The sequence below is a fragment of the Pavona decussata genome, unplaced genomic scaffold (assembly GCF_977016875.1).
Source record: "Pavona decussata unplaced genomic scaffold, jaPavDecu1.1 SCAFFOLD_273, whole genome shotgun sequence".
Classification (NCBI taxonomy): domain Eukaryota; kingdom Metazoa; phylum Cnidaria; class Anthozoa; order Scleractinia; family Agariciidae; genus Pavona; species Pavona decussata.
Window position 1 is genome coordinate 510,635 of NW_028145675.1, and position 70,764 is coordinate 581,398.

At 39.0% G+C, this 70,764-nt stretch overlaps 6 protein-coding genes across 8 annotated transcripts in view; 1 reads left to right on the plus strand and 5 right to left on the minus strand.

Annotated features, from left to right (window-relative positions):
* LOC146455487 (uncharacterized) overlaps positions 1-1,870 on the minus strand; it is a 5,659-nt gene extending 3,789 nt beyond the window's left edge. Inside the window, exons 1-4 of the mRNA XM_085094168.1 lie at positions 1,739-1,870; positions 1,264-1,538; positions 1,031-1,100; positions 460-534 (exon numbers count right to left, since the gene is read on the minus strand). Of these exons, the coding sequence (XP_084950294.1) occupies positions 460-534; positions 1,031-1,100; positions 1,264-1,476 (358 nt within the window). The 5' untranslated portion in view covers positions 1,477-1,538; positions 1,739-1,870. The remainder of the gene's footprint in view (positions 1-459; positions 535-1,030; positions 1,101-1,263; positions 1,539-1,738) is intronic.
* Positions 1,871-2,345: 475 nt separating this feature from the next.
* Positions 2,346-26,040, minus strand: LOC146455488 (uncharacterized). 2 transcript variants are annotated; one of them, XM_085094122.1, is made up of 23 exons: positions 25,835-26,040; positions 25,680-25,727; positions 22,068-22,106; positions 20,349-21,257; positions 19,839-19,890; positions 18,869-18,958; positions 17,786-17,874; positions 17,401-17,474; positions 14,842-14,981; positions 13,991-14,057; positions 13,469-13,590; positions 13,259-13,313; positions 12,463-12,516; positions 12,034-12,127; positions 11,515-11,588; positions 11,117-11,194; positions 10,340-10,402; positions 10,188-10,250; positions 8,901-8,972; positions 7,702-7,796; positions 6,832-6,950; positions 6,501-6,574; positions 2,346-5,805 (listed from the first exon to the last, which is right to left on the minus strand). In XM_085094122.1, exons 1-23 carry the CDS (start codon positions 25,917-25,919, stop codon positions 5,734-5,736), a joined length of 2,628 nt encoding a protein of 875 aa, XP_084950248.1. In that variant the 5' UTR covers positions 25,920-26,040; the 3' UTR covers positions 2,346-5,733. The 2 variants fall into 2 exon arrangements, with proteins under 2 accessions (XP_084950248.1, XP_084950249.1); XM_085094123.1 differs by lacking the exon at positions 18,869-18,958 and having other exon boundaries at positions 25,835-26,039.
* Positions 26,041-29,807: 3,767 nt separating this feature from the next.
* On the minus strand, positions 29,808-36,484 carry LOC146455489 (uncharacterized). The gene has a single exon (XM_085094261.1). The coding sequence runs from the start codon at positions 34,042-34,044 to the stop codon at positions 31,762-31,764; it is 2,283 nt and encodes a 760-aa protein (XP_084950387.1). The 5' UTR covers positions 34,045-36,484; the 3' UTR covers positions 29,808-31,761.
* A 144-nt stretch (positions 36,485-36,628) lies between these two features.
* On the minus strand, positions 36,629-55,549 carry LOC146455490 (rac GTPase-activating protein 1-like). Its single transcript, XM_085094264.1, has 24 exons — positions 54,706-55,549; positions 54,344-54,444; positions 53,368-53,408; positions 53,054-53,114; positions 52,208-52,341; positions 51,291-51,372; positions 51,137-51,175; positions 49,499-49,525; positions 48,893-48,925; positions 48,676-48,775; positions 48,023-48,110; positions 47,848-47,890; positions 47,447-47,497; positions 47,302-47,347; positions 46,519-46,613; positions 45,964-46,020; positions 45,782-45,846; positions 45,344-45,404; positions 44,394-44,505; positions 43,820-43,925; positions 42,790-42,922; positions 41,137-41,278; positions 39,646-39,736; positions 36,629-37,703 (listed from the first exon to the last, which is right to left on the minus strand). The coding sequence occupies exons 1-24, from the start codon at positions 54,782-54,784 to the stop codon at positions 37,634-37,636; spliced, it is 1,857 nt and encodes a 618-aa protein (XP_084950390.1). The 5' UTR covers positions 54,785-55,549; the 3' UTR covers positions 36,629-37,633.
* Positions 55,550-59,171: 3,622 nt separating this feature from the next.
* Positions 59,172-70,764, minus strand: part of LOC146455491 (uncharacterized) — a 43,535-nt gene continuing 31,942 nt past the window's right edge. Inside the window, exons 17-22 of one of the 2 annotated variants that reach the window (XM_085094263.1) lie at positions 70,017-70,088; positions 69,110-69,191; positions 68,559-68,620; positions 68,217-68,288; positions 60,785-61,003; positions 59,172-60,055 (exon numbers count right to left, since the gene is read on the minus strand). In XM_085094263.1, coding sequence (XP_084950389.1) covers positions 59,958-60,055; positions 60,785-61,003; positions 68,217-68,288; positions 68,559-68,620; positions 69,110-69,191; positions 70,017-70,088 — 605 coding nt within the window. In that variant the 3' untranslated portion in view covers positions 59,172-59,957. Of the gene's footprint in view, positions 60,056-60,784; positions 61,004-68,216; positions 68,289-68,508; positions 68,621-69,109; positions 69,192-70,016; positions 70,089-70,764 lie in introns of those variants that run through there. The other variant, XM_085094262.1, reaches the window with a different exon arrangement.
* On the plus strand, positions 66,724-68,153 carry LOC146455492 (uncharacterized). Its single transcript, XM_085094171.1, has one exon. The coding sequence runs from the start codon at positions 66,868-66,870 to the stop codon at positions 67,456-67,458; it is 591 nt and encodes a 196-aa protein (XP_084950297.1). The 5' UTR covers positions 66,724-66,867; the 3' UTR covers positions 67,459-68,153.

Consider the following 70,764-nt stretch of genomic DNA (forward strand, 5'->3'; position numbering starts at 1 on the left):
AACTGAGTTCATTTTTACCCTAGTAAAGTATGATCTATCTGAACTTTAGCAGATGCAAGGGGTGACTCCCATTTATGCTCTTCAGCCCCGCCTCACAGGGAACTTTAGTTTCAATTGAGGTAGTAATCATGTAAGACAGAATCATATTCACTTTTTCAGTTCTTTTTAGAAGGGTACCCTCAACCTAGTAGAAAGGCATCCTCTCTTGGCCAATGGAAGGTAGAGAGGGAGCAAAACACACCTTTTACTCACTTACAATGTGAACCAAACTTACGCGTATGCTTTTCACATCGTGGTCAACTTCAAAAGTAAGTAACATTTGGTCACCAGATTTTTTTTTCGTTGTTTTCAGAACTTTCCATACTCTCGTAAAATAGTGGAAACCGGCCGGTGAGTGGTGTTAGCGAGTTGGACCTCTGTAGAGGGGGGTGGGTGGAGGGAGGAACATGAATCACTAACCTCGTAAAACACTTTCGAGCCTTGTTTTGTCATCACTGATGCCTGATTGGCTGTTATCCTGGTGCAAGAAGGGCCCTATAGAATTGAGAGAGACAAAATTAAAGCAAACGTGGTTATCAATAAAAAGATAATTTGAAGTCGGTGCTTACTTTTGTTACTGCGCATCTTGAGATGCTCGGGTTATGCGGAGAAAGCAGAACTTAGCAAGTGCTCTTAGTATTTAAAAAGAAAATTGGCCAGGGGATAACCATGCATTTTTCAGGGATAATAAAGCTTCAATTTGATAAAAAGTGTCATACATTGCTTTGTATTTTAGCACTTTTTAGAATAATCGTTTCTTAATTATCTCTAAAAAATGCGAGGTTACCCCCAATTTTCTTTTTGGATTCCAACTGAATAACCCTTGCTAAGATCTGCTTTTCCCGCATAGTAATAAACTGCGCAAAAATACCTCTGTATTAGTAGGCACCGTCCTTAAATGTAAAGATAGAGTCGGTGAAAGAAACTTTTTTGGGCTCTAGTTTATAGAAGCCACATGTGCAAGATGGGACAAAATCAGAATTTTTCTCACCGCCTTGCTGTACATGTGATCCCATATGGTCTGAAGAGCCGTGACTTTGATCGCGATCGTGTCCTATCACCTAAGAAAAACAAACACATGCTAGGCAGGACGTCCTATACTCTCTGTTTTCATCCATCCATCCATCTTACCTTACTCTCAGTATACAATGATAGTAGAATTCAACCACTTTATTATCACCACAACTACGCAACAACTACAATGACAAGTTGAAATATTCTTACATTTGTTGAATGTGTCGCTTTGTGTTTCTTCGGCGGCTCTGGTTGTAGAAACGTCTCTTCATGGCCACGTGCTTGTCCTTTGTCGTGTTGTGTCATCCTCTTTCGGGAATCTGGTGGACTACGTATGTCATTGGCTAGTTGGAAGTTCATATTTGTACCAAATTCCAACTGGAAGTCGCCATTACTGCAAGCATCTACCGGAGGCAAGGCCATTTACTTCTAAACGGCTTGGAGTTAAAACCCGATTAGGTTTCTTCCACAATGACTTGAGTGAACTGTAAATTTAACCAAGCTAGGAATGAGATAGTTGCATTTACTTTGTAGGAAAAATTAAGCCTAATACTAGCTAGAACTGCATCACGTCGTTTCTCAAGGATTTTCACATAAAAAGCAAACTTAATGACCGCAAACATTCAAGCAAACCGCTATGGCAAAATAAGTGTTAACCAAACTTATTATTTCTATATAACCTTACCTTCTTTTCAAGGATACTTTACAATTTGGAACTGATTGTTTCCCAAAAAAAAATTGTTTTGGAAAAATTTGCTTTTAAAATTTGCTTTCTTCAAAACAAACGCGACTGTATGGCGGACGTAATCATTCAGTTTCCCGCCAAAAGCGCGGGGTGCCAAAAAAAACAAGATGGCCGCCAACTACGTAGTTTCCTTGCCGCGAAAGGCTTCCAACTCTGCAGTAACTCCAGTTGATGCACACCATCTCATAGGGATGAATAGAGATGAAGATCCGGCTGACTGTCGGGATGGTTTGGGTCAACTTAAGCGTCCGAAAGGGGATTGAAAAGTCTCCAATATTTTTGGACATTGGTAATAAGCGTAAGCGTTTTGCTGGTATTTCGCACAGCAGAGAAACTCTTAGCTGAGGTTACTGTGGAAAGAAGACACGACAAGAAAGAGAGGATAAATGATTGGCCCTTACTGGGGAGGGTGAGTTGTCAAGACTTTCAAACAACAAGGCGAAACTAACGAAAGAAAAACATACGAAATCACATGCCATAAAAAAGTTATCTTGTTGAGGGGGTAGATACGTTTATGTACCTTAAGATAACAAATACACGCAAAACATCATTTGCCGTTAAATAGAATTTTATTCTCATTTCGTGGAGATAAATGCCTGTCAGGTGATTATGAAACCCATGAATACGAGGCAACGAGGCGCCGACTACCGTTAACGGAAAATTCCGGTGAGTTTGCCGTGGTCATTTTGAGTCAAAATCGCACAAAATATCAAAGTACATATTTTCACTGATTTTTCCCTTTAACATCAGAATTTACAATTTTCCTTTTCAATTTTATAAGCCGCATACAACACGACTGTCGAGTACACAGTGAACACGAGTTAAAAGAAATTCACGGTTTAAAGAGGACCACGGCAAATGTCTTCGTGACAGTGCAGTATTTACGTTTAAGTGGAATATTTAAAAACCACAGTTCTTAATAATCCCTTATTAAATAAATTGACTTAGGTAGTATTTGAGCCTGAAAGCCTTCGGCTTCAACATTCCCAACTTAATTTCATCTCATTCTACCAACAATTCCATTTACTTTCACGATTAGATCACATTGATTCCACACTAGCAATTAGAACGGTTTTCAACTGGTTTTATTTGCCAAGCTCGCGGTTGGTATAAACCCGAACAACATACTCCACCAATCAAAACAAACATCCTGTTTCGTTCGACCAATCAGAAGCGTTACATAAACCAATAGTTGCTTCCCCAATGGGGGTTTTCCCGCGCTTGGCATAGCGCCAGGACTGGTCAAACGCATGCTCTTTATTCAAATTCTGATTGGCTAGTCGCATCTCCAGTAATCGGAGAGACACGAATTTTGCACCAGGTAGAAAACCGTTCTATTACAAAACAACTTCATTCAAGCCCTAAATCTGCTCTTTAACTTAATTTACGCCATTATTAATAACACCAAGTCAAGTTTTTCATTCAGCTCTTTCAGTTCCAACCAGTTCAGATTCAAAATTCTCCTCATTAATTTAACACGTGTGATCATTAATGATGTTTCTCTTTACCAATCTCGGTCTCAATTCGTCAACACATTAAGAAAAAGTTTGAATCACATCAATGTTTGGAAAAGAAAGACTGAAGGAAATACCTTCCTGTGACTGACTTGAGTCAAACTAAACGTTTCCAAAAATATAAATAAAAAATAATTGTTATTTGTGATTAAATTTTTCTACAACGTTACGGGAATTGTGGTGATTTGAATTCTTGAATTGATATTTTCTGATAACATTTCTTGAATGACAATATTGTGACCTCCTTATGGTAAAGCCACCATCGGAGAGCAAGGATGTGATAACATAATTTTTTTTGTTAGTGGTGACATAAAAGATTATCAGTTTGGTCAGTACGTTAATATATCAAGGAGCTGGTTGTTCGAAAAATAATCATGAGATAATTTTGATACTAATCCTTCTTCGGACAACCAGGACTTGATGTTCAGTTCTCAAAACTCATGGAAACAATTCGAGCCCGAAAACCTAGTTTAAACAACGTTCAATCATAACAGAAAAGTGGAGAGGTAAAACGTTGAAAACTTTACAACATAGGGTTAGCTACTCCACCAATCGATGGACAACGGAATTGAAAAAAAAAAAAGTTTTTTTGAGCCCAAACCTCTTCAGGTGTTTTGAGAAACGAACTAGCGCAAAATATTTACTTCAACCCAAAGAAATAAGCGACTAGAAATCTGCTCCAAATTAAGCACACCCAGTTTTGTGCACCTTGTGCAATATTGACGACTAAGTGGGCTAAACATTATTAAACTACATCAACAAAGTTGATCAGTATTGTTACGTAGTAGAATTGGAAACTGGCCACATTTTCTAGTTGCTCATAGTTTGAGGTCGCTGATATTTTATGTGATCTCTATATACGATGGATCAATAAAAATAACATTTTCAAACTATAACAAAACTATTCACAGATAAATAAAACTTTGCACATGTAATTACAAATGCAGACACTCTCTCTCTCTGAGAACTGATAGTAAGTTGATATAACTTAATTCAACTCAAAATTTGATATTCAGTTTGAGTAAATTGTAAAAGATCCTATGCTGAATGATAACCTAAATACTATCTACAACCAAATCTACACACTTGTAATCTGTCTCTTATTACAAATTACGACAGTAAAACGAGAAATCCAAGAGCAAAGAACATCTGCATCTTTTATTGCGTGACATTTGTGTGACCATATTTTTGGCTTGGGTGTCACGCAAATGTGTGCAAACATAAACCACAGCTAATACTGAGCTTCTTGCAAAGTTTTCTTACTCTGCTAATGGATCTAAAAGAAAATGCTTTCTTTTAATATGAACACAATGTTTACAAAATAAAATCTTTCTTAACCATTTTCATAAAAATTGTATATAATATAAACGAATTTAATTCAAAAAACCTTGACCAAACTTCTCTCCTGCGTAGTTTCCACTACTATTAATAACAACATAAAGCAACACCTTAAACAGTATCCACCATAGGGCTGATTATTTACCCCTTTAAGCCCCAGTATCGTTATACAAATTCTCCTTACTGGTCTTCATACATTTCATTGACAACTTATTGAAAGAACTTGTTTAAATACCACGCCAATTCATATTTGGTGATCATTTGATTAATTCTCATGACCTAAAAGCATTGTAATACACTGCGATGATGAGGAGAAATTTAAAGGTGATCACCATTGGGGCTTAAAGGGTTAAGTCTGCGTTGTCAGGGCTGTAGGTTTTAAGTTGCATATTCCAGTGAGCTACACACCTGAACCTACACCAGTCAAAATCACTCAAACCATCAAGGACCTACCCAAGGTATTCAGCTGCGACAGGTGCTACAAAGCTCATTATGGATCTGAAGTTTTCCTTCATCCAATGCTAAACCAAGGTTAATATGAGGATCCTATACGCTACCTTTAAGTGGACCTGAACTGAATTACCGGGACTTTGACAAGCTGCAGACTTTAAGACAGTGTCTAAACATGACTGAACAAACGTGAATAACAGTGTGGCTCTGTTAAGAGCACAGCTTTGTCAGAAGTTGTTTGAATTTTGTTTAATAATCAGCCCTAATGCACTTATCAATGTTACACCTAGGGAAGAAGAGGAGGTGGGCGGGGGGGGGGGGGGGGGGGCAGGGAAGATGAGGACAATTGACTTTTGAAGATTATTTTATTAAATTGGATGATCTCATTCCCTTTCAAGTATACATTGGACCTACATTGGTCTTAAATTGAACAGTCAAATGCTCCAAGGTGAGGATAACACAACAGATCAAATAACTAACATTGGCTGGTTTCACCCACTCCCCTTCCATGCTATAGGCTTAACATTGATCAGTGCAATGTGTTAAGAAGACCAAGAAAGCAAATCAAAATATCCAGATAATGATAATTATTATAGTTTAGTTGAAGTAATACTTTCTGTGGGTTTTGAGTGGTTATTTGGCGAGGGCTTGAAGGATGGCATTCACTTCTTCTGCCACTGCTGTTAGAGCGAACTCGAACTGAGCCTAAAATGGTAAAAGGTTTGAGTCAGTCAGTTACCAAATAAACTCTATCAACTGAATGAAGGTTGGGTCCTTTGTAGAAGGACTGCTGTTGTCATTAGCAGCCCCCTAGTAGGATGGAAATAGCACATCCAAGGCTAGTAGGTAAGCGAGGCTAGCCACAAGTCACCATATTCAGGTCTTTCTGTAGAGTCATGCTCTGCCTGAATTTTCCCAAACATCCCTTTAAAAGACCCTAAAGTAATCTTAGAAACCAGCAAAAAAAAACTTGCCAAGTGTTATATATGCTAAAATTATACTTTTTTCACTTGGTTTTCCTGTGGTAAGTCAGTAGAGGAAACATAAAGAGACACACTGATGGCATATATGCCACAGGCTATCCAAACAGCAACCCTTTCTGAAGCAAAAAGCAACTTTGAGCATCACTACTCCCAACTGGACACCAACAGTGCTAATTGTCTAAAGACATCCCTTCCGACAGTAGTGTCATTTTAACTGCATTAAAAGGTAATAAAAGGAGATGCACATTATGACCACCTTTCTCAGGAGGGGACAGGAGGAGCAGTTAAATGGATTTGTATCTTTACCACTAGAACAAAATGTTGTCACATTTTAAACCTAAAGTCTGTTTCTGTAAGTAACCCATTTCTCAAGCGCTGCAATAGAGAACGTGCATTAAAAAGGTGTCAATTACTTACCTTGGTTTTAACCATTGATGGTCGCTGGTCACGCAAATGCTCCACTGTAGCGGCAATGTCAATTTCTTTAGCACCTGTCAGTCAAGACAAACACAGAAAATGGCATCAATATCATGTCAGTATATTAATATATTACTACGTCAACCACCCCTTACAGACAATTCCCACTCTCACCACCCATCTTATCCACTTCGCACATCCACAGGTAAAAACTATTTTGGCACAAAGAACTGAACTTGGTCTCTTCTCATCCCTCTGCCACCCACATGCAGCAGCCATTGTGTAATGTAAGAACCATTTACCACTGACTGAGTACAAACTGAATGCTTACCTCTCATCATTTTGTTCAGCACCATATCAATCAGTATGTAGGTTCCAGTCCTCCCAACTCCTCCGCTACAGTGCACGACAACAGGGGAGGATCGGCCCCGAAAGCATTTATTCACTTTTCTGCGGGAGCAAATTATTCAGTTTAAAATAAAAGTTCTAGAAGTCCACTTATTCAAAATTAAAAACTACAGCTGTCACAGGTTCAGAAATGACAAGCAGGTTCTACTAAGCCCAGGGTTAACATAAAAATATTCTTAAGCATTAGATTTTTCTCAGGATTATTATTTACAATTGTGAAATATCACTAACTGACACTAAAAAAATACTAACAGCTAAATGTCATTGCCCCAAAGTGATGCAAAATTTATGGGATTAATCTCCCAAATAACTGGACAAGACTATGTCAAAAAAACACTTCCACTATTAGTGTGGTGAAACATCTATTTAAGGAAATTTATCACCCTTTCCTTGAGAATAACACTACAACAACGTTGCTGATAAGCTGAATTAAAAGCAAGATAATCAATAATAATAATCTACATTTATATAGTGCAAACCTCTATATAGATATATTCAGTTGCGCTTCACAACATTGTTAAAATAGAATTATGTTAAGAGCAACTAAGAACACGAAACTATGGAATGCACGATCGCCAAGGGTTGGACGGGTCTTAGTGCTAGGTAAGCAGGATTTAACAAATGTAGCACAATATGGTTTTGAAAATATCACTCTTTCAAAAATATCACAAAATTAAGTTGTAACACAAATTTCTTGTAGAATCATGGTAGATTCTGTTAACTCTGAACAGTTGTGTAAGTTGTGGTTATGTGGTGTTGTTTTTCAGACAGCTTTGGTCGAGCAGGTTCTTACCGTCTGAATTCCAGAAGAGGTTTGGGAGTTGAGGGCACATTAAGGTCCGGCCAAGAAAGGAAGTGGAATTGGGTAACTGTTCTTGTTTCACTTGTCTATAAAAAAAGGAAAATTCATAGCGAAAATCAGGAAAAAGAGAGGACAAAACAAACATTGTAATGACCGAGGTTTTCAATAAACAATTTAAAATATAAACAAGCGATACTAATGTTGACTGACGTTTTGATGACTCCATGTCAGTAAGTCCGATTACGTGGGTAGTTATAAAGAGAAAAGCGTGGGAAACACAATTTGACATGCAGAGGATATTAATTTGTCCAGACGTATAATCTCTCTTTTACCCATCTCTCAGTATGCTGGATGAATAACAAGATACACAACAAGACACATTACAAAATAATAATATCATTTTGTGTTATCTCTTCTATGAAACAAATTTGCAAAATGTCTGCACTATTTTGTCCTGATGGATTATGTGTCCCTGGAAACGACAACAACAACAACAAACTTTACTTACCAGAGTCTACAAAAAGGATTAACAATGTAACACACAAAATAATAATAGAGATACTGGCTACCTGAAATAACCTTAGAGTTAAAAATGCCAGGCAGCCAATCAACAGAAAAGATATTTTATATGTTTAGGTTGGGCATGCAAACAAACATGGAAAAAGTATGAAAGACACAGATTTCAGGTAACTACCAGTAGACTAAGTAAATTACAGTCGAGTCACTTCACTTGTGCATAACTGGTATTTTTGAAATTTTAACGGAGTTTTGAAATTTACATGTCAGTTTTGAACATTGCCATCAAGATTTCAGAGTTCCTGTAAAAATTTCCCTTGGCTAGTTTATCAATGGTATAAAGCTATGAATTTTTCTTTACAACACAGCATTAAGTACTTCAAGAATAAGTATTTTTGATCTTTTTTGTTTCTGTTAATGCCTCTTTCTCGGAAATATCTTCAGAGAAATGTTCAACATTCCATTCACATGTCAGACATTACAACGAGAAATTTGAATGCTCACTCCATTCTTGGAAATACTAGTCACGCGTGACGTGGATTGACTGTAATTAATTTGTAAACGTTAATAATTATTGAATTGCAAAACAGCATTTTTATCAAAAAGGAGCAACGTACAGAAAGCTAACAAACCTAGATATAAAGGTGTATAAACATGGCCTACGTCGATCCTACCTGTAGATTCTTCAAGTAAAAGCTCCTGACTAAGTAATCTTCACACCATATATGCTCTGACACAAGATGAACCTAAAAATTAATGTTTACAAGAAATTAATACACTGAAAGAAAAAACGGACTTATTTTAATAACTAAAGAAACAAATGGTACAATGAAAGGAAAAATTGCTGATCCTACAAGCACGCAGAACACTTGTTATATGTGAATACAGTGAATGACATAGCTCGTTAGAAAGTCTCTTGATGAACTGTTGGGACTCAAACCTTTTCTTTGGTACATGCTTCTGACATCTATAACAATGCATTTTCTCATTTTGTGATTGAGCTTAAAATTGATAATATACCAACTACAACAACAACAACAAGAATCACAAGCAAATAAATTTATACAAAAATACTTCCACTCGCATATAGCTAGCTAAATGAGGTGGGGGAAGAAGAAATTACAAATATCATACTAAATAAAATTGTAACTAAATAATAACAAGATGCCTGCTATACTGGCATTACGCGTGATGCTGGGGCTGATTCATTTATTCCAACTGTATGCTTCGCCGATTGATAAAACTATCCTTGCTAATGGAATAGTTTGAGTCACGACGATCGCGTTACGTTGTTTTCCGTGTGTTACGCGACTCAGACTATCAGCGGAAATTTGTCAAATTCCATTACGATAACGTAAGGTTCTCAATGACCTCTTTTCTGTCTCGCGTCGTGGCCTAAGACTGTCAAACAAAGCACGATTCCTTCACTAAGAACTCACCAATTTCCACCGTTTTACGTGTCGGGTGCTTCTTAGAAGTTATTCTTTCGATTTACCGCTTCAAAATGGTGAAATTTCCCTTTGAAAACGGCACACTTGAGTCCAGAACATGTTAAAACAATATGGCGCGACTTAATCCGTCTTTAATAAATATATCAAATGATGCATTGACGTCACACAGGTAAGGGTGAGTGGGTCCCCTCCCTCGCGATATAAGCGACAAGAATGGATTTTGATTGGCCTGCTGTTGTTGAAGACAATAAGAACAATACATCCCGAGTAGGAGAGGGGAGAGTTTAATGAATAAATTAATGTACCGATTTGTAGCTACGAGGAAGAAAAAAAAAAAAAGAAAAAAAAGAAATCGACCCGTTTTTAGACACGGTATGCCCCCTAAGGGCATCCCGCGTAATTATTACAACACTTGCTGTAAAAACTAATAAAAGGTAACACTTTTATTAAGGATTATGGAAGGAAGTTTATCAGAAGAGACAAATCTTTTTAATTAAATATTTTGCTTACCTCATAAATGCGATATGTGACAATTGGCTGCTGTTCCTCAGGCCAGTATCGGTGGCACTGGGGCTATAAACGAAAACAACTTGATCTTAACATTACATAACCACTATATAATCAATCAGATTTTGATATTCTCTTTGCTATGCAATACCCACCAGTCCAAGATCAGAAAGCTTTGTCAAGTTAACCATCACAACAACACCTTGTTCCCACACCATCTGGAAAGAAACAAAACAAGAGGGTTAGTTAGGGAAGTGGTCAAAACTACATGTACTATACTCGAACAGAGCCCATCATACCACAAAATAGATGGTGACCCCTACATGCAACCCCCTCAAAACCTCAAAAGATGGTGTCTTTATTGCACAGCCACCCCTATCCAGCAGTCAAAAATGACAATGAGATTCAAACCGCACTTCTCTTGTTTATCTGGCAATGCTGACCCTTGCTAGCTGAACATTTCTGTGTCAACTAAGATTTTAAAGCCAATAAAATTTTTTCTGTACAGTTCATAAGATAGGTGGTGTCTTCGACTCCCTACCCCGGACAAGGTGGGTCCTCTTTGAACAAACTTGTTATGATCAGTTCCCTTATGATTCAGCATATTCCAAGACTTAAAAAAGCCATCCATACCTTCTTAAAGGAGGCTAGACATCACTAAAATCCCTAGCAGACTATATATAAACATTTGGTAGTATTAATAGTTGCCGCAGAAATTGTAACCTCCTGAGATCTAACCAAATGGTCCAAATCGACCCACCCATCTCTTCCCCAAAAGTTGACCCTCCCTTCTTTCCTGCAAAATTAAACCCATTTTCTCTAATTTGTCATCACATTCTCCCACATGCTAAGGTTCCACTGAAAGGAGATTTCTGATGGGAAATTTCTGCTTACTATTCAGTGATGTGAACCATGCAACATAATGTCCTTACCTGCCAGAAGTCTGACACAGTATGAGCCAGAGGTCCTTGTGTCGCTATATAGGAAGGATTCTTTGGATCATGGTCCAACTGTGGAAAGACCAACAATCAATGTGAGTAACCACAAAATTTTTATTATTTTTTTTATGAACAGTTAGAAGAACATTTTTATTTCTAAGACTTCAAAGCTTCGCCTGAGAAATGTCCAGAAAAGCAGACTCTTAATGAGATGCATGTTCTCCATGATAAACATCAAAAAGTGTCCCCTAACTCTAATCCTCACCCAAACACAAATGATTTTGTCAAACATGAAGCCAATATGAAAAAGAAAAACAAGTCTGTCTAATACACATTACACATCAGAAGCCCAAACTGCTTAAATTGTGAAAGTTGGTGCACAATTGACTCACAATGTAGCTGGCATTGATGTAATCTGTTCCAGTGGCACTGGCAGTCTCCTTCAACAGAACTCTGTTATGGTCATCTACAAAATGATGACAGCAGGTCAATTGGGAAGCACAGAGGGTTGTAAGTTGGGGTAAACTCTTCAGAGGCTCATTAGGGGCACAAATCTTCAGAAATGCTTGTGGATTGAAAATTAAATAAGTGAGTTGACCTAAGGGACCCTTTTTTTATGACACATAGAAGGCTGGTAGACTTTAAAGGGGGATGGGGAGGGGGGAGGAGCATCTGAAAATCTGTTTCAAAGTGAGGGGGTGGGGGTGGGGGGGGGGGGTCATTTAAAAATTAAAGGACTCTGGTGACCCAGTGGTCACTGATACCGTTGTCACTACTTTTAAGTGAAGTATCACTCAGTTTTCTTTCCTTTTTTCCTGGGGGGACATGTTTGTTACCAAATGAGATCATCCTTTTGTAACTTGGCTAAGCTTTAAAGAAATCTTTCCTTTGACGCAAATGATGGTACTTACATGGCAGCACATCACTATAACGGTTCTTGCGAGCATTCTTCTCAAGCTTTCCGACTTCTCTGCTATTAGGTTCAGCCTCGTAAGTTTTCAGAGCCTAGAAAAATTAAATAAAATTATATGTTAATAAAATATAGTCAGATGAACTTTTCCCCCCAGAAATCAGAGAACTGAAAAAGAGAGTTGAGGACACCTCTCTCGCCTGCCCCAAAGAACCATTGAATAATTGCTTGAAATTACATGGATTGTCACCAAATATTGCCAAGGGGATTCACATTTGTTTAGAGTACACAGCAGTCAGAAGAGTTCATGAAAAGTTGGCAGCCAAAGAGCAGGGAGAGTTGGAATTTTTCTCCTAATTCAACATTGTAAAACTTGAGATTGAATACTGCATAAAAAGTATTCAAGAGTAAAACATTAATAAGGACTTGCCTCCCATTCTTTGTTCAGCCGATCCTTGTTGTTGAGGTGATCCTCCATATAGGACTGAAGAACAAGAATGTAGTTTTCAGTTTATAAATATGTGATATACTGTACCATCAATGCCACTGAGCAAAATACATGAATACTATAAATAATTATTATCAATAAAATTTAGCCTGCATACTTGCAAAGGTTGGCTTATTTACACTACAAAACAGCTTAAATTTATAACAGTGAGGGAATTCCCTATCTATAATGATCACATGAATGTTGTGCCACTAGCACGTTAATGACACAAATGATGGATCACATAATTAAACTCTGCAGTTTATGTTAGAATGCATAGGTGAACCCATGAACTTCCTTCTAAACGTTAGCCCAAGTAAGGAAAAGGGAGACAACACGAGGCAAAGGAAAATCTTTGGCCTTATCAGGATCAAACCTGCAAATCGAACTCCGGATTTGATCAACCGTTGCTCTACTGACCAAGCAATGACGCCTCAGAGATTTTTTTCTTTGCCTTGTGCAGTCTCCCATTCTTTACTAGGGCTAATGTTCAGTATTTAAGCACTCTAACATAAAAAGATCATACACGGTAATAAACAAGTACACAGCACTGTGTTATGGTGCAGTTTCTTTTGTTTTGCAGTTTTTTTTCTTTTTGTTATGTCAGAATCCTGAAGAAACTTGTGACACTTAGGACAAGAATAGAAATGCCATAGCACAGAAGCACAGACTTTCCTTTTTAAGCAAGAAGAAAAACAGAAAACATTTGTTCACAGGCCAACCAATATACAATACATACCAAAACCACATGCCCAGTAGAAATGTCCATATTGGGGACCACGGGCTCCTCACTCCTGAAGTAGAATCAAAAAGAAATGATGCAGTTTCAACTTGTTCACTTTGCTACAGTAGAATCTCTCACAAGCAACACACATTATTTGGGTTTAAGAAGGGGTCTTGTTTGTATAAAATGGCTGAATACAGTGAATATAGTGTTACTTTGCCATACCATGAGTACTTGGGAGCACGTCCAGAGCCCAGTCCCTTCTCCTTTTCTTCATGCTGCAGGGGTGTGGTTTTTACAGGTGCACTGTCCCATCCTTGGGTGGCACGCAGTTGACGACACAGCTCCTAAGAAAAATTTAGCAAAAAACAATGTTAAAACTGCCTCCCCTGGCACTTGTCTGAAAATAGCTTTTTGTCAGTGTCTGAGCAAAAATCTGAGCACCCTGCCCTGGCACGGGCACTTCCTCCAAGGGAAGTACTTGGACACCGTTACTCGGCACGGGCACTGGTCTGAAGAAGACTTTATCAGTTCCCATGCTTTTCCCCTCATGCTTCCCTGTGATACAGTAAACAAAATGGCAGGCGCTAAACTGACAAATGAGAACACGGCTGCTCCTTGGGTACCAAGGGTTCTGAACGTCCCTTTCAGAGACCAGACAAAGGGCCCTAGCACGGGCACGTAGTTTATCGGCTCAGATGCAACTAACAGTAGTAAGATAAAACTTCATATTCTCACTCAATTTACCTGGTAGTCTGCGGCTGCTTCTTGGCCAGGCAGGGTGACCGGCTTAAAGGCCTTTGATTCGTTATGTCTACAAAAAAGAAAATACAGATACAGTACAAATTGCGGTCAACCACAAATATTAATCAAAAGGGATTTGCTCTAGCCTATTTAAATATCCGCATTCATAAACTGATTTTTTCTCTTGATAATGGAGTCAAGATGACTCTGAAACGTCGAGCCCTAAACCACAAATATTGCACAGTAATAATATTATTGATGGTCCTAAAGCTATAAGCGAAACTGTCTTATGTTGAATTTTAGGCCAGTTTTTTGTTTTGCTCAAAATTGTCTGAAGTTTTGCATGCTCTTTTTTTCCCCACTGGTTTATGCTTAGTTTTTTGGAAAAAGCAAGGCCAAAATATTGAGTAAGCGAAGGAAAAGCAAAGAAAGAAGTGAAACAACAGACACTTTGATTTGGAGCACAAAAAAACAACAACAACAACAACAGTGAAGAGAACATGAAAAAATTCAGGAACTTCTGCGTGAACAAAAAAGTACACTACATATGGATAAAACTGGATGTGACACGGTTAAGCTCTCAGCTTGCCCTTCAATTAAGGTCGCATTCGATCAACTATATTCTGGAATAAGAATAAGTGGAATAGCCACTTGATTTCTTTTTTAAAGTAAATTTGGGGAGACATTTCTGCAAACGTTCACTGAGACATGATAATTTAAGAGTGATTTTGTACTCCGACCAGTAACTCCAAAAACCTCTTATGATGGATTTCTTGTCATCATTGTTTGTACCCCTATTCCAGGATAGGGTCAATTGATAGCACCCTAAAACAGAAAAGAATAAAAACTCCTACCTTCTCATGAGGAGGTAAATTGCTACTGCTGTCAAGACAACTCCCGTCACACAACCAACAACGATAACAGTTATCAGGAAATACTTGGGCTGCTGAGTTTCCACTGATCTTTTAGGATGTTTGGTTTTCACATTTTTGTTCTATAAGTACAAAAAAAATCATCACTGTTAATGAAAGTTACAGTGAGAATCTGAAAAAAAAAAAGATGAACACTTCAATAAATTTTTATTTGGCTTTGATAAGTCACATTTCACAATTGTAGCGACTGAATGAGAATTCAAACACAAAAAAATGGATACAAACAGACATGGACAGAACGACTTATAAATAACTTTTTATGCAAGTAATAACATTTGTCCTTCATTTTCCCTTGTTAAGTTAAACTTGGCATTCAAGGTTCTCCGATCTGCAAACTTAGCATCATCCATCACATTTCAATAAAATGACAGTCAGGTTACTTTTTATCTGTTATATTTGATTGACAACTCTTTACGACTTTACCCAGTCTCAAACCTTACACCTAAGGTGTAGCACATCATTCTTACAATAGACATTTTAATATTTGAGTGGCCACCTACAGCCGTAAGTCCCTCAAGTTGAAATATTAGAATCACACCACAAACTTAGCCAGATAAACATCTAAAAGACTGCACTTACTGGCGGCTTTATATTGAGATGGATATAATTTATGGTTTTAATGTAACAGTTTAAACCCCCTCCCTCCCCTCCCCCATAAAAGGTTCAAGAGCCACCCCATTTAATGTAGTAATACAATGCTTCAAGACCAGACATCCATAATGTTCATTTGAATGGTGAAAGCTTAGAATTTGCTTGACAGAAAAAGAGGGAAGTGCCACACAATTTAGACAAATCAGCTTCAACTTCTTTTAACAGAGAAAATACAACTAAAAATACATACAAATGCACATTGTAGCTGAAAAAAAAGTTTGGGATAAAAGAAATATTGATTCAAGATTTTGGTTTCTGTACAGAGCAAAATCTTGTGTATAATGAAAAAAAAAAATGCTGCTTCTGCATGAAAGAACATTCCTCAGAAAATTAGAAACCTTCTAAGATCCAAGAGATTTGGATGAAGTGCTTTCTTTCAGTAAAAGATGGTTTCAGTGAAAATTGAAAACTAAACCTCACCTAGAATATCTGGCAGAAATATAAGCAAATTTAATTTTGAAAAAAAAAAAAAAAAAAAAAAAAAAAAAAAAAAAGATACATGTAGTACATTTGCCTATGTATAATTTTGTTTTCATAGAAATGTGTTGATATCATGTACAAAATATATACTTAAACCTCATATATTTGAAAAGAAAGATTCAAATGTAGTTCAAACATAAGCTGAAATTAAAATTAGCATGAAATCAGTGAATACAAAATCAAAGTTTTGGTTTACACAATACAATCTTCAAAATCTTTAAGTTGTAACAAATTTCAAAAGCCATAACAAGGACAATCTGAAACTGAAATTTCAAAATAATCTATCAGGATGATATTTACAACAAAAGTTTCCTTTCAGAAAAAAAAAATTGAAGAGAATCAAACAATATACAAGTCAGGAAGTATAGAGGTTTTGATCAAACAAATAATGATTGTGAAAAGGATGACAATACTACTTTATCATAAGCTGTGACTAAAAATAGGATTAAACAAAATGAAGATTATGTTTCCTTTCTTCAATAAATTACTGAATTAAATTCAAAGGATTAGGGCAAAACACAGAAGTACTCACATAAACTTCATATTACAAGTGTAAGATTTCATCTGGAATTGGCAGAAGGTTTCATTCAATGAAAACCTTTCTTATAATGCATAATTAACTATTTTCAAAGATGAAAGCCTTCAGCTGAATTCCTAATTAATCCATGCAGATGTTGATGAATGGAACTTGCATAATTAATGATTGCTTCTATATAAGGTCGTAGCAGGGCAAACATTCAAATTATGTTTTGTATATGTAGAAAACTTGGCACGGAAGCAAAACGTTTTTTCTATTTAAGTTCAGTTTAACACCCATCTTTCGGTTGTTGCTCAAAATGGTGAAAAAAAATTATACTCACTGTAACTTAACTTAACTTATCATTTCTGACACTTATTGATTTGTGCTAAACTTTTTACCTAACACTCTTGTTATTATATTTTCTATTTAGTTCATTTCACTTTTGGGAATTGTACCCACAGGGGCATGAAAAACGTTTCTATTGTTTTATTATCCACATACTTCCACCTCCCTTTCCTACTTTTGACTTGATAAGGACGTGAAGTAACGTTGAAACGTCATCAGTTTTTTAAAAGTTTTTCTTGTGTATTTTAGGAATGTCTTAGCATTGAATTTTGCCAGGAAATGCTATTCAGAACCTCCTCTTATATACCACTACAGTGTATATTACCATGTTTAAATTATGACCACAGACGAGGCTGGATGTCACCAAGATTTGCCCAAAGACTTTCTTCTCAGTCTTTCAACTTCTTTGAGTATTTTTAACATAATTAAAAGAGTTATATATGGTAGTGACAACTAGGCTCAATGTAAGATCTGTAGTAACTCACAGTGGAATCTTCATAATCAACTGCCTTGATCTCCAAACCACTGTTCCTTACCACATCATCCTTCACACTTGGCTCTGCAAAGACATTATTTTGCTCACATCAAAAATGGCTCTCATCCTAAAAATTTCAAGACCAATAACTTACAAACAATAATTTTTGCAATTGATTGACTATGAGTATGTCAATTTATCCCAAACAGTGCAAAAAAGTGAAATTTCTAGTATAAAACAGCTGCTTTGAACCTCACTATGAAAGTAGGGCTAAGTGCAAAGCTTTTGGTGTGAAAATTAGAATTATTTCTTTCTTAATGAGGTTCAAAGCAACTCAGAAATGGCCTATTAAAACCTCCAATTCCAAACAGCTAACTTTGTTTTACCCAAATTACCTTTTTCAATCCTTTTAGCAACATCCCCAGGTTCTTCAAGGGTGTATTTTGTTTGCGCCATCTTTAGCTTGACTTTGCCATCATGGACTCTGTTGAAAAAAACGCAGTGAGAACACGCAGTAAAAAAAAACAACTACAGAAAGTGCCCCAACTTTCCATTTAGCATTCATGTACAGAAGTATTTAACAGTTACATGTAGTAGTTTATTAGCTTTAAGAACACTTCACGCAATTGTATAATATTCTAACAATTTCACACAAGTCAATTCCATTTTAATACTTTTGACAGTCAGTATAAAAAACTGAAGGGCTTAACTGCAAAAAGGCAAAGGTGACAGTTTGGTCTCAGAATCCACATTTCTCTAAACACTCTCTACTTTGGCCTCCAGAGGATTATCACATAATTTTAAAATACAGTTCTGTAGTTATCTTTTGACCTTGACGCCTCAATTCAATGAGTCAAAATTACCTTATGATTTTTGCTGAAAACTTAAGAAACAAAAACAAAAGAAGACCTGAAGTGTGGTTGATTTTCTTTTCGTTTGCTTTAAAGAGAGAAGAAAAGAATTCACACATGTATTGCTTCTGATTAGTTGATTCATTTTTAGGCTAAAGTCATAAGCTCACTCACTGAATACAGAACTAAGTTCCTGACATAACAACCAGCCTGTGTGCCAAATCAGAGAATATTTGAAGACATTTGGGTTCTAATGCCAAATCAAGACCTTCAATATTACTGTACATGCATCCTTTTTCCAGCAAACCCTCCATGACTGGTTCTTATAGCTTCGTATTTATAATTTATAACCTCAACAAAAGAAGCTTTATGTAGTAGCTGTTAGTTTCTTCCTTCGCCAAGTTAAGTAAAGTTAATTTGATGAACTTTCACTCACATGCCAACAAAGCTCACTTTCTAATGAATAGTCTTGCAACAGACCAGGCTTAATGTAACACTACACTCAGTACCAGAATTGCATGCTACACAACTTGACTTTGTTATAGAAAAGTAAAGAGAAATGTTAGGAATTGTCTTTTTTTTTAACTGCTGGGAGATTAAAACTTAGCATCGAATAAGTTAGCTTACTTTGTCACTTTAAACATGGGGGATGGTGCGTTGTTCCAAAGTGCATTCTGAAGCGCGGCTGCAACTATTTTGGCTTGGATTGGAGTTACACTGTGTAAATTTAGAGTGCACCAATGAACATGTATGCATAAATGTACTACTGTGCGAATCAGAAAAGCATGAGCATTAAATGGTTATTACTGGCCATGGAATGAATCTTGTGGGGCACAAATCGCACGAGTGACAAACACACCACAAGCCTGCATGATTTGATCTTGCTCGCTTATCAAGGTATGCATGAAGTAGGTCATCAGTGACGACAATGTGTTGTTCCAGAGCCAATCAATCACAATACTTAAACACGTGCCCACAATATTCATATTAATTCTTTTGTTGTTGTTATTGTTGTTGCATTGTTTGGCCAATCAAAGTGAAAACTATTTCAGGGTCAAGCAATAACAGATATTAAGTATCCCCGAAAATAATATTTGCTTATTTATCTACCTCTGAGTCTTTTAAATTCATGTTTAACCACACTGAATAGAGAAGACATTATTAAAAGAATGTAAGTGTTATGTTGTTACATGCATTCAATCTTTGTTGGCCGTTGACATGTTTGTGGTAAATAACTTACTAGTCTTTTATTATAAACAACACTTAGGTAAACAAATTTGATGTTCAGAAAGCTCTCAGATCTTTTGGTTGATCTTGTTTACAATTTACCATTGCTTTAATCATCTAGTGACCTTCAGTGATAATATTTTGGACTAACTTTTAAAGAGACTATATTACATAACTTGACCAACTGCACATCAGTAAGTCAATTTTGCTTTGCATTATTTTCCTCCACAAAACAAAGGGATTCCAAGGTTCCCAACCCAAACTTGAAGAAAGTTGTCTTCCTGAAGCTTTCCATTATTTTCATTTGATAGTTTACTTTTGTATCTTCAAAATATTCAAAGCTCAACTTTCCCCGTAGTGACAAACTTACTTTTTGTTTAAAGACAGCTTGATGTTGCCTTCTTTGAGACCATCAGAATCGGCTGAATGTAAAAAGAAAGTTTGTTGCATCAACAAAAGTAACCACACTTGTATTATCATTACTGACTAGAATGCGGCTAATTATGCCTAGCCCTTTCACTCAGGATTAGATTGTGCTGTTCCAACAGACAGCAAGCAAAGGGGACACCAAAGGGACCGGAATAAGCGTTTGTATTATAGAGGTGTCCATAAGGTAAGGTTCCACTATATATAGTTGTAGATGTATCTTAGGTTTCAATGACACGAGTTTTCAAATACAATCAAATCAGTGATCCACACTTCAATTCTCCCCCTACTTCTTCCAACTGTTTAACATTTCTTGGATGTTAATTGTTAGATGGTTTATCAGGATCAAAATCCTCTATTAGATAAGGTTCTTTACTTTCCAAACCTTTCCACTTGAAAATGCATTAAAGCTGCCAAGAGAAATCACAAGCTAGTCATTCATTACAATTCTTACCTTGTTCCTTACTGACTTCATCTCTGGCATCCTTCACTGGGATGAAGTTGTCTTTGTACAACTTGGAAGCTTCCTCCTTCTTCACCGCATTGGGAACTTCCACGATGGAGCTCTCACGTTGGCTCTGGAAGAAGTCCTCCACGCGTTTGTACGTCTTCTCCGGATTCGGTCCCTGGTCTATATCAGCGTTCACCTGCTTGACTTTTCCTTTCACCATGACTTTTCCTTCTCTAGCTTTGGTGTCAGAAGCCTCTGCTCTCGAAGCTTGCTTTTCAGTTTGCATGTGGTTGTCTTGGAGACCAGAGTTATCTCTAGAGTCTGGTGCAAACTCGCGAGATAAAGGCACTGGTGGAAGTCTCTTTTCACTGTCAGTGGAAACCCCTTCAGAACTGAGGATCTCACTCTTCTTTGAAGACAAGTCTACATCATTACTCTCAGAGTCACTAAATTGTCTTGAATTGTCATATTCATTATAATTGTAATTTTCCGAGGAATCCTGTTGATCATGTGCACTATCTGCAGCACGATTACTAGAAACCTCTCCTTGTCGTATATGTTGCTTGGATTTTAATTTTTTATAATTCCTGGTAGATGTTTTCCCTAGACGTGAACGTGAATTCTCCTTAAGTCCATGCTTTGCATTAATTTGGCCCCAGTTCTCAGGGTTAATTGGTGGTAATGGCCCACCATCATGGACTCTTTTATCTTGGCCAACACCTTCAACTGGCAAATACGGTTCTAAATTCTGATCTTCTTCAGTGTGGTCATTGTCATTTTCACGTATGAACCAATCGGAATCCTCTTGCCTGATGTTATCTCTGTTGTCAAATCCTCGCTGGTACTCATTCTGATTGAGATAGTAATCGTTAGCACCAATTTGTTTCACTTCTCTGTGGTAAGATGGATAATCTGCAATAAGAAGGACATCAAATAAATGAGAGATGTATTTTTTAGTCAGTGACACAGGCAAACTCTGAAAAAGAAAGTCTGGGTTCTACTAACAGGAGTCAAAGCTACTGATGACCTTCCGATTACTACTTCCGATGTTCTACCATTGAGCTAGAGGAGACTCATGGGAGTTAGGGCATTGTTGCTGACTGCAAAGTACATCTATCACCTACAGACTTTTTTTCCATTTTCTCCAGACTTTAACTTTTCTTTCACACTTTTTCTAGGTCTGGAATGCTACTTTGCAAATTTCCAACCTTTTTAAAGAATTCAAGACTATGTGCAAACCTGGGGTGCTTACCATTTACATGGAAAACCCAGAAATTTCAGTTGGAAAATCAAATGGTACCCATCATTCCATTTGGAGTACTTCTGAAATTATGGGATTCTGGTCAAAGTGATGCATTTTTATCACTCCTTTTGGGATTTACAGCTCATGTTGCATGTTGTCCATCTTCTGTCCATCTTTTGTTAAGACAAGCTAAATCATTTCGTATTTATGCCGAAAATTTTCATCCGGGTGGTTTGCGTAAATGGTAAGCATCCCTGGACCACAGCATTGACGACAGAGAATATTTCATATTGATATTAGCCCACCCTTACTAAAAACAATAGCAACTGAAACACTCATGGCCGATGACACGAGCAGCTCTTAAAGAGCTTCTACAGAGCTGAAATACTATAAAGGACAGTTAAAACACACAAACACACACTCAAAATGGAGAACTCCTTTGTACACCATGATGAGAGCCTTTATAGTACAGTACTCACCTGACTGACCAATAATGTTCCTCCTACATAACAGAGTATCTGTAGGTGGAATCAGGTGTAATATTGATGTTACAACAAATCACAGATTTATTATTATTATTATTATTATTATTATCATTATTATTATTATTATTATTATTATTATTATTATTATTACTATTATTATTATTATTATTATGCAGTCTAAATGTACATATGCTAACATCATTAGAGCAGTTTTCAATTGAGTGTCGAAAGTAATTTTGCGTTTGCCTTTGGTTTTGCAATGCTACGCTCTGTGATTGGTTAACAAAACTCGCGCCACTTTCTCAACCAATAGGAATCCAAACCAAAACCAATCGCGTTTGGCCTCACGCGTTTTTCCCGCGCTTGCCACCAGTTACATGTATTTGTTTCAAATTCTGATTGGCTCATTCTGTTGTTTACATCTGTTGCGATTGGCCAGAGTAATTACCTTGGTTTTGGTTTTACGACACTCAATTGGAAACTGCTCTATTATTGTAAGTAAAGGTTTTGTTATACACAAGCAAATAAAAATTAACGATAAAAACAGACGACATTTCCAAACTATTTGCGTGACATTATGTAACTATTTCTAACAGTTTATTTTAATCATTTTGAACTTGAAAATGGTGTCATGACGACCCTGAAACATCGTACGTTTTTTATCGTTAAGTTTTACTTGCTTATTACTATTATCAGTCACAAGCTATATCATACTTATTCACAGGAGTTTGCAAATTTTGTCTGTGCCAGATTTGTACCATGTCTTCAATCTGTGCTACCAAACTAACCAAGATTAAAAAAGGATTCACTAAGGTAAGCTTGTTTGGCTTCACTGCAATCTCCAAGATTTTCTTGCGAGTTTTTAGATAAAATAAAACAACACCCTGTGTTCTATGCAATAATCACTGCCGCTGTTAAAACTAGCAGATAAGCCATTGAATTGGAATGCAGAATCCAGGAGAAAAGTGTTAGCTATCTGTGAGAACATCTGAAAATGGACTGTAAATTATCATTTGACAGTCCAGTCTAGTTTATCTTCAGCCAATAACAATCCTAGTACCCGTACTTTTCTAATCCAAATCACGACATACTTTTTGTTCTGTCGTTGAAGTTCCGAAAAAACTGACTTTATTGATGAATTACCAGTAAATAAGTATTTGGTCCAAAATATCTCTAGGCTCAAGCATGTGAGATACAGCCTTCAAACCACTTCAGAGCTATAATTTCACCCAATTCTTTTAAACCTTTTGATGTCTCTAAACTACTGATACCACTAATATTGCAAAAAAATTTTCTCACTGTAATAAACCAAAACTTGGTTTTAAAACAATGATAATCATCCTTGCTCTTGCTTTATTCGTTTCATATTTCTTTGTATTATATTTTTATTCATTATTCTACTCTTAATTGTCACATGGCTCTCGATTTTTCTGAAACCATACGGATAGAGGTTTACTAGTTTATAAAAATTCCATCATTTTTTTTCCTTCAGTCTGGACAAATGTAGTACTTAAGGAAACAACAACAAACAAGAAAGAAAAAAGTCAGTCCCAAATCCATGGTTCAAATCCAAGCCACCGGCCGACCAGCCACGCAATGGAGGTTGCCAATGGTCAATATTTAACTTAAAGTATTGCAGAATATCACTGAAATCTGCTAAAACAGAACGTATGTCAAAAAAGAAGAGATACAGAAGATATACAGGGTCCATAAGGACATTGTTGTGGGCTGAAACGACACAAAAATACAACACAACAGCCAGTTTGATTTAAATTTACTTTTGGATTGACTTTTTATTTCCCTGTGTGTCATATACCACAAACAATTTCAGCTAAGAACGGCTTCAGAAACTACTGAGCTCTAGATGGTAACATCAGGTTAAACAATTTATTAATTCTCATATTTAGTCATATTTATTGCCAGTGTGAAACATTTCCATGAATCAAAATGAAAAATCAATGCTAGAAGACAGTGGCTTTATTTGTGAATCTCCTCACATCATTTGCTGGTTTTTGTCAAATCATATTTCTTCAAATGATGTGTTCCTTGAATAAAAAACCCACTCAAATAATCACTTTTGCCTGTGAGCAAATATTTTAAATTACCCCCCAAATGAATAAATGAATCTTGAACAACCCCCTTAATTGAATAACAGAGAGATTATACTTCAAATTATATTTACGGCAAACAATCAAAATGACCATGTGACCTTGTTTATCCTACATTTGCCGCTTGCTGTTTTCAGTTCTCAGTAAAACTGAGTAGCTCTGTGCAGCATTGAATAACACTATTCTCATCTATGTACTCATTTATGCCCAAAAATGTGAATCTCATGTTTAGGCCATTTGCCGTCAAAGCGATTCTAAATATCTCTGTCATGTATCCTCTCTGGGAATAGATCTAGACAGTCGATGGTATAATTTAATACATTACATCGACCAGCCACCAGTAAAGAGACTGTGGTATATTATGGCTTGCCCACACTTTCATCATGGAAAAGGAAATACAAGAATTTGACACAAAATGATTCATACAAGATAGGCTTGAAACAACCACAGAATCATAAGCAAAATACAGAAAGGGAGGCACATTACATCACCTGTTTTAAAACGTCACAGACAAAGTCGAACAAATTTCTAGGTTACTCTTCTCTTATTAATCCGTAAATCTCAATAAACGTGTACAAATATAATACTGAGCCAAATTCTGAAAGCTTATAAACGGTTTCTAGGGAACAAAGAGTCACATAAATGCTGGGAATTATTGACAAAAACTGATACAAAAAACTAACCCGGAAGAAAACTGAATTTTAGCTTCGTAGGCACATACAATGCATACACGTATCAGAAAAATCTCGAATAAAATTTACATCAAGACAGAACATTAAAATAAGCTTACCGCTTGAAAGAGTTCGATCGACAAGAGAACATCTAAAAAACGCTGTACAATTTTCTGTTTTTTGTACAGTATGTAAATAAACGGAGCGATAATCTCATCAGGAAAAAACAGAAGTGCCTTTTTGGGGTGACGAAAAGCGCATTTTTTACAAAGTTATTCAAGGAAGTTCTGTACAAATTGCGCTTCCGAAACATTTATGCAAATGTATTTCTTTCTAATCGACTGTCGATTGGGTTCCCAAGGGTATTACAACGAAGTTATTTCGCGCGCTATTCAACAGGGAAAAAAAGGAAATCTAACACAGTAAAATTAAATGAAATTTCACTAGAACGGTAGCTATGTTGTTTTACATATAAACACTGAAAGACAACGAAAAAGCTTTTCTTTGCCCTTAGGCGGGAGACCTATTCATCCCCATCCAGTCAGAACGAAATTAATCAAAATCAAACAAAACTAAGACGCTAAAGTTGCGTTCGATTCCTCTCAAAGACGCTTTGTACAAGCTTTCTTACCAAACCGTCACTACCAAGGCCGATTTTAACAATTTACAGGCAAAGGAAAACATTAAAGTGGCACACAGGTTTAAAAATCCAGTCGGTAACCGCAGAATAGTCAAACAGATTGGATCAAGAGAGCGCGATCGAAAATCAAAGACCAGGGCGCGAAGAACTCCATTGTACTTTAACTATTAAACGAATTTCTACTTACAAGCATCACAGTATTCGCCAACGTCACAATCCCTCGAAAAGCGACAACCTAAAGATTCAAAAAGGAAACAACATAAATAAGTCGATTCTTCATGCCTGAAGATCGAGCGCCCTCGAATCCTTGATCAGCATGAGAACAGAACACACTTCTCTTACCGGCCACTGGCGAATCTCTAAGATACCCAAAGTCAAGAATTAAAACCAGCAAGAGAAAGATGTACTTCAGGTTTTTCGAATCCATGGGATTCCATGAGATTTTGATGAGGAGGAAGAGTTTCGGCGGTCAAAATATGGAACACATCACCGACATAAAATTCACCACGGCCATCTTCGATCAGCCATCAACAACAGCAAGTAGGGTCAAATCCCCGGATGTTTATTTGTTGTCGGAAGTTGTCGATCATCGATTGTTCCACGAACCAATGAGAACACAGCAAATCTTGTTTTCCCTCGACCATCTGTACATTTTGACAAACTGACGCAAATAAAACTGTATTTCTCAAACGCCTACGTAAAATTTCCTTCTCTGTCAATTTAATTTTTTCTTCTTCTTTAGAGAGTAATTTCCCACAGGATGAAGCTTGACAATTTCTTTCGCACACGCAAGTGTCTTTGAAAACAAAAGCTTACCGGTAAAATTAAAATTCGGCAAAATAAGGAAAAACGAAAATTACACTTTTTATCAAGACCAATATGCAGATTTAAATAAATCGTAAAGAGAACTATATCGTTCATATTTTCTTTCCCAATAATAAAAATAAAGTATTTTTAGTTTTCTATTAAAAGCTTTCTTTCCACCACACGATATTTGGTGATATTTTTTTGAGCGGCTTTGGTGATTTCGACCCACGCACCCAAGCCAAGATGGAAAGATATCTGCCCGAAATATTTGATTCAATTCAACACGTACGCCCATGAAAAGCCTTCTCTTTAAAAGTATTAATCCTTAAAAAACCACCGGGATTTTCCTTTTTATGACAATATGGCAAATTCAACCAATTTTTATCTGTAAATCAACCGGTATCTTGAATAAACACAGCTTCTTGCGTAGCAAAAACGCGCGCGCACTCAACTCGCATGTGCGTGCGCGCGCGTGGTGGAACACGAGCAATATTTACATTATACAACGGGTAGTCGGTGTCAACATCGACAGTACGAAACGACAAGAGACAAACATACCGTATTTAATTCACGTAGCCTCTTTCTTATAATTAGCTCCCTTTAAACTCTACATCATCTAAAAGAAAAAAGCCCCCCCCCCGCCCTCGCCCTCCACAAAAAAATCCCTTACGATATTCCAGTCATTCACTTCCACTTAACCATTGCAAACGAAGCACCAATACGTCAACCAATCAATCACTCTTGAGTTAAAAACGAACTTTTAGTTTCACTTTCTTTTACAGGAATGTTTGTGGCCAAGTGCGATGACTTCAATATTTTCCAATTTTACTTCCTTGTTTTCGTCCTTTCCGATCCGCTGCCGTATTAAAGGTCAGTCTTACCGTGTATAATTTATTAAGGAGTTCCCAGACTGTGTACACCAGGAGGAAGTACAAGGGCTAGGAGCTCCTGATGTACTTCAAACGGAAGCCTGACGTTTTAGCCGAAAAGACTCCATATGAAAGTGATAGTATTGATCGTTGAAGGCTTTGGGGGTTGGAAAAATTACTATTTTTGATACCGAGTGCGGTGTTAAATCTAAAACGATCATCGCTAGAATTTGGAAGATTAACAAGTCCCTTGCCATTGGTGTCTTTTATTCCCTCCCTCCCCTCCCCCCCCCCCCCCCACACACACACTCCACTCTCCGTTGCCCCCTTGCCCTCAAGATGAAGTTATTTAGCTATCCTGGGGTTATACAGCGACAAAATCTGTCTGCGCACGGTAAAATTATAGATATATACATGAATCAGGAGTCCGATACAGAAAACCTTCTAAGTTGTAAGTTTTCTAATTATGAGTTCCTTGGGGTGATTATTCCAGAGAAAAGCTGTACTGTATAAATAACTTGTAATAAAATCTACACTCTCTATAATATAAACTACAGTTAAGATAGTGTTCTTGACTTGGTAGAACCACTCTTGTATAGCGTCACGAAGATCTTAAGACCTGAATTTTCGGTGTAAACATATTACAGAGACAGACTTGGGGCAAGCTTATTGACTGGGAAAATACAGTGTTCCTGGGAATATACACCGTGTGAACGCTTTTGAAAAACAGGACAAAAGAGAAATATTCCAGGGAGAGCATCGTTCAAGGTTGTTAAATTGTTGATTGTAATTCCTCTTAGCCATTTTGCTGGCGATATATCGGACCACGGTACTGTAGTCTAATTATAAATAGCTGACATAGAACCATATACTAAAGGTAATCAAATACTCGACGTATCCGTGACGTCACACAAGGAACATTTGAAGTGCTGGACTGAACATAAAAAGTACTGGAAAATTTTTGTCGTGTCAGATAAGCCGGAACATTTCGCTCAGACAAAACGAGGACCGGGAAGTGCTTTATGTTCGCCTCCGGCATCTGTTCAAAACTTTGGTCTATTGAAATTAGCCGGTTCGATTTACACAATTTCCGTGGCCAGGGCAAATCTTTGGCAACGAAATATTTCGTGAACGAACGAACGAACGAACGAAAGAACGAAAGAACGAAAGAACGAGCAAACGAACGAACGAACGAATAGGAGTAAGCGAAGAACAACACAAAAGAAACGAAATATTATGATGATTGGAAGGAAACTTCAAAGTGTTTTGTCTTTATTCATCATGATATAAAATTTTACGCTTGACGTTACTCGTTGCTGTTTGTCTTCCTTCAAACATTTTCACACCTTGCAGTACTTTGCATTTGAGAAGTGGTAATTTTTCTCTTTTGTCTATTGTCACCTATTCCGAAGGCCTAATTGGGACCCCTATCCCCACCCGTGCGGGAACAATATGGTGTTTGGGGTCAGGAGGGTAAGTCTGAGTCGTTCACGGTTTTTGATGAAATTCAGATTTCAAACTGATCTTAGAAGACTTAAAATGTTTGTTGTAGAAATACGATTTTCAAGTTAGACCTTATGGCACAGAAACTTGAAATATTAGTAACTACTGATATAATGATCGATAAATGCAAATTTTTTTCAGCAAATAGTTTTTTTGACTTGATTTCTGCCAAACTAACTAATAATTTAAGATTGGCAAAGGATATCTGCACTGTTTTAAGTCAAGAGTTGAATTGAGAAGCTTTGTTATGGCAATGTTGTATTAAATCTTGCTGTGTGAATGTCTTGACAAGCTTATATTTGTTCCTAGGTGCAATGTATTCTATTGTATTTTAAAATCTGAAATGTCCATAATTCATCTCTCTTATAAGATGACAACGTTACATTAATTTTTAAAACTTGAGTACCACTATCAACATGCAGATTCTCCAAACTGTTCTCCACATATTTGTCATGGTACCAATTGGGAGAATTTGTAATAACATCCAGATAATTTTTGATAATTTAGTGACAGCATGAGAAATTATATTCTGATCACTATTGGGTACCAGAGGACTAAAAGGAAAATTTTGAAAAACCTTTGGGCACCAACAGTTAGCAAAAAATCAAATTTAATTGACATGGTATCATAAAGCCAAAATTACTGAATGTGTGGTTCCAGAAAACAACCAAACCTACCCTATGGAGGGTCGTTGGAATCCCAAGGGGGAGGGGGGACTCAAAAGCCAATTTTATGAAAGGCAAGTATGGAGCTAAATGGAATTTTCAGAGGGGTGAGGGGGTTCAAATAAAAACACTCTGTGGGGGTGGGGAAGGGTTTTTGTGGAATGACAAAATTCATGCTGGATTGAACACCATCTGGAGAGAGGTATTCTTTCCAGTTACTTAATCTAGTATACTCAAAGAAAGGAAACTTACAATTCCAGAAAAAAAACCATACCCACCCTATCCTAGTAGGTGGGGGTTCTTAAAAACCAAAATTTTACAAGCAAAGTATGAAGCTAAACTGGAATTTCATGGGGGAGGGAGGGGGGGTTGCAAAAAAAAGCTTCTGTAGGGGGGGAGTATGGATATTTTCTGGAACTGCACCATCTGAGTTCTCCCAAATGGATACCATCTTGTTCTCAAAAATGAAAATACTCTTTCAAAGGGTTTTTATTTCAAGCCAAGAAACAAAAATAAACATAGCATAAATGAATTAAGCCTAAGGGTGAGAGGTTAGGTTGAGAGACATAACAGAAACCTGTAGCCAAAACAATAAACAGAATATCACATTTTTGCATGGACACTGAACACGTGAATTATTCACTGAAATATCATCAAGTTCTGTCATCTGCCACTAATCGCTTCGGCTAAAAAACACAGCACTGTAAAAACAATGTGTCTATAATCTTTAAACCATCTCAGACAAGAATTAAACCCCGGCTCATGCATTACGCTTTAATCAGAAAGGAAAGCTCTGTGTGTGCTTTATCATCCAAATGAAAGCTACTGGGAAATACTTTCCCTTGGTGCTGTTTCAACTTTGGTATTTTACAAAATTAAATGCTTTTTTTCCTCATGTTTGGGAGTACAAGAGTTTACTTAAGAAGACACAGTCAATGATATTTGTTGAAAAATGTGCTGTACCCAAAGTACTTCTCGTTGAAGCTTGAGAATCAATGTTATGACAGTCTTTTTCAACCAGATTGGTCATCAGTTAAAAACAACCTTATAAGATTCTAAAACATTGCACAATGTGTGTTTTGGCCATAGCTTGGATGTGATCTTGAGAGGGGCAGTGATGGATATCACGTGATGCTATTAAAAAAGTGTCATTGACGACACTAGCTGAATGTCTAACTTCCAAATAAACATTAATGTTCATGAGACCTGCTCTGCAAGACTACAAAAGTGTATATGCTACCGAAGTAATGATAAGTTTTGAAATTATGTCAACTCATAATGAAATAAATGTCATTGCTCTTTACACTGTTTCGTAGCACGAAGGTTTTTGAAAGTTATTTCATGCCAGTTGTCATATATAATTTCAGAAACAAGTATACCAATGCTATCTTGAATCAACCAAAGCCTAAATCTTGAATTAGCAATTGTGATCAAATTTAATTTCTTCACACAGTGTCAAGAAACTTTGAAACATACAACATGTGAAATAAGAAAGCCATCAACTGGATATATATTCTTGTTAAACTATCAACTTTATACAACTTAATACATTTAAAGGTACTTAAATTCTTTGAACATATGAATGAAAGGTTGAAATATACGCCATGAAAAAAGGCATGGTATAAAACAAACTTTATGAAAATATAGATATTAACTAAAGCAACTCAACTTGAAAACCAAAATATGTAGTTATGTTATATATATATTTAGTACAAAGAAGGAATCTGAAAGGGGCTAAAACTAATTAGTTGTAACGAATTTATAAGCATTTGGATGGAATAAATGCACTGTGCAATACATTTGGACAAGGCAATAAACTAACCCAAATTGTAAGAGAAAACTAGTTTATCATCCGTTTTGGAGATTTTAGCCTCTTAATTTTGAGTATGATAAGCTACCGAATGAAGGTTTGAATGTACCTTTATAGCAGAATTTTCACAAAACACACGTATGTATTTATTTACTCGAAACAAAATCAGATCCACCAACATACGTTGGGCAAAAAATATAGCGAAAAAATACGGAAGTTAATGTCTTATTGACATATGAAAATTGACTCTCTTATGTAAATGATCCATAAGATTTTCCTCCTTGATTTGAATTAAACTGAAAGAAGCTACTGTAGTTGATCCCGAGAGAGAAATTTGAAAGATGTTTCAGATTTATTTACGAGTTACGAACGCGGCTATGTTGCTATTTTTGTTAGTTCAGCGTAGAAAGGATAGGAAACAGTATATAGTATCTGAAATGAAAAACAAACAAATACATTTAGTAACATTTTAAAGATGTCGTGCTTTTAGGGTTTAGTGCTTCAGCTTTCTTTATGCGGCTTAAAAAGTAAAGTTTCACGGGGCTTGAAAGCTTCAGACATGCTTAATTAAGCTTTGCAGGAATGCTGGCTTACATTTCAAGGCTTGTTGCTAAACTAATTCACTGTTATTTCGGCCGAAGAAGCAACAGCATTAACAGAAGCTTCATTGCAAAATTCATTACACTGATCAAGACCAGTAGAAACGTTCTGGTTTGCTTTAAAATCGGTGCAGACAGTGGCGTTTGTACAAGCACTCAGCGAAACTGTAGAACTAGCAAGTGGCACTTTGCCACCGGTTGGCTGTAGTCTCTTTCGCCGTTTCCTTTTCAACGTTCGCGCTTTGTTAGAAATCATCTTTGTCGTACAGCTTGACTGCGCTTTCTTCGGCTTTGTAACTGGTGCTGGTTTAAGAAATGTTTGAGCCGAATCTTGAACAACTGGCTGTCCGAGACGCCATTTCCAAAGAGGATGCGAAGAGAGCGGTCGAACGCCTTTGGGGCATGACATAGTGAAAACAGGGCATAAACTGCCATCTTGAAGGGCCAACTGAGAAGTAACAGGGAACAAGTTTAAAAGTTTAAAATTGCTGTTAGTCTTTAAAACGGGTTTTTTCGTTCCAGCAACCTTTGGTTTCTTGGAGATTGGCTTAGTTGGTGTGTTGCTCGACGTTGACGGCGTGGAATCTGAATTGCTTGTTTTTGGACCAAAGAATTTGGCCAACGCGTCTCCCACAAGCCTGTCAAGGACCGCTTCTTTCTTGAACAGCTCTTGTTTGCTTTGCTGCTTGTCGTTTAACTGAATTTTTGAACTATCTTTTCCTTGTGACAGTCTCTCCGTTTTCGTTTCTTTTGCTGTCGAAAAGTCGCTACTTTTTTCGCCGCCGACAAGTTTGCCCTTTTGCTTTCCTTTCTTCTTTCTTCCCGAGACGTCTGTCTTTTCTTCGACGATTATATCACTGGTGATGGAAGTTTCCTCTCTTAAATCCAGCGGTTTCCTGCTTTTTCTCCTCTTTTTCACTTGTTTAATATGCTGAGCCTTACCGCAAGTTTCCTGGAAGAGAAACCGCGTCAAACCGACCTCGCGCGCTTTCTCCTTCGACTTCAATTTGCTTTTATGCAAACAGTTCACCACCTCCTTAACGGGGCTTTTTTGTTCGACTTGCCACGAGTCTTCATAACGCTTCAACACTAGTGCTGGAGGCGATAACGTCAAGCTTTTACCATCATTTCCCCTGCATTTGATTTTCGTTGGTGTCTTGAGCTTTGGTGGTCTGAGCGGTGAATGTTCGTCTCTAACAGCTTCTTCGTCCTTTTTAAGCAGCCCGCTCAACTCACCAGCTGAAAAATCTGTCTTTGTTGGTGAGCTTGCATTTGATAACGCCGTCGATGCGAATCCGCTGTCGTTAGACGAAGCATCGGAAACGCCAAGAAAATCCACATCTTGCTTCTGCGAAGCCTGCAACGAACAAACGGGTTGAAATTCATTGCTCGTTTCGCCGATTTTGTTGTTTTCTTTTCTGTGCCCGTGTATTTCACTCCTCTTGGGAATTTTTAATGGCGTTTCGAATTCCTGCCTAATTTCTTCATCGTTTGACAGCCTTTTCCTTGCCCGAGATGATTTTCCTTTTTTGTTCGCTTCTGAATTTAAATTTTTGTCACGCTTCTTCAAGCATTTGTTGTTCGCGGGCAGTGTTTGCGATGTATGGCTAAAGCAGAACGACTGTGACGAAACGGGAAGAATACCTTCCCCGAGTTCGTTAACGCTCGCACACTTTAGGTCAATGGTTTGGCGGCTTGCACTATCCGTTAGTGTTTGGTTGAATAAAGAATCTGACGAAAGCGCCGATTTCAGTTTCACTGGGCTCGCGACTTTCGTCAGCTTGAGTTTAGCTTTGAGAGGCGACGATTTTTTGTGTTTATGAAGCACTGTTAATTTGTTCGGCATTGCATTGTTGTTTCGATGAACCGATTCCATATCAACCTTTGCTTTGCAATTATCCGCTCTGCGTTGCTCATTGGCGATCTTCGAATCGTTCGTATTATGCTCCGTAGACTTTCCTTTGTTGCTTTCACTCAAATTGTCGATGTATATGGAACAATATTTATCTACTTCTGTCTTTGATAACAGGGTACAGTTCGCTGACGAACCGTGAATTCCATTCACTGTCTTTAGAAGTTTGATTTCCTCGGGCTGGCAGAAATGCCTACGAACTTTCATCTTTTCCATTCTCGTAAATAACGTAGTCCTTGGTGTTGACGGTAAAACTAAAGCTAACAGCTCGGCTAAGGGCAACATGAATTCCCCATCGATGTTCAAATACGCCAGTTCAACTCCACGAAATACGAGCCTTCCGCATTTAGGCAGTTCCTTGTCCTCTGGTGCTACCTCTGTGCCCATCTTGTCTCCCAATGATGTTTGAATTACAGGGAATGTTCTGCCGACTGGCCGCTAGATACAGAAGGCAGACGTTAGTCCTAAAGCTGGTCGACAAATTATTTGAAAATCTGCCGCACTGAGGTGACAACAAACTTCCAGACCGCGTCTGCTTGTAGCCTGCATTCAAGGCTTACTGTAGATTCCTTGAATTCTACCTCAACGTTGTCCAAAAAACGCAGATTTGCTCGGTAAATGAGGGCACAAAAGTGTCTCTTGAGTTGAATCTCACGTTATCCAGCGTTAGCCCCATCTCAAAAGCACGCCTCTTTGCCGCTAAGCTCAATAGCCCCGGGAACGAACTCTGATTGGTCAATATCAGAATAATGATGCGTGATTGGCTGGAAATCTACTACCTTGTTATTGAAATACATTTTCTTTGGTCGACGAGGTTATGAAAATCGGGTCACATACAAGGATAAACACATTTCCACTGAAAATTTCAGCAACGTTCCCGGCCAGTTTTGAATTTGGATTGTTTGACAGCAAATGGAGGACGTTTCTCTGCGACAGAATTTGACTCATGGCCGAAAAAACCGAGCATCCTGCAAGGCATCGTTGGTTACAAAGGTCGTGTTTGCCTCGATCACTAGCTGCTGATCGTCTGGGACTTGAGTCACCTGGAACTATACTTGGTCAAATACAGTGATAAGGTTTTGCATAACTATTCTAAACATATTTATCATGTGAAAGAAGGTGTAACTTTAACTTGTAGACGTGCGTAATGGAGCGATCGTCTCCTTCTAGTTGAACTATGTCACTTGATCTCACTGATGGGCAATCAAAAACCCAGACGCCGCGCAGATGAAATGTGCGGGGTTCGCTTGCTGATCTAGACGCCGGATAACACTTCATGGTGAACACGCACATACGTCATAGAATGTTAGGTTGAAAGGAAGCTATTTACTCTTTTTGCTCGCTGTCCACTAGTTCTGTTTGCTCTGTCGCATTATTTCTTTTGCCCGCACAGTGCTACCAAATGGCATACAAACCTGTGGTCTGCATTCGTTGAGAGCGATCGATTCCGCCAAGGTTCATCTCTAATAGCGATGCTACCAACCAAAGTACAAAATTATATTCGGTGTAAATTACAGAATCTGAAGCACTTCATTTTAGGTTGTTATTTTGAAGGCATTGATCTCTCTGTTTTTAAAAGTGGACAAGCCCATTGGGAAATTCGTTTTCTTAATATTGTACGGTTTATGATCGCATATCGAGAGATGGTTTTCGTCGAGGTTTAACATGACAAACCCGTTTTGGTCAGGTTTTACTATCATTGAGGTTTTCACAATTATAGTGATTTATCACAGCGGTTAAAGCTCTTTGATTTCTTTGTACTTTCTAGTAGCGTATTTTGGTTTCAGCTCAAAGTCTGAAGTAGAAATTTTACTTTCTGAAACGACTGTGGTTTACACGTCAAACGATGCTGAGTTTTGAAGGAAAAGTATAGGATATTTGAATGTCGTTTGTTACTTGGAATTAAGTCTTCACCTCAAGATTTTATTTTACCTTTAACCGTTTGCATGGAAGTTGAAACGTTTCTCGTCAAAGGCAAATAGTCATTAGTACAAGAAGTTGAAAAGTTCAAGTTGAAAAATTTGTTGTGACAGCCAAATTGTACCCATTACTGTAGCGGAGATAAGCGACCTCTAGTCAGGGAATATCTCTTTTATGGGCAATTCCATGTAGCAAATAGCTCAGACGTTTCAAGGACGTTATAAATGTGTGCATGCTTTGCATAACACTGTTCTCTATAATAGACCCAGCGAATCATTAAACTAAACTTTACATCTGCTAGCACTTTTGTAGTGCGTTATACAAATTACGCTTAGCTCGTATGAAAACCACCGAGTCTGTTTGTATGCTCAACTATGAGAAGTGAAATCTTTTAAAATTGGAGTCATCGTATCGTTTCAAGCTTCGCTTCCTTTACAGATGTGCTATACAATTATAGAATAAGAAGCGAGTGTATCAAGCGAGAGAAATTAAAGGGAACATTTTGACTATCAGTATGGTTTGTGCACTACCACAAGGTCTTTGTGATAGTTCGCTGGTTTAAAAAGCAAATAGAACAATAAATTTGCATAATTATTCTAAGTGAATGGCACTAGATGAGCTTGAAAACATTATTCAGAAGATTGCGCCATGTTTAGTTGAGGTTCCAAGACGATCACACAATGCGTAGAACTGAAAATCATCACCTTGGTTCGCGTGATACGCAGAGCATGGGTCTAATTTTTGAGTCTGTGGATGTATTCAAATGAATACGACTGAACTGTACTCTCCTAAGTTTAGTTTTCCTTGAAAATCACTATCTTGCAGTGTCATTTGTTTGTTTCAGCTGTTGTTATTTTCTTTTTCAAGACAGTGGACGCGCGCAGGGTTCAAAAGATCGTAACAAAGATTAGCTATTAAAATAATGTCGTTCAATAATGTGAAAGCAAGTGGAAAAGCGAAGGAATCGTGCATTTCAACGGAAGTTTTAGAAGTGTAGGAACCGACAGATGAATGGATACAGATTTCACTGACAAAAACACGACTCAAAATGTTGTTCGTTGTAACAGCAGTGTGTAATGATCGCGACTGCTGGTTAGTTTAATCTGTATAAATAATATTACAACAAGAGAAATTAAAGATGTCTGACACTTAAAGTAAAATCACTACTTTTGTTATGCCATACATTCCTTGCTTTTACCTTGGCAACGGGTCTTATTAATTTACAGGTTTTAAATGGATAACATTACAGACGGACAATTTCATGTAAAATTAAATGGTCATAGAGTTTTTGACCCCTTTTCACTTTCATTCGCTAAAGATATGAACTCAATACTCGTAAAGTGTAATAGAAAAAAATACAAGTCTTGCCTTCACACAAATTAAAGAAATCTGCGAGTATTCTGAACACGAAAAGACGGAAAGAGCTCTTTGTCTTAATACAACAAGGAACATTTCTTTTGCTTCGGATGCAAAACTTTTAGTTATCCTGGCAAATTGCTATATTGATTACTGAAAGGTAAATTTAATTACGGTTTACAACCAGACAAATTCTGTTTGCAAAGCTATAGTATTTAAACGTGACCGTATTTCCCTAGAAGCATAAAACCAAGAAAATGTATGTCATGAAGTGCACAACCTTATCAGCCTGGATTCGGTCATTTTGGGAGAGACAACTAAACGTCTGTTGAAATACATACATGAGAAGAAATGGGTAAATTCGGAGTACAATTTTGCTTAAAATCTATTTTGAAGTTAATTCTCAACAAGGAAGTCTCTGAAGTGAGCCTCGACCCGCTAACAAAAATGCAATACAAAACTTTCAAATTAAACAAAATATAAACGTAAAGTTTGTTTGAAATTACTGCGGTGTAGCCCTTCCCTTGCTACGAAACGAGTTATATCGAAGCTTATCAGTATCAACCGTGCCATAAACTGTCTTATCCAACGGTTAGTTATTAAGGGCTAGCATTTCACCAGCACGCGTATATCAACAATTCAGTGTTTTATAGAAGGATCTGTTTTAACAATTTTACATTACGTAGCAGTAATAAAGAATCTATTTTAACATCGGCGACGCGAAGAAATGCGTTGGTCTCTTGTTAGGATGTTTGCTCTTGCTTCCGAACCTGCCGAGAAACAATAGGACACCATGATGGTTATTATATGACGTATCATGTAAATGCCACGTACACTGGTTTTCTGAGAGATAAAGGAAGCCTTTTTGTCTCCGAAGCAAGTGTTTCCGAAGAGTTTTCTACACTAAAATGCGGGTTTGAAAACAAACAAACAAACAAACAAGAAAAAAAAAAAAAAAAAAAAAAGAAGAAAAAGAAGAAGGGGGATGGGAGGAGGTGTTTCCTTCCTTGTTTTTTGTTCTCGTCCCAATTTCCGAGCGGTCGAACAGCGAAAAACACACGACCCCCACGCAGGCTAGCTTTTTATTAGAGATAAGGTAAGGGTTTTTTCACCACTTAGAATATTACCCGGAATCCCCCTCCCCCTCCAAAACATCCCGTTTTTTTCTGGTGGGGACCTTTCATAGCATGTAAACGTTTTCTATCCAAATCGAACGCGTTCTTCCTAAAGCGGAATTTTTTTTCTAAATTTTCCTGACTTTGTTTTTGGTAAAAGCCAGTTAACAACCCCTTTGTGTTGTTAAATGGCTCCCCTGCCAATTCGCCAGACAAAATGAATGGAGATGAAAATGGCGAAGTGAAATCATTCAAATCAATTCAAATAAAGGCATTAATGACGGAAAACATGGCGAACAGGAGACACTGAAACGAACGATTTAAGAACACAGCTGTCTGTTCTACCAAAAAAGAACCAAGTAAGTGATTTCTTTCGGTCGTGTATTGATCAATCATTATTTTCCAACACCTTTTTTTTTTTTTTTGAAGTTACGTTTCTGCAGAGTTTCTATTTTTGCTAGCGTTATCTGCCAGTGAATTGGTGATAGGCACTTTGGGATTATACAGCTGTATCAGATTCTCGAGCGACCTCAACATTCTCCCACGCTCAACGCAAAAAGCCGCCAGAAATACGCGTCCATTGACTTTATACCTTCGCCCGATAATAAAAACCTTTTTCCCGCTTTGCCAAAGAATGGAATGGCGATGGCCTACGGAAGCGTCTTCACAGACGAGTTTCATTAGACTTCAAGCAGTTCCTCGCGCGAGCGCGCGAGAAAAGTGCTTCTCGCGAGGCGACGCGTGGAGGCAATTTCGCGCGCGTGGTTCGCTCGCAATACTTTACCTTACGAAAACTAAGGGATTGTTCGTAGTCTAAGTTTTCATGTGTAACCGCGGCAGCGATGCGACTACAGCGTCGTTCAAAAAATTCGCAGGCAGACAAGTTGTCGTTAAAGCCAAGTGTTACGAACAACATCTTCTTGCAACCTGTCGACCTACTAAATAATGCATGGCAAGTTGGGTTTGTTATTTCCGCTTATAACCGCCTCTGCACGCAACAAATTTATTTTCATGCAGCGAGAAGTAGAAACGACGTCTAGTCTCTGCAACAGATGATTATTTGCGCGCTGACTGGAAGCTGTAATGCGCGCAACAAACAATCGCAACCATGGAGTTCTGGTGCCTCTTATACACAGTCAGTCGACATCATCGCCTGATGAAGACCAGCAATATGACGGTCGAAGCGTCGCGATCACAATTCGCGAGACAAACGATTAATTTTGAGCTATCATTTAAAACCACGATGACCGAAACCTCTCAAGGCCAACAATCGAAACTTGCAACGCAAAATTTGTTGGCGACAAGTTGCAACAAGCCGAGTGGGCCGTTTTCAAAACGACCCGGTCTCGTCTACGATTTTCCTCATGCACTTGGCATGAAGTATATTTTCAAATTCGTGTGGGACAACTTTCAAAAGTTGAGTTTTTACCGTTTAAAGGTACAGCACTCTTTCCCAAATTTCAATGGTTTTTCTCCCAAAGCTGACTGAGGTACCACCAGATAATAGCTTTTCGTGGTCGTTTTCAAGATATCGGTTCGCACTCCGCACAACTTCATAGTTTACTTATTTTTTTAAGGCTATGATAATGATTGATACCTTGGCGTCAGAGGAGTCCTGGACAGAAAACTTCCCTTCTTCTTCACAGACTTGGTGTCAGACGTCAACGGACCCAGCATGCTTTCGGGCACTAAAAAATCAACAGAACATGGCGTGTTAAGTGAGACTGTCAGAACAAGAGCTTTCTTTACGCGAAAGTTTTCTGTATTTTCTTTCGTCTCCTCGAAGTTTTGTTGTTTCTAGGTTTTGAAATATGATGCATGAAACACGGGAAAGTGTATCACCAGCCCCCCCCCCCCCCCCCCCAGCAGGAAGTTCCGGTGTAAAAGGGGCCCTGGCCATTGTCAACCTCAGTTGTCAATCAACCATCAGAGCGTAAACAACTGACAAACAACATGTGCCTTTTTTCGTCGGCTTCTATTGATAAAATTGGCTTAGTTTTCAGAAAAAAACCCTTGTTAAACAAATTAGAACTTGATGGCTTACATTGCTGTGGTGATATTATAAAATTTTGACGCATATTTTTCAGAGGACGCTTGAGTCAAAAAGTTGCCATGACTGAGCAGCGTAAGAATTTGAATCACATGCCAACAAAGGTGTGAAATGAAGGAGGAGCTTGCCCTTTTATAGCGGGACTTCTAAAAGGCCCGTTTACACACACGACTGTTATATGATTTCCGATCGGCTGTTTCGAGAAGATATCGTAGCTATATTCTTATGTAGCGTGGCATGCTGCTAGGCCGCTACACGAAAAGTCGAGCGGGCCAGCAAAGACAACTGAATTGGAGCGAAAAGCCGAGGAGGAGACGAAACTACTTTCCTCTCGTTTTTGGCTTGCTCCATTCTCTCTGAGTTCATGCCTCCACTGTTCTACCCCTCCCCTTCGACAATCCAGAAAGGGACTTCCAACAGTCTTGGCAGCTTTTCGCCTTTTTATTTTGAACGGGATTCGAACTGATGACCTCTGCAATGCCGGTGCAGTGCTCTACCGACTGAGCTATTAAGACAACTGGGAGCTAGTCATATTGTAAGTTCGTAATATACCCGTGAAGGATGAATAAATGAATATGAATACATGAAACATGTATATTGAACTTCGGGTGAGAGATTAAATAGAAGAAACACCCTCGCAGTTATTTACGAAGTATCAAGCAAATTTGATGTCATTTCAAAACCCAGAAATGTTTCTCTGTCAAAGAAACAAAAAAGTAACTGTCTAGTTTTGCTATAAATTATCACCCCAGTGCAATAAAACTGTTGATTAGTTCCTCTGGCCAGAGACAGAGTAGGTCGGAATGGATTTAAACTTGAAAAATGTTAGGCTACTGTTTTTCAAGTTCTCGCATTTTTGTTTCCAAAATGCGCTAGAACAGATCACGAATTGTTCCTTTCAAGAATTGAGTTGATTTCTCTCCTCTCGTTGTTCTAGAATTATTTTGTAGCCAAGTGAAGGTCTTATTTCACCATTTTTAACAAAGTGGTCAAAAACCCCATGATACTTCCCCTTTAAGCAGCTTTGCCGTGTCTTACCTGGTCTGCACTCTGGTGTGAGAGGAGTCCCGTCTTTGTTGTGTGTGGCGGGGTTATACGGAGGCGAGCGCACATTTTCATCATCAATGTTAATGAACTGGTTCCAGTAGTCAACAGGCATTGATAGCAAACGCTCAACGACCTAAAGATAAAATAAATATTATTAGTCGATATTCATCTTGGTATGGTATGAATACGCCGATTTTCATCGACAATTCGTTGAAATGATAACAATAAATAAACTCGAATCCGCAAAATTTCCTACTACAATGTCAAGTTCTTTTTTGTGGTTTTTGTTTTTCAAGTTTAGTAACGTGGCTCTATTGGAAATCTACATTTTCCGATGACAGAATACAGCCGTGATAAAGAGAACTATTGTATCTGACAGAATATCGCCACACAAACATTTACAAGAAGTTCACCTTCAACTAAGACAAGGTTCGGAATTGTAATTTTTGGACGATAAACTTCGAGGCAAAAAACCTTCGGATGATTTTTTGGCACGTCTCCGACGATTTACGCAAACACGACGCCGACGGCAACGAAAACGTCAATAAAGAAAAGGCTTAATGAGCTAAACAATGCTGTGCACGTGCGTTTTAAATTTTGGTACATTTCTTTGCCGTCCTCTGCAAAACAACAACGTGAAATGCCTAAATTCAAGGTTTTATGGAGAGCGTGAGCACATTCATTCTCTGTGCTAACTTGAAGACCGTTCCCGCCAGTTGTTGTTACTGGATAGTTCGACCACATTGTAGAAGTTGAACGAATTGGAATAAGCGCAAAGTAGTGCAAGTAACAGGAACTTGTATTTTCAAGTGACGTTTTCGTTGGCGTTGCCGTCGTGGTTACGTAAAGTCCCCACTCTTATCTGGGACGATACACCGTACAAATAACGTTAAATTTACCGGAAGCATTTCTGTTAAGACTGTTCAGTCTAAACGCAACATACTTTGAGCAAAAACAGAACAAAGAACGATCTCAGTTGAAGAATGGGAACTTGTCGACTTTTCATTCAATTTGAAGACAACAATTACGTTTTAAATTTGAATTTGTTATCCATTCACAATCCTCGTTTCTTGCAAAAAGTTTACAGTGTAAAATCGCACTAATTTTCACATTTGCTAGGCCCTAAATGTACTCCATCGAAAATGGTCGCACGGTAACATTGTTAGACTTGTGTTTTTGCTCTGTCCGAGCAAAAAAAAAAAAAAAAAAAAAAAAAAAAAAACACATTCGGACATGTTTTGGGTCTTAAAATTGATTCGTCCGAAGATTTAAAGTACGTATGTAGACAGAAACTGTTCGTACCAGAAATATTGCCAAACTTGCAGCGGACTATTCACAGTCCCCTATTTTTCCGTGGGATTTTCGAGACTCGTACGCTTCGGTCAAACTCCCGCCATCAGTTTGTAAAGGCGAGCGTAACCTGGGGAGAGTGTCTAAACTACCAAGAGGGACCCTAGTCAGGGCCACCACACTCCCGCTCCCGCTCCCCTCGGTAGTTTAGACACTCTCCCCAGGTTTTCTTTGCCGTTAAACCAAGATGGCGGGAGTTCGATTGAAGCGTACGAGTCTTGAAAATCCCATGGAAAAATAGGGGACGGTGAACAGTCTTAACCTGCAGGGTAAAACATAGTTTGGTGAATTCACCTTGGGCTGCCATTTGGCTTCTTGTAACATCTGCATTGGTTCAAGGTTCATGGATGAGTTACCAACAATAGTCGGACCAAACACTTTAGCCAAGTTACTTGCAGACATTTTACATTCTGTGCAGTGAGACACCCTGGAGGGAGAGATGAAAAGAATCAAGAACAGTACAGACCAGTTTACATAGTGCGCATGTCTACTTCACTAGATTAAGACGTAAACCAACAGATATTGTATCTTGATATTGGTAATTTCGTGTGTCGGGGAGAAAAATGGCAAAAAAATAAAGATCGCCTCAAACTGTGGTTTGTTGTTAATGTGATGAGTAATAAAACAATTATCTGGCTCAATCTTGCGGAATATCCTCTTATTTAACCAACTCAGCCTGCGGCCTCGTCGGCTAAGTATCTAGGCGATATTCCATTAGAGATGGCGGGAGTCTTCAGTATTCCTACCCTGGGGCGCTGTCCAAACTTGCAATATCATTCGTAGGTCAAAAACCTGACGTGATGGCGCAAGAAGCCAACAAAATTGAAATGTAAAACGTTTTGGACTGGTAGAACGGTAATTTCTTGGAACGAAAAAAAGAGGAGAACCTCCGAAGACAGCCAGTTTGTTGCGGAAAATTGTCTTTGGAAAGTGATAAATTGGATAGTTAGAGTGGTTTTCAATTGAGTGTCGAAAGTAATTTCGCGTTTGCTTTGGTTTTGCATTACTACGCTCTGTGATTGGTTAACAAAACTCGCGCCACTTTCTCAACCAATGAGAAGCCAAACCAAAACCAATCGTGTTTTGGCCGCACACGTTTTCCCGCGCTTGGCGCCAGTTACATGTACTTGCTTTGAATTCTGATTGGCTCGTTGTGTTGTTTACATCTGTTGCGATTGGCCAGAGTAATTACTTTGGTTTTGGTTTTACGACACTTAATTGGAAACCGCTCTAAAAGAGGAAATTGGAGATACAAATAACGCAATAAAGACAAGACGATGCAGAAAGTTAAAAAAATAGCGCCACTGCAGGGTAAGAGACTTACTTCTGTAAGTGAACTACGATAAAAGCCAGAGTGTCTCTGTTTGCTTGCGGTAGTTCGCTGACCGCTTGGTATGTAGCGCTAGCGCTATCATCTTCATCTGTTTTGTCTGAAAATAGAAGAGACGCATACAAGAACATTTCTTTAATAAACGGTCTCAATCGATTGTCAAATTAATTACAACTGTGTTTAAGTTTGTTTATTTTCTTTTGTTTCACTCTTCCTAAAAACGTACGAAACGTGCTGCGTGCAATCAGAACAAGCATGTTTATTTTCAGCCAATCAGGAGCAAAATCAAAATCATTCTTCCGCGCTTAGCAACAGACGCGCGTGCTTTCACTTCGAGGTCTGATTGGTTAGTTGCGTTGAAATTGACAAGAAGAGATTCCAAATGCCTTCAATCATCTGGAAAAACAATCGGACGATTTCAATTCAAACATTCTCGCCAAAATTTCGGTTGACCAGATTTTCTGATTCGGCGGTAAAATATTCCTAAATCTTTTGCCAACTTTTAGAGTTTTTGCGATTAAGTTTCAAACACGAGGAGACAAAAACTATGACAAATTAATCATCCTACTTGCTGCATCCACGAATGTCGACCATAAGCGGTAAGTGAGAAGTGGCTCGGACAGTTTCCTGAGGAAATCTTTCAGTAATCCGCAAACCACGTGGATATCCTCAACTTTACGCTGCGTAAAAAGATGTGACGAAATACATCAGTCAGTGGATGCCGACATAGCTAGAAGACAATTTTTTGTAACCCTTTCTAGGAGTGTTCGAGTACCAACAAGGGCAATCCCGCGGAGAATGTCACTTGTCACTTTGAATAGTTTACCAATATTATACTTGTATCAATAGAAACATAAAACATTAAACGGCGAAGTTCTGTTGACAAGCACTCTACTAATGACCAAAAACTTAAATGTGGCTAAATGTAATTTAGGCAAAGTTAAAATCGAGGCAAGTGCTGGTCAGCGGTGCCCGCATGGCTGAGACATGCGGGGCGGCAACCCTACTTTGCAGGGGCCCCTGGGTTCTTACAGCTCACATGTTTGTGCCAATTCATTTCGCATCTGTTCGCTTGCCGGAGCTTGTGCTGTTTAAGTTTGTTGCTCCCAGTCCCTCCCACCCTTTGGTAAGTATGGTTTGTGGTGGGTGTGGTAAGTATTTTTATTTGTATTCTGTCTGTTTTATCTCCACTGATCTTTCAGTGTGACGGTGCCGGGTGGTTGCCGCTCACAGGGTTGCCATGGTTTCGCACCTCGCTTAGCTCACTTCACCTGTGGCACCACCGGTCTTTCAGGCACCAACCCCCAAGCTCATCCACTAACGATGAGTTTAAATCGTGGACAAAACCCGTTTAGAAAACTGAACACGGACAACAACAACAACAGCAACAACAAAAAAACCACTTCTTTATTATTCCTCCATTTTGAATTCTGCCAGTTTCTTCTCCCTCCCCCCACCCCTCCCCCTATCCAATGTTGATTTGGGAAGTGCACAAAACCATAAAAATGTATATTTTACCAGGTCAGGCGTTTTTCCTTGCAGAAACTTTTCCTTCAGTTCCTTCACACTTCGCTCAGCTCTGAAAATACAAAAAGCAATACAAGCTAAAGCCTGAAATGGCCTGATGAGAAGCCTTTTTTCTCAAAAGATCGTTGAAGGGAACCAAAATCACTATCATACAAAAAAAAAAAAAAAAAAGAAAAAAATGTCAACAAGAAAGATAACCATCGTGTATAAGCCTCAAACGTCTCTTGTGGAAAGGCGTTTTTACAAGAAGCAACTTTTTCTGCCAGTTCCAACTGCGCATTTAGCAAACACCGTCCTTTCTGAGAGCAATCTTCAAATTCTGATAGGAATTACAAATTCACGCTTTTCACACTGCGCTGAGCTGTCAGTACACCAAAAAAACTAACCGAACAGCACAGAGCTACAGCTGTAGACTCGAGTCTTTCTTACCCTGGTACTCTGTAGATCCCAACTTCGGAAAGTCCACGACGTTCAACTTCGTCGATGCATTTGATCTGAGAAGAAAATGGAACAGAAAGACAATTTTTTTCTTTGTTCTCGGCTTTTTTTCTCCCGGTACATAATGACTTCCAAATGGAGCAACTAGTTAAAGAAAACAAAAAAGTACTTACGAGAATCTCCGGCACCATAGGACCTTTGGTAGGAGCATAGAACTCGATGTTTTCATCCTAAAAGTACCAGCAGTGGAACAGAATATAAATAGAAGCATTTAGGGTTTTATAAGTTGTGTACCCATAAACAAGTACACTGTATACCGACACAGAAGGGGACTGCGGAGAAGGCCGGTTTAAACGGTTTCAACATTTGCTTTAACATGCGTTCAACACTTTGTTGAACCAAATGCTGGGGGCATTTGAACAGGTCGTCCAACATTGTTGAAAGAGCAAAAACATGTTGAAAGCTTGTTGACAGTGTGTTGAATCAAATTTAATATTCATTCAACATCGATTCAACATTTCTTTTGTTCTTGAAAATGTTGAATGGTGTTGAAACCGTTTTAACACTCCGTCTATCCAACATTTGCCCAACATCCGTTCAACTTTTGTTGAAAGAATGTTGGGCAAATGTTGAAACCGGTTAAACGGGCCTTATGAGGAAAACAATCGCTCTGCACAGCTGTTCTCTGCCAAAAAATAATAATAATAAAAATGCATCAAGCTTCTCACCGGGCCTTTTTTGCCAGATCCTGGAGTGTCAGAAGATGGTACACATGGCACAGGAAGCTGGTTCTTACAATCTGGATGGCACACAGCCCGGCAGTCTGCAAAGAGAATGTCAAATAATAATGTCACGACAAAAGAAATTGACGTAGAACGTGGATTACTATTAATTTTTAGGGCTGGATATGGAAGGAAAATACCAAGATATGGAGAAAGATTTGCCCTTGTTTGAAGATAGAATGTAGATAGAATGTTAATCCTTCGTCAAGAAGTGGTATCACGAACAAAAGAAAATATTAACCCAGTCAACTTAAATAAAAATGGGAATTTTAGTGGATTCCACGGGGTGGCTCTTCCATCCACTGTTTCCAGGTAGAATTGAAATTTGGAAATGTTGTTTTTTGTGGAGGGAGGAAAACCAGAGTACCCGGAGAAAAACCCTTGGAGCAGGGACGAGAACCAATGACAAACTCAACCCACATATGACCCTGAGACCAGGAATCGAACCCGGGTCACACTGGTGGAAGGTGAGTGCTCTCACCACTGCGCCATCCCTGCTCCCTTAATAATATACCAAACAGAGATTTAAAAGGATTCAGGTTGGCAGGGTTAGGGCATATGGGCCAAAACCTTTTGAACAGAATGGGGTCATGAAAAGGCTTATTCTGAGTAGCACAGGGAAGTCAGCAATCTTAAGGAAGGAGAAAGCACTGATCTACACAATCTGCATTTCAAGTGCCATGCAAAACCGTAGGAAACAACGGGAAAACAGAACTACAGAATTGTTACCTTTGCATTTCAGGGCAAGTTTTCCAAACTTTATCCTCTTGTTGCACTGTAGAGATAAGAGTATATTGCTTATAATATTTCTCGACTGGGGAAGGAAACATTACCTTATTACTATTTACTTTTTTTTTCAGTATTTTACACTCACCGGTTGGCAAGTCTCTGGCTTGATTACAGTCTTGGAACAGAACGCATGTTTCTGAAACAAAACAACAATATTACAACAATACATTCAATTTTTTGCTTAAAAAAGGTACCTGCAAATCAATCAATCAATTGAACAAATAACACTGTTTCATGTCATGAAGGAAAAAGTTGGTTTAATACATGTGGGTAGAAGTATTTTTGTATTAATTTACTTCCTTTGTAATATAATAAAGTTTTGTTGTTGAAGAAGGTGTTGCAAGAATTGCGTGGGGAAGTTTGATTTCAACTTGCAATATTTTTTTGGTTGAGAACTGCCCATCCCTTGCTCTCCACAATCAAGAGTGAACACGCTGCAATCAAATGAAAACAATACTGTGCTTCAGTAGCTGTACGTGATCTTACTTTGTCCTTTCTTGCTGGTCCTATTCCAGTTTGTGATATAATTCTGAAAGAAAAAACGTTAATTAGTTATTAAATTATCCATTCAACTTCTAAACATTAGTGTAGTTACTACTGTATATCACGCCAGTTGGTAGAAAAGCAGGAAGAAAACAAGAAAATAAAATTAGAATCTTACCTCTGAAATTGTGGAGTCTCTTTTCTTGGGCTGGTGTATTCCTCAAGTTGTCTTATTGCCTGGCGATATGGGTCTCGATAATTAATTTCTGCAAAAAGGTGAAACAGATTGATGTGAAAAGTGATAAACACAATCAGTATGTAGCCAAGAGTAGATTTGCATTTTGAATAAAAGTTCCCTCTAACCACATCAATTAAATGGTTTTTGAAGCCCAGAGAATCATCAAAAGATAACTTGTCCTCGCAATACATTTATCAGTTGACTACGTTTTCTGATGAACTGCCAACTTCTCAAAAGCATCCTTAGATACTGTACACTTGTGTGCAGACAATAATATTACCGCGAGCTAACACAGGTTATCTGAGTTATGAGAACGATGTATTATTCAGTGAATGACGCAGAATACCTAGTTTAATGGCCTTAGCTCCCACGAGTCTCCTATAGCTCAGTGGTAGAGCATCTGAACTAGTAATTAGAACGTCTTTGGTTCGACTCCTGATAGAAGCACTCAGATTTCCTTTTTCCGAGTATACCTGTGTCATTCACTGAATAATACATCATTCTCATTTATTCACCAGGCTTAAAATATTCCATCACATTTATTTCCAGTCATGAGAATGTTTTAACATTTAATTTAAAATCGGAAATCTCACCAGGGGCTGATGGCTGAACATGTTTCTGTGGACTTGGATAAATTGGAACATGAACTGGACTGTCTGGAATGACCTGTGGTCTAATCACCGGTGCGTCCTCCTATATTTTGCAAAAGGAACCATTACAGATTTAGCATAAATTCACTAGATTGAGTGATTTTAAGACGACAGATATAAAGGCAGAAAAGGAAAAAATACAAGTTGAAAAATATTCTACCTCATCAGTTCTTGGCCTTTTGGGAGGCGTAACCTGAGGAGATAAAGTAAAACTTACCTAACTGTAAAGGCATAGTGTATAGTGTAAACTGTGCTATAATTTGACAATCACGTATAATTGCTTGTGAGAATGGGCCAACTTATTCAAGAGATGTTGAAAATGATTAAAAATTATATAAGAAGTGTTCCAACAGTATCAACTTCCAAAGGCAAGGGGTCAACAGGTGTATCTCTGTAAAGATCTTCTTAAAGGGGAAGTGTCATGGGGTTTTTGAATGTTTCTGTTAAAAATGGTGAAATAAGATCTTCACTTAGCTATAAAATAATTCTAGAACATCGAGAAGAAAGAAATCAACTTAATTCTTCAAAGGAACAACTTGTGGTCTGTTTTGCCTAACATTTTTCAAGTTTAAATCCATTCTGAAGTATTCTGTCTTTGGCCAGAAGCACTAAGCGACTGTTTTATTGCACTGGGGGATAACTTATAACAAAACTAGACAATTATATTTAAAATCAGGCAATATATAAGAATATTAAAAGCTCATGCCTAATTTATTAAATGAAAATATTAATATTAACAAGAATTAAAAGAAACAGTTGAACTCACATCAAGCTCTGGAGCTGATGGTGGAGGCTGAAATTACAGAAAGAAAGTTAGATACATTTCTTTAAAAAAAGGCATTTTGTTTTTAGTAACTTCTGGTTTGGAACATCAGCCATCAACAGGTCTTTTATAAAACTAAGTGATCATTGAATGCTGATATTTCAGACTGGTGACACTCAACCATTGGCTGACAAACATGAAAACATGCCCTAGGTGGATATCAAATGTCAAGAGATTATTTTACTGTTAAAGGCCAAGTGATACAGGCAACATTTTCTTGCAACCTGTCGCGCAACAAATGTTGCGTTGCAAGTTGTGACTGTTTGTCGCCCATTTTACCATCTTCTGTGCACAACAAATTTACTTGTTGTAAAAAAATAGAAATAGCATCTACTTTTCACAACATGAAAATTTGTTGCGCACATAGGTGGTAAAACAGGGAACAAACAATCGCAACTTGCAACGCAACATTTGTGGTGCGACAAGTTGCAACACAATGTTTCCTGTATTACTTGGCCTTAACTTTCAACGGGTTATTAATTTTGGTGAATTAAGTTGGTTGGCACTGAAATCTGAATTAAACTGTGCTCAACTTGCAGAAGCTGGCTGATCAAACATTTCAACGGACAGGCATTTCTGTTATCTTTTAAAGCCTATTGTCTTACCTGACTTAAAGCCCAAAACAGATAAAGTATTAATTCCACGCAAGGGTTAAAGTGTATATGACACAAAATCTTTTATTAGCCTATTAGGAAGAGCTTTCAAAATGATGAAGAATGGCATTTGTTTTATTGCGATAGCATTCTTGGTTGCCGAGTTATTCAAGATTTAGGTTTATGCAAATTAGACAACTTGTGACGTCACAAGACTGACACAAAATGAAGGGAAATCACAAAATTTAGAATATCTACGCAAATACTACATCTACAGGGTTGAAATTTTGCAGGGTTGATGTGCTGACAGAACTACACATTGTGATAGTGGCTACGATGTCACCATAGCAACGTACTCGTTACCAGACCTCTACCTTCCCAAAATGACAAATGCCTTATTTATTGCTCCACAGTCAAACAGAATTTCTTATACTTGTGCTGCGTAATGTCCATATTCCCTCACCCCCACTGAATAAACATCAAGAGCAAGAAGCGCTTCTTGGGAAGGGAAACTCTGATTTTATCCTTTGGATGGTGAGGGCCTGGAGCCCATTGTGTTGCCATGGAAATGTCATAGTGGATCATATCATGACACTTTGTGATGAGTATAACAACTCTACAAAGTTTCAGTTCTATACAGAAAAAGGCTTAAGAGATATTCGATTTTTTGTGATTTCCCTTCATTTTGTGTCAGTCTTGTGACGTCACAAGTTGTCTAATTTGCATAAGCCTAAATCTTGAATAACTCGGCAACCAAGAATGCTATCGCAATAAAATAAATGCCATTCTTCATCATTTTGAAAGCTCTTCCTAATAAGCTAAAAAAAGATTTTGTGTCATATACACTTTAATCAACAAGATTCATTATAAACTGTGGCAAATTAGGACTCTTTACTTTGTTCAGCAATTTGCTCTGTAGCAAAAAAGTTCCAAAGGCTTAAGTGTTGTATGCGTAAGAATTTGACTTCAATCTCAATCTTTCACAAACCTTTCTGTTGGTTGGGCCTTTCCTTGGATGGGAAACATCCTGAAAACAACAGAAGGAGTGTGAAGGTGTCATAAGGCAATAAATATGATGAAGTGATAGAATCATTCTGGCAGGAAAAACAAAATTATGTTCATCTAAAAATTTTAAGCCTTACCAAGTCATCTTCTGTGTTGTCGTAACTGATGTCTGATGGAGAGAGTATTGAGCCAGTGGAATCATCCTGGACACTAAAGCGTCTGACAAGAAAACATGAAATGATTATAAGATTGTATCAACCAAGGACTGCAGCAGTGAAAGCATTAATATATGGATGGATATTCCCCAAGGAATCAACAGGAGTAAGTCAATATTGTAGAAGTTTGAGTGAACAAGCATGGGCTAAAAATATTTTAATTGTAATTCACCCAGTATGGGGCATTCATGGCCATAGGTAGGGCAGTGGGCATGCAGAACCTAGTTGAGAAAAAACTAGGTTAATTAGCCTGGCTGTTTTGCTGGACCAAACAACTTTCTTTGCTCCGTAATCTTTGCTTTCTACTAAAATTTAAGATCTCGTTCAGCATGTGAAATTCATCAATATACACAAACTGGGAGCATCGTATCAAATCTGTTACCATGAACATGAGATGAAACTTTGACTCCCGAGAAGCTTTACAGTCAATCCACCGCCACCCGTACACGACCAGTATTTTTTAACTTTGAATGGAGTTTTGAAATTTACATGTACATGTCCGTTTTGAACATCGCCAACAAGATTTCAGAGTTCCTGTAGAAATTTCTCTAGTTTATTGAGAGTATAAAGCTATGAATTTTTCTTTACATTACAGCGTTAAGTATTTAAAGAGTAACGATAATATTGTTTCCCAAGTTGTTTGCATCTTTTTTTTTTCAGTTAATGTGTCATTTTCAGAAGGATTTCAACATTCCACCCAAATGCCAGACATCACATAGTCAAAGAGGAATTTGAATGTTCATTTCATTCTCGGAAATACTGGTCATGCGTGACGGAGATTGACTGCAAGGTCTGGGCAGAGTACTTAAGTACAGAAATTTCTCAGAGCTTCCTGTTACCTTTTCCTTGGACTCGTCAGGTCTTCATGGTGACAATGGCTTAACTGCATCAGTGTCTGTCTCTCATTGTCATTCAGCCTGCTCATTGTATCTTTGTCACTCAGTAGTTCACGGATCAATGCCACTTGCCTCTCCTGTATGTAAAAAGTAAAAAAGCAAGCCAGTATTTTAGAGCACCAAAAAAAATGTACCATGTTTTGTTAGGAAAAGCTAAAAATACTGGCCAAAAGTCTCCACTCATAAAGGGAAAAATGCCGCTGGATGATACTTTCTCCTTCCAATCCAAAGGCAATGTGGATTTTAATCATTGTTATCACTGTGCATCATTTCAATCCCTACCAGCATTGTCTAGGTAAAGAAGGATTCAGGGTATCAAGGACATCATCATCATCATCATCATAATCCCATCTGTGCCTAAATGATGCACAGGGCTTCAAGGAGTCTTTTCCACTCCTTCCAGCTGGCCGCCAATTCACTTCTTCTTGGTGTATTAAGTAAAGTGTGGTATGTGATTTGGATTTATTTATATGTTAAAATCCACAACAATTTCTACCGACAGTTCACCAACAACTTAACGACAGATTACCAACAGTCGGCCGACATATTACCGACAGTTGGCCGTCTGTCGGTTGACAGATCGTTACTGCTACAAAAAAAACTGTCGGCCGACAGTTGCCCGACTGTCGGCCAACAGACGACCGACAGTCAACCGACAGTTGGCCAACAGTCGGTGGAGGTGAGCTGTTCTTCACTTTTACCTTGGGGACTATAGCAGACTGAGCTAAAAAGCAGTGAACTTATTACAGCCAATTAAATAAAAGGAAGTATGTATGTTTTAATTCTCACCAAATGATCCTGGGCTGCTTCTGCTTTCATCCTCTTCTTGATTTCTATTTCAACTTGACTCCTGAAGAAAATGTAAAGAAACTATGAGAGAAATAGAATTGAAGTTGTACTGCAAAATAAACATACCACCAAACAGCCAAACAATAAGCCCTCATGCGGGACTTATGGTTATTATGCTGTGCAAATTGGTTTTAACTTTATTGGCATTTCTGAATTCATTATTCCTAAGTAAGAAAAGGAGGAAAACTAACTGCCAGATTTGTACTTTGCACTGTACTAAAATAAAGAAGGGTAAATTTTTTGGATCTACCAACCTTGCATGCTTCAACTTCACTTCAAGCGCCTCATTTTCGGCCTGAAAGAGTGTAGGTGTAGTTATCAACACCATATTTGATTGGAGGAAAATAGCACAATGACAGCGCGCTGGATTTAAATGTTTCTTATAAATTCAGTAATGTATCAGTCAATTCCAAGCGCGATCATCCCCCCCCGGGCAACCCCCGGGCATTTGACCCCTGTTGGGCTCCACATAGTGGGGCATTTGACGCGAATAGAAACCCGACCCATCGGGCATTTGACCCGTCGAAAAAATGCTGGTCAGCGGTCGCATAAATTGTCGGAATGCTTTATTCGCAACCAGAATTTACTCGTATATTTTGCGTCAAACAGTTTTTAATGTAGTAAGCCATTTAATACTACTATAGAGAAGCGTTCCAACAAATATATCTGAGATTGTTTTTGGCATGGCCGGGTTACATATTGCCCTTCGCTTCTCAATTTCAGTGGTATGTCCAAGTTCCCTCAAGCTTCGTTCTCCCTTTGCTCGGCGTTCGAAGCTCGACTTGTTGGCATGTCTAGGTTTCATAACATAGTGTTTTTTATCATTGTTCTTGTTACCACACGTATTAGCAAACTTCATGTACATTTAATATAAAAGAAAAGCGAGTATCGGTACATATATCGTTAAACTCTCTGTTAGTTGAGTTTCATATGTGATGTTATGCATTATCTTTAATAACAAATTGTTTTAAATTTATTAATGTATGAATTTCGTTGATTTTTATATAAACAGAGCTTGCGAATACAAAAAAAAAACCCAACACGATGACTTTTCAGCCCCAACCAGTGGGGCATTTGACCTAGAAATCGGCCCATATAGAGGGGAATTTGATCAGGCATTTTTAAAAAAGTCAAATGCCCGGGGGTTTGCCCGGGGGGGGGGATGATCGCTTTTGGAATTGACCCAGACATAAGTTTATATTTCGAGTAAGATAAATCACTTGACTATACCGTGATTTTCGCTATGCCTTGTTTCAGTCGTATAGCTTCGTTTTCCGCGGCGAGCCACTTCTTTCGGCATTCTTCTTGTTGTGCCACGAACTTGATGAATTCTAGAAACGCAAAGGAAAATCAAGCTTTCATTCTTGTCTTGAAGATCTCGATATACTGGCTCGATGTCTCCATCAGTATTCAAGCGAAAAATTTCGCAAGCTTAGAAACTGTAGAAGAGAGAACGTTTCCCAAATAGAATAACTTTACTCTAAACTAAAAGGCAACAGTACTGCAAGTCAAACTGTGCTTGTCTTGACAACAAAACTAGGATGATCATGACATGAAGATGACACGAAAGAATAACGAATCGGACAACAAACCTCCTTCAATTCCTTCAGCGAGGACCGATGAACAGCGAGCGATGTCGTCAATAGCTCCCACAAGTGAAGACACGGACATGATTGATTCTTTTACAAGCTCGGAAGGTGTAAAATACCGCTAAAGACACAAACCCAAGCAAAGTAAAAACGGCCCTCACTGCTCGGCCATCTTGTTCGTTTTTTCCCTCCACTTCTTTCAAACACGCATCAGCAGCCAATCAAATCACGCCTTTTATAGCACTCACGTGACTCTGTAGGCGAATTCCCCAGGCCAAAATTCACGGGCTCAAGATGATATCACCGGAAGTGTGAATAAATTTCCATGTTTTCTTTGTATGCAGGGGTGGTTGTATGTATGATACAGAAAATACATGTAAATGAGAAGAGAAATAAAACCGACAATTCGTTAGGTGGAAAACGTCCAGCTTTTGATTGCTGCCACAGCAGAACTTTTCTTGTTTTCAGAAAACATGTTTTTCACTACAGTGGAGCTGCTCCTTCCGAAAGTTAGGTTGGGGTGTGCCGTCCAGAACGTAATTAGGTTCCATTTCACAAACGGTTTACCCATTTTCTGGCTAAAACAGCAAAATGTACACCTTTCTTTAAAGCAAAAAGGTCAAAATCTGCATTCCCTATTTCTAACTACAATGTCATTTTCCCCCCATAATTTTGGAACAATTGACCAAAATCTATGCTTCTTCTCTCACCAAAATGGTCAGAAAAGGACAACCACTCTTAATACAGAAGGATTTAAGTCAGTGATAAGGATGAAGACTCTTACGACAGAGGTATTTTAGCACAATTCATGACTATCAAGGAAACGCAAATCTTATCAAGGGTTGTAGAAATCCAAAAAGAAAATAGTGTAAGTGGGCAAACACACATTTATATTTTTTTTGTAGAGATGATAAACCAAAATAGTTACCCTCACCCATCCACCCCAAAAAATTACCCCCACCCATGGTTATTTCACCTCCACCTCTCCCCCAACAACAACAACAACAACAAGTAGTAACAAGAACAATAGTTTATTATTTTCTCTTATAATAACTCAGTTTAGACCTTCATTGTAAAATATAAAATTTTTAACTCTGTATAATGATGGAATATGTTATATTTACATTATAGTATATTTCTACCATTCAAAGTCAACTTGCTTGTATTTCTACACAAAAACTTCCAACTTTTAAGTAGAAACTTTTATGAAGAGGGCAAGAAAGTTGAAGTAATCAAGCATATCAAAACAATGAAAGTTACAGTGTCCCCTGACGGAAACATAGCACTGATATTTGACTCAAAATTTTGTTACTAAAGAACTAGTAAACATTTTAAAATCACAGTAACTGAAACAAGTAAGTGTTCTTTTACGGTATTTTGTGAAAGAGAGAAGGGGGAGATCTGCCTACTCCACAGGTCAAAATCCATGGTTCAAGATGATGTCATCAGAATTAGTGTGAATGATTTTCACATTTTTCCAAAGGGTCATCGAGTACTGGGGGCAGGGTGAAATGGAATGATTGATGGAATTCAGAAGTTGTGTGTATGATGTAGAAATACATTTATCAAAGTCATTAACAATTTATCAAGAGAAAACAAAGAAAATCTCTACTGTGACCATGGTTTGGATATGTCTTCCTAATAACCATGAAAATTTTTCCAACTTTAGCCTTAAATTTCTCCAAGAATTATTGATCATTTGAGAAGCCATATCAAACACTTTAAAGTGTGTTTCATCAGATATCCAAACACCTCAAAGTCGTTTAAAAAACTTGGTTGCACCTCGTAACGTAAATGACTATTATTAATTCAATGACTGTGAGGAGAGAAATAAAATGTTCTTCAAAAAGACGCAAGTTGTCCAACTTCTGGTTTTTAATAATTTTTGGGACTTCACAGCCCATCTTTATTGGCCATCTTAGTTAAGGAAAACATGTTTTCAACTGCGATGGGGGTGCTCTCCCTGAAAAGTTAGATAGTGGTGTGCCATCCAGAACATGTCAAAATGTCAAAATCTTTTCCTGACATATTCAAGTGGCTGTCACACAGTAGCTAGACTACTCATTCCACACATGCCGGGTATTTTTTTTTTGTCACGAAGGTCACCCACCCCACCCCAACACATTCAGGAGTTGGAGTCCCAGTCATGATGGAGAGAAATTAATTTCTTTTTTCTATTGATTTCTAGGTAATTCACTAGCATCCTATAAAGCTACGGTAGCTATCCAATAACATGAACATGAAATGGATGTATAGACTTTACTAAGCTTCTTTTGGTGACAAAAATTATAACCATGCTGAAAGGCTTGAATCGATCGAGTCCGTGGTTCAAGTTGGCAATATAAAATTTCAAACTGATCTGTATAATGATGGATGTTATATTTACATTATAGCACATTACTACCATTCAAAGTCACCTTGCTTGCATTTCTACACAAGAGCTTCCAACTTTTAAAGTAGAAACTTTTGTGTAGAGGGCAAGCAAGCTGAAGTAATCAAGCATACAAAAAGTATGAAAACTGAGTGTCACCTGATGGTAGGTAGCCACACATTTTTGTAGAGATAATTAACAAACAATTCTAAAGAGCTATAAAATACATTAACAAAACAATTGCCCCACCCACCCACCTTTGCCAGCCTCCCTCTATTCCCCAAGAAGAAGAAGAACAACAACAACAAACAAGCAAACAAGCTTCTGAAATCACGGAAGTAAACATCCCAGAAACAAGTTACAAACATGTTTCAGCCATTACAATAATTATTAATAGCCATCGTCAGCTACAGAATTGAATTTGAAATAAATAAATAAATAATAATAATAACAATAAAAATAATAATAATAATAATAATAATAATAATAAGAGGAAGAAGAAGAAGAAGAAGAAGAGGAAGAATAATTCTAATAACAGACGCTTTCGATAAACATTTAAGAATAAAAATCAACGATAAAAGTTTTGAATCACGTTTCGAAGACTCGCTTAGAATTTGAAAATGATGAGCGAGTCATCAAAACGTCATTCAAAACTTTTATCGTTGATTTTTATTCTTAAATAATAATAATAATGTATTTATACTGCACTTTTTCCCAACAGGTCAACAGCACCTTACAAACATGATAACATGAAAACTAAAACTATAATACTACTAAGAAATACAAATGAAAATAGACTTAACAAGAACAATAAAAATTAATAACAGGTTAATTATCTTTCGCTTACAATAGCTCAGATTTAATATTTTCATTGTAAAATATAGAATTCTAAACTCTGTATAATGATGGACATTATGTGTACATTATAGAATGTTGCTACCTCGTTTGCCATTCATACATAAATCTTTTAACAGTTAAAGCTGAAAACATTTATGTAGAACGTAAGCAAGTCGAAGTAATCAAGCAAATAAAAAACTTGAAAACGGTGCCTCCTTGGAAACATAGCACTGATATTGGACTTAATATTTTGAAGAAGAACAAACCTGTTCATTCTTCTTAAGCTTATGCTTTATGTCGCTGCTGTTACTAATGATAAAGGGGGCGACATAAGCACAAGCACAAGCACAAGGCAGACATCCCTTTTGTCTGCCATCTTGCTTAGCATTAAGGGGAGCTGGTATCGAGAGTTCTGTCAAGAAATGGTTTTCTGCACGTGCATCTGTCCTTATGCTTCTGTAACTAGTGTTCTCACTTGCTTATCTTTATGCTTATGCTTATGACCTAGTGTAACCCAGCGCTTAAAACAGAGGTATTTAAGGCCAACAATAAGGACAAGTCAACATGCTTTCGTTTATCCACAAAAGTTTTCAACCTTTAAAGTTGAAAACTCTTATGAACAACACAAGCAAGTTGAAGTAATCAAGCAGATTAGTTCTACATCACTAAGACCACAGGATCAATCACAAAATAAAGTAACGTTATAAACATGTAAAGCATTAAGATATGATGTACTATGTAAAAAATATGATTTGCTAGTCATGTAATAATATTTAGTATGGCTATTTTGCCTGCTGCTACTGTAGTTTTGCCTGTGGTGTAGCAGTTATCAAGTCTGCCTTCAATGTCTACTCATAAAATCCCTACCCTTTTATATACCTCAAGCCTGAAAAAGGTACCGCTTCAGGCAGAGCCCCCCTGAGAGGGAGGGGTACAAGCACAAAGACATGACTGTTGCAGCAGGTCTTGGCGCATTTTTCATTATTGGCACAACCAGAAAATTGTAGATAACAAAATAACTCCTCAAAATTGGGGATGAAAGATGTAACTCCCCATCCCTAGATCTGCTCCCTGAATACCCTGTCCCCTTGTTTTTTGTTTGTTGCAGCTATTATCGGTCATAAAGGACGATAACTGACTCAGGTCATTTGATAAAAGACTGCTTGTGTTAAAAGCAGAATGTGTTTTTCCAGGAAATATCCATACTCCCTAAGATACAGAGGGATTTCTGGTTTGAGCTTTTCAACCTTCTGGACCTTTCCTGAGCTTACTGGTGGGCGGGGGTGGAGGCTAAAATTCAAGTATGTTCAGCTGAATATGAGCTCCATGGCGTGGGCTATTTTACTTGGCGTTTTGTAGAATCTTTATGTAGTTGTGCATTTGTAGAATACATAAATTTCCTTACGGGCTTATATTTGAAATTTACCAAACTCCATGATGGGAGCTGTTTTATGTGATATTCAGCAGAAGTATTTGCTTAAGTCAGTTGCACCAGCATGGTATGTGAATGTCAAAGCCACCAATGACTACCGCAATGGTTGCATCGGTTTGTTTAATTAAGGGGCTATAAATATGTCATGCAAACATAAGGGGACAAGTCATAAAAAGATGGTGTTGCTTTGTTATGTTGATCCTCCATCATGTTACTTTACATTATACTAGTAGTTGTCTGGGATGATGTTTTGACCGAGTGAAACCAGGAGATTCAGGGTAGGTGACCAACATGAAATGAACAGAAAAAGAAAAAAATGGGTAAATTAGATGCGGCATGTCACATGTGATAGTCTGCATATGTGACCGGAAACATTGAACTGTCTACAATTCCCTTGGAGGAATTTACTGAACATTGTAGAGAGGCAACTGTTAAGGAAGGGTGGGGGGCAGGTTCAAGACAAGTATTTGACACATGCATAGATCAGTGGACGGCACAAGGCAACATGGCTGTTGTGAAGACGTGGTTTTTAGCAGAGGTCAAACTCTAGTAAACTGGCAGTGATTATCAAGATATATAGTTCTTCAACTAGGTTTTCTTTAAGGTAGTGATTGTTTACTGCTGCTGCTGCTGTTGTTCATCATCTGAATCTTCAGAATCCTGAGATGGTGGAGTGCAATTCTTTGTTCTCAAGGCTTTGAGTGAAGGGCAACCTACAAACAGAGAGAACACAAGTGTCAGTAACACTCTCTCCACACCTGTAGGGGCTAATCAGGCTGGTAGCTTTGTCCAGATTCCCTGACATACGAAAACTGGACTAAATTTGCTCCTCTTATGGCTGAAGCAATAATATTAAAACGTGGCTGTCCACCATTCTGTTTGTTCAACTTAATAATTTGTATAATGTTTAGCACCCTATGTTAGATAAATATAAGCAAACATGTTTGTTGAATGAATGTTTTGCTCACAGTCAATTATTTTGGCCAAAATTAATAAGCAACATATAAAGGAAAGATTCTCACAGTTATCTACACAACCAGACTGTTGTGAAAAAACCTGAAACAAATAATAAGGAACGTTGGCGGCACAAAGATACGAATTTTATTTTGGGTGAAAAAACATCATTTTACAACGTGCTGCACTTGTTCATAAAATAATATTATAATAAAATATCTTCCAGCAACAGTAATTTTCTTTTTATTATATAGACGAATCTATCACTTACCCTTTATCACTGGCTGCTTTCACAAACAATGGTGAGAAAAAAAAGGAAATGACATCACCCTAAATATCCTCACTAGTGAGGATATAGAAAATATGCTACTTGGGTTCCGGATGTAGTTTCGCATGAATCTTCCAAATGGTGTATTTTCCAGTAAAACACTCCTGTCTAATTATGTAATAAATCACAATATACCATCGATGACAGTTCAATTCAATACCTGTGAGTAAAGTGTGGCAGTCGCTTGTCACTCGTGTCCAATCAAGATTGAGCTGACTCAGCAGTGGCAACAAAAGGTTGTTCAATCTTTTGTTTGATATCCTAGTTCTGCTCATGTTAAGCTGTGTAAGACTCTTGCATTGATTTAAAGTTCCATTTAAAAGTAGCTTGTTGCTAATTCTGGTGGATGACAAACCAAGAATCCGGAGATGTCGGAAACCTGTAGCAGTTATTATAATGGCATACATGTTAATGACAAAAACTGACCACACGACAACACAGTAGTCTGATACATGTCTGTACTGAGATAGCATTATAATTCTCTGCTCTGGTTCCTGAGACCACTGCACCTTACTTGTATAGCCTTATCTAAATCTGCGTTATCATGTAAAGTTAAGTTTTCCGTTTTCCAGCATGTTTGTAATTTACTGTAATTTTTTTTTCCATTATGTTCTCGTGCTCGTCTTGTCCCGCCTCGACTAGCTTTGTGGCTATTTGCGGGACAAGCCCTTTGTATAATCTGAATCTGTAAATAAATAAATTGTTGTTGTTGTTGCTGTTGTTACTTGTCTTGGGTGTTGGACATTCTTTTTTTGTTGTTGTTGTTTCAATTTGTGTGCCCTCAGTTGTTCAAAGAGCAGATAACTTTATCCAGTGGATAAGTTGCTATCCAGCGGATAACATTTATTAATTAGTTGGAGTACATTTTATTCACTGGATAGCAATTTATCCACTGGATAGAGTTATCCACTCTTTGAACCCGGGCCGCATGAAACAAGAAGCCACACTTTTTTTTTTTTAAGGAAACTCTATCAGTAGACCCTTATCACTTGGCAGCCATGTTGAGTCTCGGGGGAATAAAAAGCTTTGTTTTCACACGGCAAAACTTGGCCAGATGCGAATTCAGTGCGAGGCTTGCCATGCAAAAACAGAGCTTTTTATTCTTCTGAGACTCAACATGGCCGCTGAGTGATAGGGGTCTATTTGACAAAATAATGTGTCTATGGAGGCACTCTGCAGTGGTGACGTGGTTAGCACTTTGGTCAGTGTTCATCTCAGTTGGTCATTCAAAGCTCAGTCTCTCCTGTCCTATTGATTCCTTTAACAAGAAACTTTGCTACTCGTTGTTGCTCTTGGCCCAGGGCCCCCGTTGTTCGAAAGCTGATTAAGGTGATTCCACCGAAAAAGAAGGAGTATTTAAAATTGTCTAAGACTAATGGTCCAGTTCATGACTATGTTATGACCATTACAAAAATGCAATAAAAAATGGGGGTCACCATGCTCGTTTTTGTGCAACCTGGATGGCTATTACAGTAAATAGATGACCCACAAGGTTTATATTAGGAATGCTAGTAATCAGAAAAGGGAACTATCATTTCTAGAAAAATTAATTTCTTGCATTAAAATATCGAAGCAGTTCAACAAAATTTACTTTAATCTTACACAACAAACTATTTTAATTGAACTGGAATAAAGATTATGAAAGAAATTAAAGATTTTGCTGCCTGTGCAGGTAAGCACCACTACCTAAATACGTGCTTTTCAAAGCATTCAAATAAAAATATCTCAAAGTAGAGTATTAAACTTTTCTTTAAATCGTGATATATAGTGGTCAACCGTATGACATTTAAATTGATACATTAAAAAATGGGGGTTACCGTGCTCGTTTAGAAGAAAAGGACCATTCATTTTCCTGCCGAGCTTAACCTCAAGGAAATCCCATAATGTTGTGCGTGCGCGCTTTATATGACGCGAAAAATTATGCGCAGCAAGGATGCGCAATGCAATTCAGTGGAATCACCTTAAAACTAATCTATGATTAAAAGTCAACCCAGGATTCCATCTTGCTTGTTTAAATAATTTTTAGCTAATGGTAAAGAAAAGTCTAGCTCAAAATTGAGCATTGTTATTATTTAGTAATTAAGCTTGAATGAAAGCTCACATTAATCCAGGATTATTGGGTTTTGAACAACTGGGTCCAGGTGTGTTTATATGGTACCGGCAACATACTGCTGGGGTAACCCTGCAATGGGCTAGATTCTCATCCAAGGGGGAAGTTGCAATGCCCTCAGCTGTTTCTAGATCTTGTTTAAATACCATACTTAGAGAAGATAATGTGGCTAAATGAAATTTAGGCTAAGTTAAGCTCGAAACAATGCGGGTCAGCAGTCTTCCCTCACAGGGGCGGCCCAGGAGTTCTAGCAGGGACACGCTGTGACGCTTTCATGCAGTTGTTTTCGTCGCTTTGCTCGCTCAAAGGTCATTTGCTGTTTGCATTTGCTCGGCTGCAGTTAGCTGTTTGTCTGCTGCTGTGATTTTGCTCGATCGTTCTTCTTCGTTTATTCGCTCTGTCTTTTCTTGGAGTCATGCCTTCTACTCGGACCACGAACCACAGTTTGTCCAGTGCGGCTTTTTCTCCAGAGCCTTCGTCGTCCGCGACGACATCCTCTCTGGCGTACACGTCGAGCGCACCTTCGCCGCCATCTTCGGTAGTGACACCTTTGGGTGGTGCAAGCGCGGTGGATCCGAACTTTTTGGCGGCTGTAGTCGATGCCGTAAAACTGGCTCTGTTGCCTGAGAGCTCCTCGTCCTCGTCGCTTCCTGCTACTGTTCCTGGAGTCGCTGTTTCGTCCGCTACGGCTCTGCCTTTGCCGGTGCCCGGAATTGGGGGCGTTCCCTCCCAAGCTGCCGACTTGGGAGCACGTGCGACTGCCTTGTTTGCCTCTGGCGCGGGATTTTCATCTCCTTTTGCCTCTGCTGCTCCCACAGCGTCCCAAGGTAGGCCTGCTTTTGTAGTTCCTTCCTTTGTGACCACGTTTAGTGCGCCGCTTAACTCAATTACGACTCCCGCGACTGGTACTTCTCACGGTTCGTGGCCCGTCCCATTGGGGAATGTCGCCTCCTCGTCTAGTCTTCCATCAGTACCCATACTAAACCAGCCTTTTGTCGTCGGTCCCGGTTTTTCCCCGATCCCTGCCAAGACTGTGGGGCAAATTCTGGCAGGCAAGTTTGTCGACCTGAGCGATTTGCTGTCGGCCAACATATCTCAGGCGGAACCGGAGGGTCAAGTCCTGCTCGACGGGCGTTTAGTGTTTACTCCTTCGACCAAAAAACAGCGTCGTCGGGTGGAGGATATTGTAACGTGGTCCGAAGCCTTCACAATCTATTCTATGATTGTTGCCTCTCACTTCCCTCACCGCTGGCAGGACCTCACACAATACAAACTGTTGATTCTTCGCACCTATCGCCAGTTCAACGGTCGCGTTTGGCTCGCCTACGACCAGGCTTTTCGTGAGCATGCTGCGGCTGTGAACTTGACAAATTGGTCTTCAATCAATGTCCAACTTTTTAATTTCCATGCCGCGGGGGCATCAGTGCGTGGCGGACAAGGCTCGCTCGCTCGCGATGCCACAGAGCCTTCTGGTTCCTCCACTTCGCAAGTCATTTGCAGGTCGTGGAACGCTGGGCGTTGTTCTGCGTCATTTTCATCTTGCCGGTTCGCTCACCGCTGCAGCATCTGTGCAGGATCGCATCGTTCTTCTTCATGTTCCGAGCGCCCTGAGAGTCGAACCACGCGTGAGTCGAAACGCCGTTCAGCCTCCCCAGCTCCATACTCTGCTTCCCAAGCCAAGTCCAAGCGCTCCTAGGGATTTGCTGACGTCAACCGTGACCTTGTTTTCCGCCTATCAGTTCTGTTTTCAGCCCGTTTCTGCTGTTGCCTTTTAGCATCTCGTTAGTTCGCTGGCGTACGTTCCTTACTGGACTAGGGCGGGCCCCCGGCTTGGCTGACGTGGTCCAGGGCTGGTCGTGGGCTAGTCATGCGTACTGTAGGCTCTTATTTGGCATTTCGCTTGCTTTCGTTGCAGCTTGTTGTTTTGTTTCCCCATTGCCTGTGCTGCAGTGGTAGTTTTTGTCACTTTGCAGTGCCCGTGTGCTCGGCACTTAAGTTTACGCAGCGCACATGTATTCGTGCCGTAGTGGCTTATGTTTAAATGCTCGTAGTTCCATAGCTCCATAGCTTATTAATAAAGTCTTTGCTTTCATGGTTATTGTTGTGAGTCATTCCTGTACCGATTTTTTTTTTTTTTTTTTTTTCTCTCTTGTCTCCCCAGCCGAGGCCATCTTGCCCCCAGTGTCCATGGTGTCCCCTCTCAATGTGGAGGAATTCGCTCGGGAATTGGCGGGTCACCCCAACCAGCAGCTGGTCTCCTTTGTCCTCCAGGGTCTTCGGCGTGGCTTCAAACTGGGCTTTCATTCCTCCCAAAAACTTAGGTCGGCCAAGAAAAACAAGCCATCAGCTTACCTCCATTCAAAAGTCATTGATGAGTACTTGGCTATGGAAGTGTCAATGGGCAGGGTTGCGGGCCCTTTCAGCTCCCCTCCCCTTTCTAGGCTCCATATCAGTAGCTTTGGGGTTATTCCAAAGAAGGGCCAACCGGGTAAGTGGCGGCTGATCGTAGACTTATCCTCTCCCGGGGGCTCCAGCGTTAACGATGGTATCGATCCTGACGAGTTCACCTTGCAGTACATTACAGTTGACCAAATCATTCAAATGGTCTCGCGCTATGGGCCTGGAGCCCTCATGGCAAAATTTGATGTTGAATCCGCCTACCGGAACATCGCCGTCCATCCTGACGATCGTTTTCTTTTGGGCATGAAATGGCGGGGGCAACTTTATGTGGACCTTGCTCTTCCCTTTGGCCTCCGCTCGGCTCCGTTTATTTTTAATTCCGTGGCGGACATGGTCGAATGGATTCTTTTGAACCGTCACTGTGTTTCTGACCTGTTACACTACCTGGACGATTTCATTACCGCTGGTCCTCCACATTCCAGTCAGTGCCTTGTTAACCTCAGCACTGCCTTATCCGTTTGCAAGCGGTTGGGTTTACCCCTACACCCCAAAAAGTGCGTTGGACCGTCCACGTCTCTAATTGTCCTCGGCATTGAGCTGGATTCCCTTCACCAAGTTGCGCGCCTGCCTGCAGATAAACTCGCCGCTCTTCGGGATTTGATTCGCTCCTGGCGTCCTCGTCGCTGGTGCAGAAGGAGAGAATTGGAATCCCTCATTGGGCACCTGCATCACGCGGCCAAGGTGGTTTGGCCTGGGAGAACATTTATTCGCCGCATGATCAACTTGTTGTGCTGTTTTCGTCGGGGTGATCATCCCATTCGCCTCAATCAGGAATTTCAGCTTGATCTCCAATGGTGGCATGAGTGCTTAGACTCTTGGCACGGCGTCCGTTTTTGGCTCTATCCTGGCATGGATTCAGCTACTGATCTTGAGGTAACTTCAGATGCAGCCGGCTCCCTTGGCTTTGGTGCCTACTTCCGGGGTATGTGGTTCTATGGCGGATGGGCTACACCCCAGGTTAAGCAGTCCATCGCTTACAAGGAACTTTTCCCTGTTGTGATCGCGGCTCACCTGTGGGGTTCTCAATGGACCAGAAGGCACGTACTGTTCCGTTCTGACAATGCCGCCGTGGTTGCGATACTTTGTGCGAGGTCTTCAAAAGTCCCAGTTTTAATGCATCTCCTTCGTGAGCTCTTGCTTTGCGCTGCGCGTTTCGGCTTTACCTTTACTTCATGTCATGTCCCAGGCCTACAAAATAAGATTGCTGATGCCCTTTCCCGTTTTCATTGGCAGGAGTTCAGGCAGCTTGCCCCAGAGGCCCAGCCATCTCCCTGCCAGATTCCTCAGCCTCTCCTCGACCGCTTGATCTCAGTCTGCTAGAGCAACGGTGCTGTGAATTTTTTGGGCACGGCCTGGCTCCCTCAACTCATCGGACATACGCAACTGGTCAAAGGAAGTTCTACACCTTTTGCTGCCAGGCAGGGAAACTCCATGCCAATGGTTCACCCTGCCCAGCCAATGAGTGGACACTGTGTTTATTTGTGTCTTTTTTGGCGGACTCGGTACAGCACTCCTCCATTAAAGTTTACCTTTCCGCCATTCGTTCCCTGCATATCGAGCAAGGATTTCCTGATCCGTTGCAGAACTGTTTACGGCTACAGCGGGTCCTCAGGGGGATTAAACGGGTACAGGGTTCCCCTGCGACACAGCGCCTCCCGGTCACAGATAACATCATGCTGGTCATTTGGAAGGCCCTGGACATGTCCTTGTGTGACCACTGCATGTTCTGGGCTGCTTGCACCCTGGCTTACTTCGGTTTCCTTCGTTCTGCGGAGTTCACCGTCCCTAGCGTAGCTAGCTTTTCGCCTTCTCTGCACCTGTCAGTTCGTGATATCTCGGTCGACTCCTCCTCATTGCCTTCTTGTATGCGGGTGAGAATCAAGGCCTCCAAAACAGATCCGTTTCGCAAGGGGTGCGCGATACATATCGGCAGAGGTAGTTTTCCTTTATGTGCTGTCCATGCGATGATGGCGTACCTTGGCCTTCGTGGCGACGCACCTGGTCCCTTGTTCCTTCTCCAGAATGGTCAGCCTCTGTCGCGCGCCAGGTTGACTGATTGGCTTCGTCAGATACTCTCGGCAGCGGGCGTCTCTGGGAATTTTTCAAGCCACAGCTTCCGGATCGGTGCAGCCACTGTCGCTGCTCGTAGTGGCCTACCTGATCATCTGATCCAGGCACTTGGGCGCTGGACCAGTAGCGCCTATCAGTCTTACATTCGTACCCCGTCAGAAGCTCTAGCCAGCCTGTCAAAACATTTGGCTTAGCCGCCTGGCCATCTCAGCATAGGGGTTGGCCCCCGTAAGGTTCCCCATATGTGTGGTAAGTTTGGGGTAGGCTTGCTCAGTTGCGCGCTGGTGCTTGGGTGGGTGTGGAGTAGGAGGTCCCATTTCCCCCTGCTTCTCGGGTCCCTCCTTTTCCAAGCACCTCTGATGAAGGAGGGGCTGGGTGGTGGCCGTTCGCAGGGTTGCCATGGATACCTCCTTGCCGCCAAATTTCAGCCTGGCTCCACCACCTTTAGGCACCTGTTCCCAAGCTCATCTATTGATGATGAGTTTAAATGTGGCTAAATGAAATTTAGGCTAAGTTAAGCTCGAAACAATGCGGGTCAGCAGTCTTCCCTCACAGGGGCGGCCCAGGAGTTCTAGCAGGGACACGCTGTGACGCTTTCATGCAGTTGTTTTCGTCGCTTTGCTCGCTCAAAGGTCATTCGCTGTTTGCATTTGCTCGGCTGCAGTTAGCTGTTTGTCTGCTGCTGTGATTTTGCTCCCGCTCCCTCCCTCCCTTCTCTATGGTAAGTTTTAGGTAAGTATTCCACTGATTTATTCAGTGTGACGGTGCCGGGTGGTGGCCGTTCGCAGGGTTGCCATGGATACCTCCTTGCCGCCAAATTTCAGCCTGGCTCCACCACCTTTAGGCACCTGTTCCCAAGCTCATCTATTGATGATGAGTTTAATGAAGAAATAATTTTCTCTATTTTACTTTGAACAAAAAGATCATGCATTTTGATAAAAGGCATTCTTACATGCTAGCACGGTGCACCCTTCATCTGTTACTACTGTTCTGTCCAAATTCAATTCTTCAAGTTCAGTCAGAGCTGTTACAAGAACAAAAATAATAACAACCTCAATATATTATTCAAGGTGGGAAATAACTCTTCAAGATTGCAAAGCACATTATGAGTTCTTCCAGGCCCTATGCAGCTGTTTTGTACCCAAAACAGAAGGCCAAGGCAAGTAGAGGAAATCTAACAATCTTCAAGAATCTGCCCAGGGAATCTGACGAGTTGGGGTTTGAAGTTAAAAGGTGAATTTTCCGCAAAATAGTGAGATTTAATTAAGGTTCCATTGAAACAATGCAATCTTGCCTTCTAAACTTTTCATTCCATCATCTGTGAGTTTGGTGTTGCTAAGTGATAACTGAGTTAACCTAAGGAGTAAAAGAAAAATACCACAAAAAATTATACTTTGAAAACAGAATACTCTTTAGACAATTTCAATTTAACCATGGACAGGCAAGGTGGGGGGGAGGGGAGGGAGGAACTGTCCCACCCTTGTACAGTTTTTCTCCACTTTGTTTTAAAAGAAGATTTTTTTCCTCAATACCTTCCATTTTTGGAAACTTTGTTTAATTTATCCTTAAGACAAATTTTGGGAAACTTTTGGTAAGAATAGGTTGATACATCTCCCAAGATACATTTTCCAATAAAGATTGCATTCAAATACAGCAGAACCCTGTTGATACGAGCACCTTTGTGGTCAGATTAACAACGTTGTAAAACTAAGGAAATGACTGGAGTTTCAATTTGTTCGGGCATAAAAAAAGGAATTGTGATAACGAGGCAGTCATATTAACGAGGTGGTTGTATTAACGAGGTGGTCATAAGGCAGGGTTCCACTGTAGTTGTTATGTTCTCACCTTGTCATGTGTGCTATGGAGAGGATACCAATGTCTGTCACATGAATATAATCTGACAGATCAAGAGCTAACAATGGAAGTCCTATCAGAGAAAAAAAAGGAAGGCTCAGACTCTCAATTTTGTGGCAGGCTCTCCTGAATTATTTGCAAATGAGTCATCAGAGTGGTAAAGTAACAGTTGTAACTTGCACAACACTTGTTACAGCTGCCAATATCCTCAATTGGAGCTTAAAAGGCAGCGTCACCGATTTTTACTGTCACTTTGAATTTATTACAATGAAAAAACATTATTTTGTATTGATGGAATCATCAAAATAATATATATGGTTTAGTTTTGTTAACAATAACTCTTAGGTGCTAGTGCACAGAAACTTCACAAAGTACTTAATTATGTTTGACTGCAGTTGGCTAGCATGGAAATGGATTGCAACTTAATGAAAACAAAAAATACAGCAAAATCACTGGACCATGCTCCTTTAATGCCGACAGGCAATCTTAACTGTTGTAGGTTAACTTTAACTACCTTTAAAGTACATAACATAATAGGGGAATATGTCCCCTACTCTTTTCTACATTGTGTGGGTAGGGATAAGTATTGTGAGACAGTTTATCACCCTTATCTGAGAAGACTAGAAAGTCTAGCGGTTTACAGATGTCATTACAAAGACAATACTTTCTCCTCAGTTATTTAAAGACCCTGAGCGTTGGTCCGGCAGCGGTTTGAACCTGCGACCTCCTGCACAGTAGTCTGTTACTCTCCCAATTGAGCTAACCGGTCATTTATGACTGGATTTAGTTCAGGGAACCAGATAAATTATTCAGTTAGAAAGGGTTTGAGTTTTAAACAGTCAAGCAACTAACTCATCTTGTTTATCCCTTTGCGTTAAAAAAAAGCCAACATCCTTACCCTGAATGTTGTTAATTCCTTTGTCTGTTATGTGTAATCTGTTTGGTAGTTTTAATGTAGACAACTTCAGACCTGAGAAAGCAGAACTAAGATGAGTATTATTTTTGTAGCAGTTTCACTCTAACCCTTTCACTGCCATGATCTGAATGTTTTTAAGTTTCCTGACTCACTGTTATACACTTTTCAAAGTTAGTTCACAGAATTTGGTGACATTACAACAAACAATATCACCTAATTGATGATTTTCTTTATTCTCATTACCTGTCTGGTTGTCAATCTATTGATAATGTAAAAAGAAATTACATATTGATCACTCCTGGGAGTGAAAGGGTTAAGGGTGGGGGTGTGGTGGTGCAGTGGTTAGTGCATCAGAATTTCAATCCATTCATCTTTTGGTCAGATGAATGGAGGGTCTGGCTGGGTTCGTCTTTACATTGTTGTGTCGTTTCCTTACTATACTCCAGATGACCTCTTTTCACTCTGGTGTATAAATGTGAAATGGCAACACTAAGTTGGGAATAACCCTGCGATGGACAAGCATTCGATCCAGGGGAAATAGATTAACACCCCTAGTTGCTTCATGTTACAAAAACTAGGATAAGCTCTGGCTGTGTCGGCTACTTATATGACTTTACATTTCCTTTTACTCTTAAATGCTGTGTGCTTCTTGAAAGGGTCCAAAATGTGGGAAATTAAATGCAACTAGGCTTGTGAAGACTTCTATGACTAACACCAGTTTAAAAGTCAA

What these genes read in the sequence shown, in the direction of transcription:
- LOC146455492 (XM_085094171.1), top strand. Translation starts at nt 66,868, where the DNA reads ATGCTGGTCATTTGGAAGGCCCTGGACATGTCCTTGTGTGACCACTGC.
- LOC146455489 (XM_085094261.1), bottom strand. Translation starts at nt 34,044, where the DNA reads ATGGGCACAGAGGTAGCACCAGAGGACAAGGAACTGCCTAAATGCGGA.
- LOC146455488 (XM_085094122.1), bottom strand. Translation starts at nt 25,919, where the DNA reads ATGGATTCGAAAAACCTGAAGTACATCTTTCTCTTGCTGGTTTTAATT. An exon ending in AAGCTGTCTTTAAACAAAAA is followed by an intron (nt 18,959 to 19,838) that starts GTAAGTTTGTCA and finishes AAATTTACACAG; the next exon opens with TGTAACTCCAATCCAAGCCA. An exon ending in ACATCAATGCCAGCTACATT is followed by an intron (nt 11,195 to 11,514) that starts GTGAGTCAATTG and finishes GTCTTTCCACAG; the next exon opens with TTGGACCATGATCCAAAGAA.
- LOC146455490 (XM_085094264.1), bottom strand. Translation starts at nt 54,784, where the DNA reads ATGTCCGTGTCTTCACTTGTGGGAGCTATTGACGACATCGCTCGCTGT. An exon ending in GACCAGCAAGAAAGGACAAA is followed by an intron (nt 47,498 to 47,847) that starts GTAAGATCACGT and finishes GTTTTGTTTCAG; the next exon opens with AAACATGCGTTCTGTTCCAA. An exon ending in AGCCAGAGACTTGCCAACCG is followed by an intron (nt 47,348 to 47,446) that starts GTGAGTGTAAAA and finishes TTATCTCTACAG; the next exon opens with TGCAACAAGAGGATAAAGTT.